The sequence below is a fragment of the Phodopus roborovskii genome, unplaced genomic scaffold (assembly GCF_943737965.1).
Source record: "Phodopus roborovskii unplaced genomic scaffold, PHOROB, whole genome shotgun sequence".
Lineage (NCBI taxonomy): Eukaryota > Metazoa > Chordata > Mammalia > Rodentia > Cricetidae > Phodopus > Phodopus roborovskii.
In genome coordinates, this window is record NW_026126514.1 from 13,182,806 (window position 1) to 13,254,894 (window position 72,089).

A 72,089-nucleotide genomic window follows, 5' to 3' on the forward strand; every position below is an offset into this window, starting at 1 on the left:
TTAACTAGCAAACATTAGAATGGAAAAAAAATCCAGCAGTTGGCGTGTACTCAACTGTGTTTTCCAAGTCTGTGACTTTTTCTTTTGTTGCTCTCATTGATGTTTAAGATTAGATTGAATAGTATCTTTTTGTCTAAGACATATTCCTAATATCCCCAAATTATCTTTCCAATGGAAAGAATAAAATTCTATGTTTTATACTAATGGATCTGATTCCCACATTTTTTGTACATGCTATATGAAAGGCTTAATGCTCAAAAAAGAAATTTTAAAAGTTGTAAGGGTCTGGAGAGATGGCTTAATGGTTAAGAGCATGGGTTTCTCTTCCAGAGGACCTGTATTTGATTCCCAGCACTCATATTATGGCTCACAACCATCCAGAACTCCAGTCTCAGGGATCTGATGGTCTCTTTAGGCATGAAATGCTTGTGATACACATACATACATATAACCAAAACACCAATACACATAAAATAAAAAAATAAATCAAAACAAAAAGTTTAGAAAGTCTTAGAAATATAAAATAAAAATTTAATCTAATTGGGAATGTGACTTCAAATATAAGCAAAATTTTGTAACAATAAAGGTGAAATAAAACAGGATAGGGGAGACAGGTAAGGGATAGAGTATTTATCTACATTCATGACACCCTCAGTTTGGTCTGTAATACCAATAAATAAATAAATAAATAACCAAATAAATTCTAAGCCTTGTATAAGTTTTTTTGAGATCTATATATTTTGCAACACACAAGAATTATTAATGCCTCAGGCTAAGTGTGGTATTTATTACAACCTTCAGAAGAAAATTTTTAATACAGACATTATTAGCAGTCTAAATTTAATCTAACAGGGAAAGGTTATTACAAAAATATTATTTATAAATGAAATATAAGGAAATCAAACATACAGGAACTCTATATGGCATCCCAGAGCAGAGGGACTGTACCCACAGAAAGGCAAACTTGGAAGCTGTTTGAATCTTACAGAAAAGGTACATCTTAACCACTAGGTAGCATGGAAATTCATTTATCCAATTAAGCATGAGGTAGTCTGAGTTTGGGATCTGGAAACAGAAAAAAAAAGATTACATCCTCCACAGTGCAACTGGTGGCTTTGTGTGTGCAATGAGAAGAGAATGCTTTCAGAGCTTGAATCATACAGAGTTTTCAATTCTGGAGGGGTCTGGGAAAACTATTCACCTTAGGCTTCAAAGGCACAGAGTAACTCTTCTGAGAGGCCAATGGATGCAGTAGCAGCCACCAGACATACTTAAACCCACTAGGAAGATGGTAAGATCTTATTTAGCATACCCTTCTTAAACTTAATTTTATAAAACATTGATTTCTGTCTACATGATTCTGCAGAGCAGCCTTTCCTCCTGCTAAGTCCCTCCAGACCCTTCCCTGAGTTTAACCTTCTATGTACTCCAAAGGAGAAATTCCCCAGAGAAATGCTATTGTTTATCACAGAGAATATACTGAAGATTGAATACAGAATTGATAGGCAATAATTTAAAAACTGACAGTCAGAGGAACTTTATGAATACTTTCTTGCTATGTTTTCACTCTTTTAAATGTGCCATTTTGAATACCTACTAGTTGTGATGAAACATTGAAAATATGCCATTCCTGTCTCTAAAAACAAAATATTCCAATAATGGAACTCTTTAAATCCAAGGTTATGTGTGCCATTGTGTGTGTGTGTGTGTGTGTGTGTGTGTGCGCGCGCGCGCGCGCGTGCGCGCACGCACGTGTGCACGCATGCCAGAGGTAAGTTCTCACAACACATTTCTACCTGTGGAATGTAGAAAGGTTAAATTTACTATGTTGTAGCACCATAATGTTATGGGATATACCCAGCAAGTACCACCCAAACTATCCAATCATTTAAAAAAGTTTGCATGATCTTATTTTAATGAATCCAAATGGAACCAAGTTATTTCCCCTGGGAGCATCATTGTGATGTTCTTGAACATTGATATGTTTTACTGAGAAAGCACTTTACTGAGAAAGGTTTCTAAGAGTCCAAGCATGAACTACATAACCCAAGTCTGCTGTCTCTAAGCTCAATATGATTATGGAATTATATTTTATTCACAAAACTGTTGCAAATGATGTATATTAAAAGGCACTTGAACCTTGGGCTAGTCTCAGACTTTTATGTTCTTGAAATTTCTAATTCAATGCAATTAAAATGAACCATAAGACATCTGAGTCCAGAGACATACAGGAGCTACAAAGTTGATAAAATCTAATATTTAGTCCTTTATGCTTTTCATTCTGGAAATTATGGTTAAGGTTGAAAAACTCAGTATATTGGCTTTTGTTCAACCCATAGGGTTGGATACAGAAAACATATTAAGACTAACCAAATTGAGGATTCTGAGCTGAGCTTCATGGAAGCAGGTTACATGTTGTATATTATTTTCAGGTGTTCACTGAAGTAATGCTTCAAGAGAAAGGGGCAAAGGAAAAACGACAGGAGCTGAGCAAGAAAGTGATCAAAGACCCTGTCCAGTTTCTCCTTAAGCGCAATGTTGGTCCCACCTTTAGGCAATTAGGCCAGGTTCTTAGACTAATTCTCCCATTACATGTCATCTGTTGCTCAGGATGCACTGGGAAAGAGAGCAGGACAGGATTTCCTGGTGATGTTACTGGTAGGAGAGAGGCCATCTGTAAGGCAGCAGGCCTGTGCTAGCTTCCTGTAGCTGTGGGCCGATCTTTCCTTTCCCGCTGTGGACATAATCTCCCAAGGGTATTTTACTTGGCTGCCAGGTGCTTCTCAGTGCAATCAAGTTGACAATCAGGTTTAACCTTGTTATAAGGAACAAACAACAACCAAAGGAGCTTCTGAATTGAGGACAGTAGCAAGTCAGTGATCTCAGGTAACAACAGTGGCTACTACACACAAGCAAAGATGAACTTTTGGGATCCATTCAAAATAGAAACTTTGAGTGACAAAATCAGAGACAACTGAGAGGAAGAAATGGTGTCAGTAGCCACAATAGTCATATATAAAAATCACAAGATTAAAATTTGAGAATTGAGTGAAGCAATTAGAATCTTTTTAGTCAGCACCCTACCAACTTGGGAGAATGTTTTAATGGTTATAAATACTTTTGTATTGTTTTCTTTTATTGTAGAGAATAATTGACAGAAAACAAAATAAAAGCAAAATTTATGCCAAATAGGCAAAGAGAGCCACTAAAGAGGGCATCTAATCTCAGAATATTCCATCGGTTACATGGAGGAAAGCTTCCAGTGGTTTATAGAGCTGCTAGCTTCTCAAGACACTGTCTTGGCAAGGCTTTTGGGAAATAAAACAAATAAAAACACAAAACCCTTTTGTATGTATTTACAAATGACAGGATAAACTCCACTATAATAAAATAAAAGAAGAAATTGATTATGCATAACCAAACAAGAATATACTGTTTGACAATATCCTAGTGATTTGCAATTTTCTCATCTTAAAAGAAAGTCATGCTGTATTTTTGACTCATTAAATGGAAATAAGTCTTTTCTTCTGACTGAAAAGCTGAAACGTGATTTTCACTGAAAAGCTGAAACGTGATTTTCAATTTAACTAAATATTGTTTCCCTACTAAAACTCGACCGATTGAACCAATGGTAATTAACCTCTGATAATTTAATCAAGGTCTTGGAATTAAGCACACAGTGTCTAAGTTCCAAGAACAACTTAGGATCAAATCAAAGGACAATTATGCTTTTATCTCCATGGACTTCTGTGGTTTATGAGGCTAATTTATTCTGTTACCTTTATCAAGAGTCTATGTCAGACCGATAATTTCCTTGATACTTCTGGAGTGGGCAGTCTTGCGCTAACTGCAAATGCGTCCGATCTATCAGGTAGGTTCAGCTGGGTTTTGCTTATCTGAACAGCATGGAAACATTAGGGTAGGCTCACTACACTTGTAGTCCCTAGGCCTGCCAAGTAAGAATTCACATTCCTGGGGTGGAAGGGTTGCTTACAATCTCGTCTGCCACGATTAATCTGTAAATCATTCCCTCAAGTTCACTCTAGTCATGTTAGAAGGAAGATCCCCATTTTATCTCTTTTTAAAACCTCCAAATTAGGTTAAGGGAGTATCCCTACATGGGGAATGTGCTCCCAAAATCCTTTTGTGTACCAGGGATACATCACATTCCCCATGGAAGGATACTCCCTTAACCTAGAGGCAGGATGGAGGGCCTAGTCCCTATTCCTAATGACTTGACAGATTTAGATGACCCCTCCTGGAAGGCATCACCCTACATTTGGAGTGGGGGGGATGGGTGCAGAGAGTGGTCAGGGGCATAGGAAGGTGGGAGAGAGGGAGGGAGGGATAGGGAACTGGGATTTATATGTAAAATAAGAAAAATAAATAAATAATATACATATAAATGAAAAAAACCTCCAAATTATGTCTAAGCCAAAGGGATTCTGACATCTGACATATAATGTTTGGGTAGTTTCAATACCCAATTTCAAATAAACCATAGTAAAGCACAGAAGCACATAAATTAACCACACTGAAAAGGATCTGGTGTTCTAGTACTTGGGAATTCTGTCAGCTCTGTCCTTTTCATTTAGAAACACTCTTGAAACAGGGAGGCAACCTGCCCCAGGGTCTCAAGTAAGGACTTGAAGCAAACAGGTAACAGGTAGCTAGACTCCTAACTAAAGGTTGAGCTTCCCTATTTTTTTTTTTTTTTTTTTTTTTTTTTTTTGTCTGCCAGTGTTTAAGCACAACTTACCTGTATATACACCCACTTTGCTTGGTCATCTTACGTAGTTTAGGGAAGAATAACTCAGAGGTCACCTAAGACAATTTTTTTTAGCATCACTAAACTCAGTATGGAAAGAGAATCACTTTTTCACTTGAAGTATTCATTTAATTATTTTAATTTTGTTTCTCCCTACTAGTATGGGACTATCCTGAGCTAAGTAATACGAAGTATGCAATGAAAATACATCCAATTTTAGTAAGATCTGGATAATTAGCTCACAGGATTAAGCTGATACAGTTCCCTCCAATTAACAAATTTTTGCATTCAACCACAACTCATAAGATTTCTCTATAATTTACCTTCAATGTTTTAAAAGCCCTAACAATATATGAAAAGCTGCAGAGTTTATAAACCAAGGGCTGGGCTAATATTTTTATGTTATTTCTTCAGTGGAAAACACTATCATGGGAGCCAAGAAGGGTATGAAATTTTTCTTCCAAAGCAATAATCTTATAATATTTCACCAGGAACCTAAAATACAACACTCACAACTGTCACATTGCAAAACCTCCACAAGTGACTGAAAGGTTTTTACTTCTGTCTGGAGTCATTATAAAGCAAATTGAATCACTTTATGTAAAACTCAGTAATCTTTATTTTTTCCTTGTCACTTAGAAAAATGAACAAAAGAATTTTTTTTATTTTATCTCTTGTAAGAAAATATGGCAAGACTCATAGAAAACACGAATTTCATTTATTAAAAGAGTTAAAGAGAAACTAGTTTTCCATTCTTTTAACACCTGAACTGGTAAAATGTGATTAATTCCAGCAATCTTAAAGGTTTGGGATGGAAAAAAATAGTTATTTATTATCAGGGAAATTTAAATATCTACACAATCCCACACACAAAAGTTAATGTTCCACTTTACTAAGAAATCAATAAGCAATCAAACTCACCTCCAATATGAATTGCATAGCGATCACCTTTCAAATATTTACAAATCAACAGTTTTATTGAGGGAGCAGTAATCAAATCTTCACTATTATCAAATAATGTAATGTAACCTATGTGTATCAAACATTTTATAAGATATTTTTAATCTCCCCTTGCCTGTTTAAAGAAAGTAATAAAAGCAAAGCTCACCCTGGAAAGGAGGAAGATTCTGTAGGGTGAGTTAGTATTACTCACGCAGGTTAGATATGTGAAAGGAGAGGAAGGCAACTTTAAAATTGTTATTGGCGTCTTCATGATGCTTACAGATGAAAGAATGTAAAAATTCAGCTTTTGGTTATTTGTACAGTAATGAGGAGAACATGAGCAATAGCTGTACATCCCCCTTAGCTGAGTGCCCACTGAGAGTGAGCCTCACAAGTCCTGCAGTACCATCAAACTTCTTTCCATCTGCCCTTAACATTTATGCTCAGTATTCCAATAATACTGAATATAAAACTGAGAAAAAATGCTTTACATTCACATTTCCATATTCTTACAGTATTATTTCTTAAAGGTGAAGTGAATAAAACTCATCATAAAGCCTTTTTTAAAATACAATCTATTCTTTAAGTTATATACAAACTATCACCAAAGATAATCCAGGAGCTACATTTTTGAGAGATGAATCACTTGGTAAATTTGGAACTACACTGGAGAAATGCTGCCCTGATTTGAGAGTTCATGATCAAATCAAAGCAAAGCTATTATCAAGAATCAGTCAACTTCAATATCTGACAGTCTGAGGAACTGATAAAAGATCAAAGTCATAATGGAGGAACCCACGAGACAGCTAACCTGAGCTTGTGGGATCACATGGACTCTGGGCCAACAGTTAAGGAGCTTGCATGGGCCCTCTGCATATGTGTGACAGTTGTAAAGATTGATAAGTTTGTAAGGCTCGTAGCAGTGAGATCAGGACTTATCCTTGATGCTTAGCTGACTTTGGGGAAACTGTTCTCTATGCTGGATCACTTTGCCAAACCTTTATAAAGGTGAAGGACCTTGGTCCTGCCTCAACTTCTATGCTCATTCTATGCTCAAGCCCAAGGGAGGCTTTCTGTTTTCTGAATGGAGGCAGAGGAGGAGTAGATGGGCAGTGGGTTACAGGAGGAGAGGAGGTAGGGGTAGCTGTGATCTGTATGTAAAATAAATGAAAACTGTTAATAAAACAAAATTTAAAAATTGTTATCTCTCGTTCCCATGTCATCTATAGTGCACAATGTTATGATTTAAATATATCTCTTACTATATTCATGTTGAAATTAATTTGTCACTGTGGTACTATTAAATATTTGTCTCGGTTATTAGGGAAAGTCCATCATTAGTGATTCACTGGTGCTCCAAAATGCTTGTTAGCCGTGTGATGATGCAACAACAAAGTCCTCATCACATATAAAATCCTGGACTTCTCAGCATCCAGAATCATGAGTTGACAAACTTCTACTGATTATCATTACCCAATGTTTTTATTTCATTATAGTACCACAAAATGGATAGGACATGTAATCTCTGAGGTGTGATTCAAAGGCCCTCCAGCCCTGCGACCCACCTCTAAAATTTCAGACATTCTTCCTTTCATATTAACTATTGCCTGAGCTGTCAACTTTGCTTCCAGGTTCTTTACACTTAGGAATATAGATTTTCTGCAAGATGAAGTTCCCATCAACTACAAAGTCTTTTCCAGGGCAGTCAGGAACTAGCTGCTTTGAATGGTGCCTTTAGTATCTAACATACAGAAATAAAAGCAGTGGGAAAAAGAACTTTATGAATAGGAGTTCATTCACATGGAAATTAAGACAACTGGCAAACAGGGTCACATAAAACTAAAAAGCTTCTGTGCAGCAAAAGAATAATTAACCATGTAAGAGGGAGAGTGTGGCCGTGAATCTTGACCAATTATGTCTCTGATAGGGAATCAATATCCAAAATATATAAAGAACTCAAAAAGCAAAGAATTAAGATTTTAAAAGGACCAATTTCAAAAAAGAATGGGCTATGGATCTGAACAGACTTCTCAAAAGGAGAAATAGAAATAGTTCAGAAATATCTCATAGTATTCAACATCCTTAGCAATTAGAGAAATACAAATTAAAGCTTCTCTGAAAATTTACCTTATACAAGTCAGAATGGCCAAGATCAAGGAAATAGCTAACAACACATGCTGCTGAGGAGGTGGGGCAAAGAGAAGCTTTATTCACTGTTGGTGAGATGGTAAATTCATGAGACCACAAAATAATTCTCATTAAAGTACAACTTTAAAAAATAAAAAGCATAAATCAATAAAAAATAATAAATCTACCATATGAACTACTCCTTGCAATATTCTCAAAGGACTCAAGCCACTCCAGAGATACTTGCTCAGTCATGTTCATTGCTACAATATTAATAATAGCTAGAAAATGGGAACAAACAAAATGACCTTCAGCTGATGAATGGATAATGAAAATGTGGTTCATTTTATCTCATTCAAGCAGAGTAATAAAATTCTATACAGCTGAAAAGATGAACTTTGCACATAAATGCATAGAATTAGAAAATATAATATTGAGTGATTGAATGATGTTACCCAGACCCATAAACCAATAAGATATAAGACAAACACTGTGTGTTCCCTCTTGTTTGTAGACCCTATTTCCAAATCATTAAATGTAAGTATGTAACTTGAAGTAACCACAAGAACAAGGAAAGTAAAAATGGATCATAGGTGTGTGGCAGAAAGAAAGAACTCAACTTGAGAGAATAGAATAGCAGGACATAAAGACTATAAAGAGGTGTCCTGGTTAGGGTTTCTATTGCCGTGATAAAACACCATGACCAAAAGCAACTTGAGAAAAGAGATTATGTCAGTTTATGTTTCCAAGTCTCCTTCCGTTATGAAAGGAAATCAGGGAAGGCACATAAGACATGAACCTAGAAGCAGGAGTTGAAGCAGAAGCTATAGGGGAACATTGTTTAGTGCCTTGCTTCCAAGGGCTTTCTCTGCCTCTTTTTGTGTAGCACCCAGGACCACCAGCCCAGGGTTAGCAATGTCAACAGTCATCTGGCTCCTTCCATGTCAGTCATCAATCAAAAAAGTGTCCCATAAGCTTGCCCACAGGTCAGTCTTGTGGTATTCTCTTAACTGATGCTCCCTCTTCCCAAATGATTCTAGTCTAAGCCAAATTGGCATACAAGTAGCCAGCATATGGAGGAACTTTAACTGGACATAAGAAAGGAAGTGTAATACAGATGGAGAGGAAGGGGGGGGATAAATAACTATAAGAATTATTGAAAACACTATAAAAAGCATTTTATATTTACTTAAAATTACATCTATAAGTGTGTACATACATACAGAGTAAGAGTGAGAGAGAGAGAGAAAGAGAGAGAGAAATGTATACATATATAAAATGAAGTCATACCTACATACCTACTTGAGGTGACAGTGTTTCTCCCAAGAGACATATATTAGCTACCAAAAGCCAGGCATGGAAACTCTCCCTTCAAATTGTTGGTCAGAGGCATCCAAGATACCCCCAAAACAATATAGGCTATTCTCATCAACCTTAGCTGCTGCCTCCCAGAACTTGAACATAAGACCTTATTTACTGCAGAAGATACTACATGCTTCAAGCATAGAACTTAGAGTAATTGAGTTGGAACTTATCTGGAAGCATCCTCCCTGAGGATTAGAGTTCATGGTATCTGAAAGTAATGCAAGCTGCCAAGGGAAAAAAACAAAAGTCCTACCCAGCTGCATATCCCAGAAACAACAATGACTAGCATGGCAAAATATACCCATGGGTACAATGGTGGCACTGATGTCTTATAGGTAACCAACAGCTGTCTAATTGGTCTTAAGACCCACTCAATAAGAGAGAATCAATGCCTGGTAAGCTTGCTAACTACCTGTGACTGGCAAGATCATGAGTTCTAGAGGACATCCTACTATTGCCATTATTTTTAAATCAGCATAATTTAATTCCATCTTAAAACCTTATCCTTTACACACACATGAAGATGTATCTTATCCCTCATCAAGGAAGCTTCTCTCTGAAATAAATGATGCCTATTATAGAAATTCACAACTGATTAATATGCACAGAATAGACCAGACAGAACAACTGATACATAAATAATACAGTTCCTAAACCTAAGACTTATGGATCATCCCAGAAGAGGAAGCAGAAAGATTGTAAAGCCAAAAGACTAGGACATCTACTGAAAGATAGTGTCTTCTAAATGTGATAAGGAACCTGTATCCATGAGATCTCAGAAGTAGTCATCTAAACATGACATGAGCAACAATAATACCAGTTGACATGCCAACACAGATGAGGGAAATCCCATAAGTCTCACTCCTAGACAAAGAGCTACTAGCAATTAATAGATGCAGGGAGGAGTATGGAAGAGCCCACTGATAGATTGTCCAGTTCCAAGTTATTACATATATATATATATATATATATATATATATATATATATATATGCAATACTGAAAGGACTCAGAAAGCCACATGTAAACACACATGTGCTTGTAATAATATATGTGTTTATGTATATTACCTGTATATACAGTTAAAGAAGATGCCATAAATTTGAGAGGAAGTGGTGGTACATGGGGGGATTTGGAGGTGGGAAGAGGGAGGGACCAAAATGACGTGACAATGGTTCAGATGTATGGAATTCCCCCAAAAATATAAGTTAAAACAAATTTGGATATGTTTCACAATATGCATAAACACATTATTTTTTTCCATTTCATGTAGTTACCTTTGACACATTTTGTTTGGTACAAACAGCAAACTTCAACATGAAAGCAAGTCCTTTCCTTTGTTGACTCAGGAAAATTAAATAAGTTAAGAAACAAAGTTCTCTTTTAACATCTTCTACTCAATAGTTTCTCAATATGATGGCCATACACACTAGGTAAAGAAAGAGGGAGATGGAGATTAACTCAAGACACTAGAAATCAATTCATATATTGTATTACACAATGGTCATTGTTATAAAGTTCTTCAAACTCAATTGGGCATGTTTCACACCATGGTTTAAATTTTTTCTTTATTTTGTACATAGTGCAGATGAAACATAATTATATACTTTTACTTCCCTATAATGTGCCCTTAAAACAGGAGTTAGCCCTGTGCCGGTTTCCTTTTCGCAAGGAGTTGCATACTTTGAGTAGAGTCCCCACAGGGTTCTATTATTATATCTGCTTCTTCCTTAATGGCAGAAATCATTACTAAGGCTCATTTTCCTATGGTGCTTACATTTTACAGAAGAAAAACTATCTTCAATAGAACTCAGAACAGAGAATGATTAACGTTTAAATTCATTAGGCACACAATAAATGTTTATTGAATTTAGCTGAAGTGTCATGAATTTTTCTATTTTAGACTTCATTGTGATTTATTTTCTATTTCATTTGTTATGAGAAAACATTTCTGTATTCCAAAGACTTTGTTATATAGATTTTTTCCTCTATTGAATAATTCTTTGTTCCCTGTTATTATGTATAATATTTCAAACTAAAGCATTTTTATTTTAAGTGCCCTATCTCTGTTTCCTTTTCTTGCAACAAAGAATTGTATTAAACATTATTTCCCTTTAATAGTGATTCTTACTACCTACCTGAACATTCTGAAGATTGATGGGCTCATGAATAAGACACTTGAAATTCTTCATTGTTGTGTAGAGCAGAAAAGAGAACTGTAAATAGAAGATAGTGGTATTGCATTTCTAGACATCCTACAATAACTTCTTAAAGGATCCTTCTGTCCTTCTGTCTTTTTAAGAAAATTGTGAGTAAACATGAATTTGACAGAATATGGATCTCATTTAATAAGAGAACATTCATTTATATCTGTTACAGAAGATAGGTTTACTATTGTCCACTCAATAACAACTAAATGGGGCATGACAAGACCAACTGATTTCAAATTAAGATACAGCAGTTTAACAGCATGCTTCAGCAATTGGCTTTTTCATAGCTAGCTATTACCCAAAGGAGAAAATACTCTCTCCTTAAAACCAAGGACTAGAAAACTCTTTTGCCCAGAAATTAAGAGAATATTTTTCAGGTAAATTCTTTATTACTATCCTTATTGATTCTCTCTTGCTTATTTCTCTGTCATTTCTTTGTGGTATAAGACTAAAAATTTGACATCATGAACCCTGACTCTAGGGCCTTTTTTGTCACTTAGCTGTTAAGTAACATGATGGAAATAAAGCAAACTAGAGAACTACTCTTTGAATCAGATGGCCATGTAAACACTCTGAGTGTAATTGAGGACAAAGTACCAGAAAATCCCACAGACTTTGGATGCAAAACAGACAAAATACCCCATAGCTAATCAACCAGAAGTCCTTAGTATGTATGAAAAGCAAGCAGAGGACTCCACAACATACAGAGGTGTAGTATGAACAGAAAGAGGGCCTGACATCTGCATGCCACACAGACACTGGGAAGCCTTTCCTATTCCTCAGCATGTACGGGCAACACAGTAACCAGTAGTCCCCTGATCTGTTTTGAGCTTCTGCCTGTGGGAGTCAAGTGTCTCAGCCTGTCTCTGTCTTTGGAAATATACAACAAATACTTATTGTCAGCCTTGAGAACCAATTCAGCATAAGGGAGAGCTATAGAATAAAAGCACCAATAACCAGTAGTGAAGGATCTGTGACCGATAAAGATATGAGAGTCACTTTCCCTTAAGAACCACAGCTCAGGAGCTCAACTGCACCAGTTCCAGCATATGCAGTCCCAGAATGCACTGCTGACACTCTGTGCTGCAGATAATTCAACCCCATATTGTCTTTCCATCCTCACAAAAGCTGCCAGAGAGCCAAATGAACTTGAGCAACTGGCACCAGCCCTGCCCAGGAGTAAACAGCCAAAAAGCACCAGAATGGATAATATATAGCATTCTGCTAGTTTATATTACATAAAAAACAGTTAGACAGGGCTATTGCAACTATGTCAGTTAACAGAAAAAAATAAAAATAATAAAGCAGTATTCCCATTGTGTACCAAGAAAGGAAACTCCTAACCTGTGCTGTCGCCAAAAGATGCCCAGCCTAAGAGATCACATAAAGAATACTGGGTCAGTGAGGACTATGATCATCACTTCTTGCCACAATAATTGGCCTCTGGAGTAGAAAGAAAGATAATTTTGTTACTAAGAGGATTTGCTGTGCCCCTGTAGATGGCATGTCTGGCTTTTGTCTTCTTTACTTGAAGGACCAGACGTTGAACCCAGGGCCTTGCATAGGTGTGCCCTCTATCCATGAACTGCATCCTTCAGCCCTTTTTCAATGCTTTCGGAGAAGGATTAGATAAGTTTCCCATGCTGGCCATGTAACTCAGGCATGCTTCAAACTCCAGAGTATCAAGGATAATTAGCTTATATCATTAGGACTGACTTACTATTTCTTCCTTTCTTCCATAATTTTTCTTCTTTTCTCTTTTAGTTTTTTTGTAATTTTACTTCCCCCTTTTTCTTCTAATATTTAATATATTTTCTTTCATGTTTTTCTTTTGCTTTACTTTCATATATTTCTTGTATTCCCTTCCCATTTCCTCTTACTCCTCCTTTTGTACACATGAATTAACTGTTCCCTACAGTATGGTTCTATATTCTTTTTATATCTTTTCTCTTGTTGTTACTGCTGTGACTGTTCATGTCTTCTATTTTAACATTACTATAATTCTTTTTTGTTTTTCTTTGTACTGAGACAGAGTAGCTCAGGCAGGCCTTGAACTCTTAGTCCTCTTAAGTGTTCTGATCCCAAGCATTTGCACAATGACTAGCTCATGTTATTCTGTTTCTATATCTAGTTTATGTTTGTGTTATGCTCATTACCAATGTATATCCACACATATGCCATGTGGAAGATGAAGATCAAGCCTGGGACTATATACATACTAGATAAGTATTCTATAGCTAAACTATACCCGTATCACAGTTTTTGTTGTTGTTGTTTTCTTTCTAGACAATACTGTGGATCAAACTTAGTGCCTCAAGTATGTTTGACCTCTGTTTTGCTGTTGAATTATATCCATACCCCACTTGAGAGAAATTGAGCCAGCTTGAACACTGACACATGCTTCAACTTAAAATTACAGGCAATAAAAGCCCCAACCTAAGGTCTGGCCTGAAATCCTACTCTTAATCATTGATCACCATAGCAACATCAGAGAGGATTATATACTGTAGACAATGCATCAGCAAAGGACTTTAGCAGAATTATTTTTCCTTTCAGACCACATATTACCAACAAACTAAATGAATACCCACATAGGGTCTGTCCTATATATTCTTTGATCTATAATGCACCTGCCTATACTTCCAGAAGGAGCCCATATTTTGAGATCTATAGAGAAATTGAGTCTCTTTGGATTTAACACAGTACACAGTGTCTCAAAAACCACTAATTACAAACATTTATGTCACCAAGAAAGCAACACTTGGAGGTACGCTCATTATTATAGAAAAAAAATATTATTCCAGTACACATTTATCATTGAAGGTTGGTCCCAAGAAAAATTGCATATAAAAATAGGAAAGAGTCCCACATCAAAAGTGTCCAAATACCAACATAGAAATAGAATACAAAACAAGACAACGTGACTCCTAAATGTTTATAATGGTCTACTAATTAAATCCAAAAGTGCATAATGAAATGACAAATGTTCCAAAAGACTAATACTTTTAAATGATTGATGAATTCAAATAGGATAAGACAAAAAATTGGCTAATGTACAAAAAAGGATTTCAAAATGGAGTAGAGATTCAGAAAAGGAGCCAAATAAAAACCCTAAAATCAAATGTGAACTTTAACAAGAAGCTCAGAGAAAGCCTGACCAACAGACTAGAAGGAAAAGCTTCAGGGCTAGAAGTCAAGGTAGCTGGATTATTAAATTCAGATAATAATAAAGAAACAAGTAAGAAATTATACACAGAATGAAAATGATATATAACAGATGATAAATGATCAAACAATAATAATCAGTATAGAATAAATAATCAGCATAGAAAAGCTCTAGAGTATATCCTAAAGGCACTGTAATTTATTTAACCGAAATACAGCAGAAGTTTCCAAGTCTTTAAGAGATTATTGTCACCGAGGTATATGAGGCATTTAGAACACAAAGAGACAATGTCTTCATTCCGTTAAACTAAAAGCAAATTTAAAAATACAGAATTAAGAAGGGATCTTAAAACCTGACAAAGGGAAACACCAGATCATGCATAAAGGAAACTGTCATAATAACAGCAAACTCCTCATCAAAATGAGACAAGCCAGGAACAACGTGATTCAATTCCAGGAAGAAGGTAACCACCAATCTATATCTGGCAAAATGGCCCCTTCAAAGTGAAAGAAAAAATACAAATCCTTCCTTTACCTTAAGTGAAAACTAAAGGAATTCATGAGCACTAAATCAGCATTACAAAAGATACTTTAAGGACTCCTGCACACAAAAGGAAACAGCAGTCATCAAGATGGATCTGTGGGTAAAGGGGCTGGTTTCCAAGCCTGATGATCTAAATTCAGTTCCCTAGGAACCACCCAGTAGAAGGAGAGAATCAGCCCCTACAAATTGCCCTCTGACTTTCACAAGCACGGCATTACACACACACACCTCCTCTCAAAAAAGTGTAATTAGAAAAGAAAATAGAAGCAAGCAAATATAACCACTAAAGCACTGCAAACAGTAAATTAAGCCCGCTTAAAAGATCGGACGTGTGCTGGACGGTGATCGCACATGCCTTTAATCCCAACGCTCGAGAGGCAGGCAGATCTCTGTGAGTTCGAGATTAACCTGGTCTACAAGAGCTAGTTCCAGGGCAGCCTCCAAAGCCACAGAGAAACCCTGTCTCGGAAAACAAACAAACAAAAAATGATCAGATGTGCAAATGAAACAGAGGAGAGAACTAAGCATTATTAATTCAGGAAACACACTTCTAAGAAAAATAAGAAGTAAAGGAATAAACACAGAAGACTCAAGATGAGAAAAAGAGAAACAAGAAGAAAACACATAGGAACATAGGACTGATACGTACCTTTAATAATAATTCTGATGGCAAATATTCCTGGATCATTTAATTAACTACTGGCAAAGACACATACAAACTGGAAATGAGATGATGGAAAACATTACAAATGAATGGAATCTAAAATCCAGAAATATCAGAAGTTGAAAAAGTCTTCAAACTGAGAGTAGAAAAAGCAATGAACATTACTACATTTTGATAAAGTGAACAAGACATAAAAAGATGTAAAAATAATAAATGTATATACCCTGAATCTCAGAATACCCATTTTATAAAACAAGCACTAAGACATAAAGAGAAATATAAACCCCATAATTAACTGGATAAATCAGCACCCCCATTAAGGCCAACAGACTGAGCACCTAGCCAAAATAATGCAACAATTTTTAGAGTAAAATTACATGGCAGGTTAGAGAGACTTAAGAAATATCCACAGAACATTCTAGCCAACCACTGCAGAATACACTTTCTTTTCACTAGCTTGTAGAATTTTTTCAAAATAAAATAGATAATATTTTAGGTAGCAAATTAAATGCAAGCAAAAGTGGGGGATTGTTTGTTTGTTTGTTTTTAATTACATCTGTATTGGTGTGTGGAGATATACATTTCAGTGATACTCCTACAGAGACCAGAGAGGGCAGCCCTTGGGGCTGGAGTTGCAGGCAGTTGTGAGACTAACAAAAGTACTGGAAGGCAAACTTGAGTCTCTACTAGAGCAGTATGTGTTCCTAAGCACTGAGCCATCATATCAGACTGACTAAAAATAATACCAGTGTTTTAATAATTAATGTTTTTTCAAATTATATTTATATAGTTTCTCCCTTTCCTTGTACTCCCTCCATCCACTTCCATGAATTCTTGTTGATCTCTCAAATTCATGACCTCTTTTTCTGGCCTTTTGAACATGTAATAATATAACACTAACAGCAAGAGAAATTGTAGAAAATAAGCAATATAAGGAGGTTGGATAATAATTTTTTGTAACAAACAGATCACTGAAGAAGTGTGTATGTGACAAGAATGGTTAAGTATTCAAACTGTCAAATGGAAAGATCAACACAACATACTAGAATCCAAAAGTTATGTTGAGGAACTTTATAGGTCTGGGCACAAATGTATCTGCAATAGGTGACCTAATGATTCATCTCATCATCATAGAAAAATGAGAACAAAAATCAGTAAAAAGAAAAAAAAATAAGAGCAAAAGCAAATGGAATAGAGGTTAAGAACTATACAAAATAGCATTATAGGAAACAGTTAATTCTTTAAAAGATAAAGAAATTGACAAATTCCTCATCAAACTAACAGAAAAAGATGTTCCAAATAACAAAATTTAAAATTAAAAATGAAAACACTTATAACAAATACTACTGAAGTCCTAATGATTACTAAGGGATATTTTAAACATTATATACAAATACATTAGAAAATCCAGAAGAAATATAAGTATTTATAGGCTCATATTTTTCCTACCAAAATTGAAATTAAAAAGAACTTTAAATAAATCAATGACAAGTAATGCAGTAGTAAAATCTTTTTTTAAAAAGTTCAGGACTAAACACATACATTGCTGAAAGTTCCAGGTTTTTGAATAACTAACAGCAATGTTTTTCAAAATATTCCATAACACAGAAAGGGAGGATTCTGTTTCATTATTCCATCTCATTCATACTATGATGAGTGTATTAACCTGTGAACAAAGTCAGATTTAAAAAGAAACCACTAATAATACAACCTATAAGCAATTTACTTGATGAGCACAAACACAAAAATCCACAATAAAATATTGACCAATTTTACTCAACAATGAATTTAAAATGACACACAACATGGTAAAGCTGGTTTCCCTCCAGGGATGCATAGATGATTTCATAAATCAATCAATAAATATAAGACCACATAGAAATAAAACAGAGGATAGTCATACAATCATTTCAACAGATACAGAAAAGTTTGTAAATAAATTTTGAAACCCTTCAACTCTAAAGTCCTAAGAGGGTAATCAAAACAATCTTATACCAAACATGGTAAAGGTAACAGTTATTTTCTTAAATGCTGAAAGTATTTCCTTTTGAATCAGGAAAAAGAAAAGCATATTGACTAACCTCAATTTTATTCAATATTATACTTGGACTTTTAGACATAAAAACTGTTTTAAAATAAATGAACTTATGCCTAAAACAGATGATATAAAACTCATATGCCCCAAAATTTCACACTAGAAGATTCTTAGAAATGATAAAGTAATTCAGCAAAGTAGCTGGATACAAGACCAGAACATAAAAATCAGTTTTTTGTACATCAATAATCAATGTGCTATGAAAGCAATCAAGGAAATGATCCAACAGTGACCTTCAAAATATATTTAGAAATAAACCTAAGCACAAGACTGGAAGAGGTCTATAAATGAAAACAGTAACATTATAAAAGAAAAAAAAATACATGAAGGAGACAGCAGAAAATGCAGTCTGTACATTTTCTTAGCAGAATTAATATTATGAAAACTGTGCTATTTATAAAAGCAAACCAATAGAGTCAAAAGCAATATTCATAAAATTACAATGGCATACCTCACAGGACTAAATCAAAATAAAATGAGTCCTAAAATTCACAAGTAAGCATAGATGGTTCAGAAAAACCCTGGCAACCCGAGATAAAAGAACAAAGCTGCAAGTATCATGTAGCAGGATTGCCTGCTGCTAAAGAGATTTCACAAAGGAAACAAAAGGAAACACAACCTGTGAGATGGATAGAACTCCTATCTGATAGAAGAATGTTACACACAATATGTATGTTCAAGAAATTATCAAAGAACAAGTAATTCAATCTATAAATAGTCAAAGGAAAAATACAGCCTGCTAGTAAATAAAGATGTTCAAGCATCCTTAGCTACCAAGGATGGAAAAACCAACACTGCACTCATATTCCATATGACATTAACAAGAATGGCCATTATCTATCCAATAGTGACAGCATCTTCAAAAGTCATGAGGAGGGGGCAGAGGAAAAGGAACTTAACACATTGATGGGAGAACACAAACTGGCACAGTCATTATGGATATCAACATGGGGATTCTGCAAAAACAAAACAAAACAACAACAAAAAAAAATCCTACAACTTTTAAAATGTAAGCTATATGTCTCTTTTATATATACTTAAAGAAAAAGTTCATTATACAAATAAATACCTGCATACTTGTAGTTATTATGACAATACTTACACTAGTCAAATTACCACATGAGACATGGTAACTGCATAAATATAAAGAGGAAATGTGGCATATATACATCATTAATAAAAGAGAATTAAATCATGTCAGGAAAAATTGAAGGTCATTGTATTATGAAAACAACCCAGAAACAGGAGGACAAGAACCACATTTTTCCCTTATGTGTGAAAACTAAAATACATAAATAAAAATTACTGAAAAGCAAATATTATGGAATAATAAGGAAGGAAAAGATTAGCATGGGCAAGGAGGGAGCTTCCATCGGTGTACAATAAATGCATTCACAGCTATGCAAAGTAACACCTACTAATCTGTGCTTCTCCTCATTAATCACAATAAAAATTAATCCCAAAAACTAAAAACCATAGAATGCAAGACACTAGGGATAAAAGAGAATTCTTACACATCATGGGTCAGTATGCAACTTAATATAAACGTTTTGGAAAATAGTATGGTATAGTATGACTCAAAAAAAATGCTAAAACCTTTCTGACACCAATATTACCACTGGGTATACACTTAAGGAAATTAAATATGCATCCCCCAAATGCATTTTTGTTCCATGTGTTTATTAGAGTTCTATCTAAAATGAATGTCCAGAATATGAATAAGCTTATACACCAAGTGTGGTATATGTATTCAGTAGAATGCTACTTAGCCATAAAAAGGCAAAAACTTCTGTCCTTTCTGAAAACATGAATGGGTCTAGAGGATGTTGCATGAGTTGAAATACATCAGACACAGAAAGATAGATATTTCATGATCTCACACTTATGTGTAACAGTAACAGTTGATCCTGTAAATGTATAAAATAGAATACTTATCAGAAGCTAGAAAAGGAGATAGCTAATAGGGACAAAATTATAAATAAAAGAAGTAAGTACTGTGTTCTGGGGTATAGTAAAAATGGATATAATAAAAAAATTAATAATTTTGAATGATAAATTAGAGGTGAGGAACTTAAATACACTCAAAAAAAAAAAAAGGTAAAAGTTTAGGGTATACTAACTATTGTGAGTCGACCATTTTCTTTTGTATTCCAAAACCAATACCACATTGTACCATAAATAGGTATATAATCATTGTAAGACTATCAAAACCAAAAAGACATAGACAGTGTATAGAATCACAAAAAGTTCCAAATAATTATATCCTCAACATAATGCCTCAAATGCTTCAATTTCATTAAAAAGATATGAGACTCAAAATCACATACTAAACACTTGAAACACATGATTGATTGTCCCTGTGTTTCAGCTCATTGAACAAGTCAGGATCAGTCTGGAACGCCACTTTTAAATGGTGAGAATTTACTCAAATTGAGGATTTTATAACGTCTTTGGTTAGTTTTTTATAGTATATTATTATTAATATCATTATAATTATTATTATTTATTTTCTTTGAAATATGCCTTATCTTTTTTCAGTCTCCATGGTATTTTTAATACAATTTGCTCATCTCCTTAGAGTATAGAAAGAGCAGAGATAAGCCATTGGTTTCCTTACAGATGTTTCCAGCCTCTTAACCTTAGATCACCACCAGTGTCCCACAGTTCCCATGAGGTGTTTGTCAGAATTATAAAAAGCCTTGAAGGAACAGATTTCCTAACTCAGTGCCTCTTCAGCCACTTGAGTGCTTTCTGTCACTGGGCCAGTAACAATCTGACTCTCCATTAGGTTGTGCCCCACAATTCTCCTCTGTGCATTGGACACTCTTGTATTTGTGAGAAATGCCCTGTAAAGGGTAACTAATTCCATTATTATATTTCTACAGTGAAGTGAAGGTGCTAATGCATAACACCCAAGTGCCACTGCCACTGTCGAGATTCACAACCATGAAGCTGCCCATCATAGCATTTTATCCAAGAATGGTGGTTTATCAAAATCCCCTGTGGCTCCTTTATTTCAACGTTAGGCAGGCCTGGGACTGCAGAAGTTGAAAAGAGGATGAACCTTCATCAAAGACCTGGAAGTGAAATGTGGAAAGTAACAAAATAAGAGCATATTAGTCATAAATACACATACATTTGGAATATTCATATTTAACACATATGATATCAATGTGCAGAATTGTAATTTTAAAACATACTTCAATGTCAAGTATGAGGAGATAAAATAGCAAGTTTATACTTTCCAATATCACATTTTAGTAAACTAAAATATTATGACTTAGGTCAGGGTTGTCTCTGATGTATAAAATTAAACATTTCAAAAGAAAGAGCCAGGTTCGGCCAAAATATTTACTTAATGCAAATGAATAATAAAAATGAGCAATTCTGAAAGATCATTTTAACCAATGAAAATTCCCAACATTTCATTTTCAGCTATAAACAAACATATACATGTTTACACAGTGTTAACCCATGGAGTTTACCAAACAGGTTTATATGCAGCAACAGACCATTAAGTGTCATGAATAGAACTTGTCCTAGCCCTTCAGACATCATCGTGTGTTCTGCTAGTCATGTGTTTCAGTGTGGCCTAGGAGGTCTCTTTAAGTTCATGGGACCCATTCAGATTAGAATTTCTTAGATTTGAGGTTCTGCAACCATATTTCTTTATCATGGATTATTATGTGCAATAGAGTCTGAGAATGTCAATATAAGGAGAATACATGTGACCAAAAAATAAACAAACAAAAAGCCTTTGTGGAGAGGTTACTTGTAACACACAGTGCACAGTATCCAAGACTACAAGTTCCTGGACACAAATAGACAGATCACAAAACGAGGTGGGCAATCTTCCCCAATCTCATAGTGTCATGGGTTAAAATTTCACTATATGATAACTGTGTAATAACTATGGGGATTATGTATTTTAAAATTAATGGCCTAATTGCTGCATTTGCAAAATAAGAAAATAACTAGCTTATAGTGTGGTTGTGAGAATTAAGAAAATGACCACACTAAATTCCATTCCATCATCCTGAGTACAGGGCCTTCAAGCCAATAAGTGAACTCTCTCACCATCATGGCTGCAGCCTGAAGTTGTCTGTGCCTCTCCTAGGTTGCACACTCTGCCATCAGTCTCAGGTTGAAGCATGGCCTCCCTCTGCTTTGGCGGAGTCCCATTTACTTTCTTTCACCTAACCTGAAACTTTACTGTGGTTTTTCCTTCCTGTCTTTCTGGACTTCAATGCTTCCTTGTTTTTATTGACTTGTACATGAAACTACCTATCATTGTTTAGAACATTAAACCAGACTACCACTTTGGATCTATGCTCTGACATTTACTCCCTCTGCCATGCAAGTCAAACTACCTATCATCTTTCAATTTCACAATCTATAAAGCAAAATTGATAAAAAGAAAACACTTCATAGGCTTCCTGAAAGTCTTAAGCATAAACATACATAAAGCAATGTGACAGTTTACCTTATGTGTTGATTTGGATAGCCCACCACACTCAGATATGTAGTCACTCACTTTTAGATATGGTCAACTTCTAAATCAATTGTTACTATGAGGAAGTATATTACTGTCCATGAGACAGGAGGGTCTCTGCAAGGGGAAAGGCTTAAAGAGAAGAACACTGAAGAGCACCTCCACCACAAAGGAAAAGAGAATTCTTTCCTGGATCTCCGGCTTGCCATTGGCCTTATAGACCTCAGACTTGGCAACCTGTATAAGTCCATGAGCCATCTCTAAAACCTTAAGTTTTCTTCTTACATGTCCATGTTTAGAGCTGTACTATGCAAAGTAGCTGAGAAATGGAGCCAGCCCAGATGTCTATCAACTGATGAGTGAATGTGAAAATGTGGTGCATATATAAGCAATATGATTTCATTCACCCATAGAGAAAAATGAACTGATGACATCTGCAGGAAAATGGTGGAACTGGAAATTGTTACATTAAGTGAAATAAGACAGACTGCAAGCACTACATATTTTTCTCAGGGATAATAGGAGAGGATGGCAGGATGGGTGAGGGGACTGGGATTGACATGTAAAACAACTTTGTTTCAAATATAAATTTGAAAAATATAAATTTACATTCAAAACAGCTGGACAAAGCAGCCTGACAGACTGCAGCCAGGATTTCTGAATCTTCTTCGAATCCCCCATGACAGTGCCCCTTACCAGCAGGAAGTAGTTTGGAAAGAACAACGCCCAAATTCCCAAATATTGTCTATAAATGTTTGTTTTCATTTAAATGGACTTGGTTATATAAAATAAAAAAAGAAAGAAAAAAGAAAAATATAAATTTAAAAAGGAAAGAAAAACACACAGGTAGAAAGGAAAAAAAAAGATCCTAGATTTGTTTGTGTGTGTGTGTGTGTGTGTGTGTGTGTGTGTGTGTGTGTGTGTGTGTGTGTACTAGAAACTGGACCATGGGAGAGAAAGAAGAGATTTTTTTTAAGGGGAAGAAGAAAAATGAGGGTACTACAAAATACATACATAGTGAAAACAGAATGGATAGGACTCTGTGGGACCAAAGTTGAGTTTAGCAGAGAGAGGGAGAGAGTGTGAGAAAAGACAAGCCACATGAAACAGGATATGTTAGGTCACTCAGAATCGTTATTTCCAAGTCAGCCATTTATTTTCACGTTTCATACCAAATGTGGCATGTTTCCTCTCATATGTGGATATGATTTGAAATTTCTCTCATACATGTTTTAACTCTTTAGTTACATGAATTTGAGCCAGAGTACCCATATAAGACACGAAACTGAGGGATCATCACAGTCTGGGGATAGAATATAAGTGAGATGAAGAAGAGAAGAGAAATATCAGAACAGAAAGGTTTAATGTGGAGTTACTTTAGGGAGCGATTACTAACACTATAGAAACATAGTATTATAGAAATTTCCTAAATCATATATGCATAAGCATAAAACAAGTTCAATTGGGGATATTCCCAAAGAGGGATAGTATATTTCTGTGGCATCATTAGCTTTAACATTAAAAACAAAAACTAAAACTAAAAAAAAAAAAAAAAAAAAAAAAAAAGACAAGGTAACGTATTAAAAGTGCCATACTGAAACACACTGCTCTGGATAACTTTGGTAACTTTTTACCTAATCTCTATCTTTTGTCTTTTTCTTCCTGTCTTCTTTCTTTCCTTCCTTCCTTCCCACCTTTCTCTCTCCTACTCCAGATATTGCCTATCTAAAACAAGCAGGACAAAACAAAATCTGACTCAACATTCTGAGGAAAATATGCTCTTCTATGCTAAAAGCTCAGTTCTCTCTGCCCCTGCTTCTGACTCATTGTCCATGCTTCTCCTGAAGAAACAAGTTGTTCAGAAATCCCTGGCTCAGCCCCAACTTTCAGAAAGACACTTAGAGTCAGAGTGACTCTACAATTAGAATTCTGTAACCAGCACCCTAGAAATGTTTTCTTTCTTGGTCAGAGGTAATCAGAGTTACACAGCCAAACAGACCAGTTTGGATGCTTGTCAAGAGTATGAATCATTACCAAAAAACGAAAAAAAATGCTATGTGGTGAAGAAGGGTTTCAGACCCAGGACCATTGTCAGATGGTCCACAAAGGATCTTTTTCACTTGCAAGGTCCTTCTGACATCAATAAGTAGGCTGTTTGGTTCAGTACTGAGGGAGTGAGGTTTAAATCACAATTACATATATCCATGTCAGCTATTTTAATACACGGACAATTTGTTGTTAACAAAAGAAAATCTGGCACATTGGAAGCACCTAGTTTATAACTAGCACTTTGAAGGATAAATGAATTAGTATATGTAAGTAAAACACTTAACACAACAGAATATGATAGTCAACAGATTTTACATATCCATTGAGTTTGAGAACTGAGTTTGAGAACTGAGACGTGATGAGTTTGAGGAGCAGCCATGTTAACAGAGTTTGGGAAAGCAGACTGTTCACTAAGGCTAAAAACAGGAAATGGAGACTTGCTTTAGGAGTGAACAATTCAAACCGAGAGAAATCATACAGGATGGAGCTAACAGACAGAAAATGCTTTGAGACTGTTGCAATGGGTGAAGAATATAATATTACAGTGAGAAAAATAATTAACTCTGCTAAAACAAAAGGCATATAACACCTGAGCTATGACGGTGAAATAATCAGTACTAAAGGACTCTGAGATGGGGAGGTTGGCCAAAGGATTAGGCCATCTGTACTTCATAAATTGGCAAGTTTTGCTCCACCTTCCCATAGAAACTGGGAAATAAGGGACTGTCTTCCCTGATTTTCTTTCAAAGGTATGGTTCACCTGACCTTGAGAAAGACATTTCTGAGTTACAAGACTGGCTAGGGAATGGGAGATTTTACACCTCAAAGAGGCGGAGAAATGGCTTGGAAATGCATTTGCAAGTGCTCCAAGCAAAGGGAGGTCAGAGAAAGAGCCCTATCAAAAAATTTAACAAAGTCAAAGGAAACACTAAGGTCATGTTGGTTGGTTACTTCTTTATACATCACATTTTCTCCTTCACTCAATCTATTTTATCTCCCCCCCACATCACTCAATCTGCTTAAACCTAAAACTGCACATGCTAAATCTTACAAAGATGTTTGTTTTCCTTGCTTTGTCTATGCACTTGCTGCTACTAACATCTCTTGGTTTTGTCCAACTCTCCTTAGATTGTACCACAATATAGATTCTCAGTTCTCCTATATCTTTGACATTGCTTCAAGTGCTGAAAGTCTTTGCTCACTCATGTTTAATTTATCCCCCAACTATTCCTCTCACCTCCCTTTCCTTTTTCTTTTAACTGTTGCATTCAGCTACCAGCTACGCAATGATTTTTCTTTCACCAAACACCTTTTTCACCATCCTAAGGCAAAGATCACAACTTCTAAAAGGAAGAAAAAGCTGTGTTCACAAAACTGAGAGGAACACAGCAGTGTGTTAAATGGGTGGCAAACTTGGACAGCAGATTTCATTGCTCTGCTTTCCCCTGACAGTTTCAACTGCAGTTATTCAACACAAGGATAATCCACACAGAGGAGATAAGATTACTCTTTAGATAACATTTTTTTATCACTGCAGAAATTTCAATTTGTTAGCACGACCTCCTTTGTTATGCAAATCCACTGTACCTCTCTCTCCCTAGGGATGCTAGGAGCTGCATTCAAGCCTCAGCTCCATTTCAATGTCATAAGCATTTAAAACTCCTCAAGCTCAGTTTAGAACTGTGCCCTACACCTGTTAATATCATGATGATCTCCCATTTTATAAATGACATTTCCATCACATAGTCCTCATAGTCTCTTTCCTGTCACCCCACATTCAGTCCATCACTGAGAGCTGCCTGTTTCCTCTCCATACAAGTCATGATTTCTCATCTTAATCCTTGCTGTCTGTCAATGCTCCACTTCCAGCCTCATCATTTTTTTATCTGGATCATTTCAGGAACCATCTAACAAGGACCCCTATATCCCAAATCCCCTAACTGAAATACATCCTTTATACTTTATACTTCCATCAAATTCTTACAAAACTGTGTCTCTCATCTTTGTTAGCTTCAAATCTTTCAACAGGCTTTGGTGCCTTCATGAAAAAGTCCCAATTCCTTATGATTGAATAAGGCCCTTCACAAATCTCTGCCTGCTTCTGTAGTATTTCTCAACACTGTTACCCCAAAGCTACATTACAGCCCCCCTGAGCTACGTATAGATGTGAAAGCATCCTCTATCCCTACTTAGCATGCTCTTCTCTCATAATGCCTAACTAGCTGGGAAACTCCCTGCCCATCACCATCTACTCACGTATATTACTTTTTCTAAGACTCACTTCCTCATAAAATTCTTCCCTGGGCTTATTTTAGGTTCACCTGGTAAGTTCTCCTCTATTAGCTCATGATGACCACATTTGACTCATCTAAGGCCCTACCATATTGTATAATATTTCCTTTCTGACTGGACTAAAATGCCTATCTTCCTTATAACATTTGTCCAGATGAGTCTTATCTACTCCAGGGCTATAAATTGGGAACAGGGATTGACAATCGTTTCTTTACAGTCTTTATACTTTATAAGGTCGATGACTGGCAGTAAACACCCATAATCAAGGAGAATAAAGTCAATACGAGTTTCTGCCCTTACCAACATGTTACCTGAAATCTTGGCTAGACTTATGGTAACCAACTGCTTGAAAGATTGTAATACCCTCAGTTATATTTAAACTCCACTAAATACAAATATCCAGGGGTATACTAGGGGATGCTTAAGATTGACCCATTCTGGAACCCAAAAGCAGAGTGATCAACAAAAGGGAAAACATGTCTGGTAATGGAGTCCTATGTAACTACTTGTTGTTAGTGAAGTCATGGTTATTGGAGAATGCACAATCACAAATTTATTAGTCCAACATAATCCTTAACAACAATATATTAACTTTTGTCCTTATACCCATAAATAAGAGTAGTATTCACCCTTCAACAAGGAAAATTCTCTTTGCAACAGATAGACCAGCACAGAAAACTACAACCAACCAAAATGTAGAGTTGTAGAGTCCAGTCCCAGTGGATACATCTAAAAAAACACTACTGTACCTAAGACTCAGGAAACATAGTGGAAGAGGATATAGAAAGATTGTAAAAACCATAGGATTTAGAGTTTGCTATTGGATTATATCTCCTAGGAATGTCAGAAGCTAAACCCATAAAGTTTCGACAGCTTGACCATCCAAGGGTGAGGTAAACATGCATAACTGAATGGAGAAAAGCCCAAGAGACCTCAACCATAAAAAAAAAAAAAAAGTACTATAGACAACTGAGGAAAGCTGGGAATGGAAGACTGTTTGTTCAGTCTCAAACATTCAGCTCTGAAAACAGCATACACATAGCTTTATATGAACTCAACAGGTTATATGGGAATAGATATGCATATATTGCATGAAATAGCAATTCGTAAATTTAAATGAGTCCCTAAATGGGAAGGCTATCAAGGGGTATATGGAAGAGTCTTGAAAGAGGAAAGGGAAGGGAGAAATATTGCAATTAAATTATAATCTCAAAAAAAATCATTAAAGCAATAGTGAAGAGGGTAAAATCTCAATGAGAGAATCCTAAAGCCAACCCTGATATGACATGATGTATAGAACTGGGAGGAAACGTGGTCATAAGCTCAAAGACCATCAGGATAGAAAGGTCTATGGTAAAACTGGTGGGATACTTGAAAGATCACTTTTGGCTGCCCTCCTCGAGATTCCATGCCATAGAAAGCCAGCCAGGGGCAGAGCAAGAGCATGGTGTCTGAAGAAAAAAAGCAGCATCAGTAACAGTGAAACAATATATGGCACCTGCATTTCTTAACCATGAAGTGAGAACTCAGAACAGACTCACCCAATGTGCTTGAAGCACAGCAATCAGACATCAGAGCCCACTCCACAGTAGTGAGTGGTTTCTGCAATCCCTAATGTACCCCTCTGTTGTCTCTGGGGGCTTTCCTGAAAGAGTCTTTCTTTATTGACAATATTTTGCATAAAGTGTGAAGTACTAAGGAAACATGGAACCTGTAATGGCCTATCAAAATTCAGTCATTAAGAAAGCTGTCCATTTACCTCTCAACCCATGCTAGGATCTACTCAGCTGTGGAGACTTTCTACTTTGGTAGTTTTCATGTACTATGACATTTTCCACTGGAGACTACTACTTTCAATTCTTTAGATTGTATTTAGAAAAGGCAGTGTGCAGAAAAATATTAGATGTCCCTTTCTTAAGCCCCATGGATTAAAGAGACCCTCCCATGGGTAAGGACACAGTCTAGCAGAGCCTTTGCTCATGAGCTCTGTATGACCAAAGAGGATATGTTAGAATGCCTTCCAGATACTTTCTGTGTGCTCCTTCTGTGTGCTCTGGAAATTGTATCAAGACAAGCATGGGGCCTTGTACTCTCATTCCTCACTGATGAATATAAAATAACAGGAAACTTGTTCACGTTCCATTATCTCAATAAACCTCTGGTATTAAGTGTTCTACCTGCCCCCTTTTAAAAAATCAAACTTATAACCTGTAAGAAAGCATGATATGCACTTATCTGTAATCTAGAAAATATGGAGTATTTTTTTCCTTAGCCTGTGTAAGTCATAGAAACTTAAAAGTAAAAACAAAATTGAAGATGCCTCAGGGATGTAAGGGTACAAAGGAAACACACACACACACACAGAGAGAGAGAGATAGAGAAAGAGAGAGAGAGAGACAGAGACAGAGACAGAGACAGAGAGACAGAGAGACAGAGAGACAGAGAGGAAGAATTGAGAAGAACAAACTTGGAGATGCTGGGAAGAGAGAGGCAACCTAGCAGAGACCTCATGTCCAGTCTTCTACCCAAGTAAGTTGTTACTGGTAGAAACTTGACTAGCACCTGGCTCAGGGCTGCTGTAAATTCAGGGTTAGAGATGGAACCCACCCTTGAGCCCCACCACATCCCCTGTGGTAAACCCACAGCCTGTCCTCCTAGCATTTCCTTCCCTGCCTCCCACCAACCCAAAGACCTCTGAAGCCCCTTGTTTCTTGGAAGATCAGTGGGGAGTTCTGAACACACAAAACTGGGGAACCTGGGCTGGAGAAAGACCATGAGTGTGTGGAGGGGAAATTTTCCATTCACCTCACAGTCCAGATAAGGGAGAGCCTGTGCCTACAATCCTAGCTACAGCCTCAAAGTTCAGATATCGTGATAACTCTCTGGGTCTGTCTCTTGAGTACTCCAAGGAAGAGCAAGGACAAACCATGAAAGTTCTGGAAAAAGAGCCCAAAACCCCTCAGGGATGATAACAACCAAGAAAGCATTCCTTCACAGTGACTGAACTGTCCATTCTACCTCACTCATAGCTGCCACCATTTGAATTTCACCTGGAACTCTGAGCAAGCTTACTATCACTTTCTTTGCTCTATATTAGAAAACTTAAAACTATTTTGATTTTTTTCTTGAGGAAGAAGTTTTCCCTTCCTTCAAATACTTTACCCCTAGGAGCCAGAAATGGGGTGAGAAAGTTATCAAGACAGAGGAATGCCTTCCCTGTGGATCTTTTCTGGGTACATTGAATAGTGGGGGTATCTTCCCTCTTCCACACTTCCTCCCTGAGAAGACTATCATTTCCTTTTGGTCATTCCTTATCTCTTGGTTTAGGGTTAGCAGCAAAAGACACCCTGTTGATGCTCCACCAAAGCCTCAACAAAGATATGTCCTTCCATCCATAAAATATTCATGTGTCCTACTCCATTAGTAGGGGCTCACTAGGGTTCCTGTTATACTGGTCCTAGTCGTCATGAAGGGGCTTTTGAAGTATCAAAAGCCATGAGCACTTTCCCATCCTTCTCCATAGGATCCTAAATCGAGGTCTTCTAAAATTTCAGATGAGTCTTCAATGAAATGAAATGGAGGTAAAGATGATTGCCTAGGGGGTGCTGAGCTCACTCCCTCAAATGAACTAAACATAAATAAATAAATAAATAAATAAATAAATAAATAAATAAATAAATAACCAAGAAATACAAACAACCAAGTAACAGAGAAAGGAGAAAGAGGACAGAGAAGCCTAAGGCTGGAAGTCTGATAAACAGATGCTGGGTTGGTTATTTTGTAGGGTCCCTGGATCCTACCCTCTCTATTTTTTCCTGTTTGGGTAACCACCCTGTGCTTTCCCACTATTTCTCCTTGTACTCTTCTGGAACAAGAAGGCACCATCTTATAGAGCCAGACTTTGCTTTCCCTGCATTTCTACATTATTCTAACCCCCACTTGTAATTGAACTCTAGTGATACCCACAGTTTCTCAGGTGTCACAATAATTTCTCAAGTTCTACACTCAGAGCCAGAGACTGGAGACAGTGGTTAGGAGCATATACTGATCTCGAAGAAACCCCACAACTTGCTTCAATACCTATATTGAATTGGGTGCCTCATAACTACCACTAATTTTAGCTCCAAAGGAACTTAGGCTCCTGGCCTCCTCTGGCATTCCAAAGGCATCTACACTCATATTCATATATAGACACATATGCACATAATTAAAAGTAAAACAAATCTTTACAAAAGGGATACAACAAAACATGCAGAAAAAAGACTGGAATGTCTGCCTCATGCTCAAAAGCCAGTTTTTGCTTCATCTTTCCTGGCTACCCTTCTCTTTCCTTCCTCTGCTCTGCCGTTCAATGCCCCTCTATTGTGTAGAAAGCACAGAGTTCTTTCGTATGTGCTTAGTTTAATGGACATAATCTCCATGTTTGTCTTTCGATCTTGAGATCAGTTATCTCTACAGTCCCTATAACAGTTACCTCTTAATTTAGGATTTTCATTATTTGTTTCACCCCTTATCCAACCCATCACCCAGTTGTGTCTATTACTTCTCACCATCTCTCACTATCAGCCGTATCCTTTTTCACATCTTTATCCCTGCTGTCAGTGTTTTACTTCCATCCTAAACTATCTCTCAATAGCCATGTAACAAGTGTCCAACAAGAGTTCTCAAGTTACCAGATTCACTAAGACAAAGGTTTTAAAACTTGGCTGCACTAGGAGCTAATTTTTGTGAGCCTGGGTTCAACCCCAGCAATTATTTTCAATACATGAGCAACATAATTACAATATACCTGATCACTGAACAAGAACTTAAGTGCCACTGTTTAGAGAAATGTTCTTCTCAGCCTTTCCATTTATGGGCTGTATTTCAAGCTACATATTTTTATATAGTCACAATTTTTCTCTTACTAAGGATGGGGAAATAAGCCTCGGGAAAATTCTGTGACTCAGGGTTATGAAGCATAAGATGTCAGATAATGAAATCATAATGGGCGATTCTTCAAAAAAAAACACATTTCCCTTTGAAACGTCACCAAGTAGAAGAACAATATCAAAACATTGAACAAAGCTTCCAAGTCAAATACGAAAAAGTCTGAGGGAGAACTCTTTGCTGTTATTCTGCATTGATTAAACACATTTGGAAAATATAAAAATGCAAATAACTACTCAACATAAGGAATTATTGTAACTATCTTTTTGCCAGGCACAGCATTTAATGATCTCTACTAATCTTGGAATTATTTCTTAAAAGGACTGAGAAGAACTTGTGCTTGCTGAACTGGGTGTTTCAAAGGGATCCAATTCATGTATTGCCAGGCAGCTTTCCATACTATTGTTTATGATTTTTGGTACTTATTGTTCACTGTGATGTGAAATATTGCTTTTCAACTTCATTCTGAGGAACTATCTACCCATCAATAAACATGTTTCAAATAGAACAGTAGTTTTTAACATACCTAATGCTGTGACCCTTATATACAGTTACTTATGTATGGTGACCTCCAACTGTAAAATTATTTTGTTATTATTTCATAACTGTAATTTTACAACTGTTATGAACTGTAATGTAAATATCTGATATGCAGGATATCTGATATGTGATTCCTGTTGGGGTCATGACCCACAGGTTGAGAACCACTGACTTAGCGAGTTGAGGGTAGAGTGCTTGACTCTCATGTACAAGGTTCCGGGATCAGTTCCCAGTATAACCATAAATGAATAAACAAATAAACATTTGGCTGTCTTAAAACTATCGAAGTCTCTTAACAACCACTAAAACTATCAGAATACCTTAAATAATTTTAGCTGCAAAACTGCGTAAGAAGGATCAAGTCATGATTTCAGTTAGAAGATAGGAAATGAAGATGCTGGTGTTATAAAATGGCATGGATATTTGTCTAAAAGGTAACAGGAAACTTTGTCATAAGTAAAACAGTAGGACCAAAGTTCTATAACAGTGAGTCACACCAACTTTCTCACTTGTAACAAATGTTTATATTTAGAAGAAATGTGCCATAATACTCAATGAGTGTAACACATAAAGGAATCACACATAAACTAAGAAAATGTCACTGATGTTACTGTGTTGAGAAGACAATGAGATATAAAAGTGCATCCCTGGAAGTCATCATCAGGACTTTGAAGTTTTGTAAAAGAGACCATGATGAGTTCTTTACTCCATCTCTGCAGACAAAACCATCCTGTGTCAAGATCCACAAAACTCATGTAAGAAACTATAAAACTTTGCATTGGCTGAAACAAATTTTTCTAGCTTGCCATATAGAAGTGTAATTTAAGCAGAAAAACAAAATGATTCTCATATACATATATATATATATATATGTATATAATTTTTTCTTATTTTACATATCAATCCTAGTTCCCTCTCCTCCTTCCCTCCCTCCCATGCCCCCCAAAACCCCTTCCATCCCACCCCCCATTCCACAGGGAGGGTGATGCCTTCTAAGAAGGTTCATCAATGTCTGTCAAGTCATTTGGAGTAGAGACTAGGCCCACCCTCCTGCCTCTAGGGTAAGGGAGTATCCCTCCATGGGGAATGTGCTTCCAAAGTTCTTTTATGCACCAGGGATACATCCTGGTTCCATTGTCAGAGGTTCCTTATACTGTTCTGTTCTTCAAACTGAGACCCACATTCAGGGGGTCTGAGTTGGTCCAATGCTGGTTTCCCAACTCCAGTCGGGATCCATGAGCTCCCCCTTGTTCAGGTCAGCAGTCTCTAGGTTTCTGTAGCCTGGTCTTTACCCCTTTTCTTATCACTCCTCCCTCTCTGCAACTGGATTTCAGGAGTTCAACTCAGTGTTTAGCTGTGGGTGTCTGCTTCTGTTTCCATCAGCTATTAGATGAAGGCTCTATGATGGCATATAAGTTTGCTATCAATCTCATTATCAGGGAAGGACATTTAAGGTAGCATTTCCATTGTTGCTCAGATTGTTAGTTGGGGTCATCCACAACTGCATTTATTAAGCCATGTTATGCAAAATTTCTCTGAGTATCTGTTGTGTCACCAGGGTTTATTGGCAATATTTTGCAAATACTACTTTTATATCCCTAGCCAGTTCTAAGATCCTGTGAATCATGCACTCCATGGTATCATAGAGTTTAGCAACAGTGGAAAAACATGGTACCTGAACACCTCAGTGCAAATTCTAGCTGATCAGTTACTAGCTGACATATTAAAGTGGCTTAGATGATGTTAAAATTTGAGATAAATTTAAATTTCAAAAGACTATGATGAGCAAAACTGATACAGGGGAAAGCATTGATCATAAGAAACAGAAGACATAGAAGATATTGCCATATGCAGTTGCTATCACTATTTTTTCCCACTACTAAGGATGTATTTACACAAGCCTTCCTTTAAACTTCACTTTTTGAGGATATGACTTCTTTGTTTTGGTTTGGTGTGGTTTGTTTCTGGTTTTTCGAGACAGAATTTTTGTGTAGCTTTGGAGCCTGTCCTGGAACTCAAACAGTAGACCAGGCTGTCCTCGAACTCACAGAGATGTACCTGCTTCTGCCTCTGCCTCCCGAGTGCTGAGATTAAATGCATGCAGCACTACCGCATGGCTAAGGATATGACTTTTTTGTTAATTAATTTTATTCATTTATTTTAGTTCCAGTCCCTCTTCTCTTCTCTCATGCCCTCTCCCATCTCCCCTGTGCCCAGTCCATCCCTCCTCTGTTTCTGTTCTGAAATGGGCCTCCCATGGGTGTCAACAAAGCATGGCATATCAAGTAGAGGTAGAACTAAGCTCCCCTCTGCCCCTTGTATTAAGGCTGGGCAAAGCAATCCAGTATAAGGAATAGGTCCCCAAAAGCCTGCCAAAGCATCAGGGACAGCCCCTGTTCCCACAGCTAGAAGTCCCACAAATAGATCAACCATGCAATTGTTACACATATGTAGAGGGCCTAGGTCAGTCCCATGAAGGCTCCCCAGCTATCAGTTAAGAGTCTGTGAGTTCCTATGAGCCTGGATTAGTTGTCTTTGAGGGTTCCCTAGTGATGACCTTGATGCCCTCCTACCCCTGCCCTTGTTCCTACAATCCTTCTTCCATCTCTTCAATAGAATTCCCAGAGCTCTGCCTAGTGTTTGTTTGCCTGTGGATTTTTGCATCTGCTTCCATCAGTTACTGGAGGAAGTTTCACTAATGACAATGAGATAGTCACCAATCTAATTATAGAAGATGGACAGTTCAGGCTACCTATCATCCACTTTTGCTAGGAATTATAGATAGTGAGCACCTTGATGGAGGCACATTTTTGGTCAGGTAAAAAGCTGATGCAATGGAAACTCCCATGAGTCTATCACTATTTTTAATAATTTCTTTTATTTTTGAGAATATACTATAATTACATCATTTCCCATTTCTGTTACTCTCTGCAAAACCTCCTATACATCACTACTTGCTCTCTATTAAATTTATGGCCTCTTTGTTTCATTAATTGCTATCACTCACAAATATATATATATGTGTGTGTGTGTGCATGTGTGTGTGTATATATACATACATTCTATATATTCTATATATCATATATTAGTTTGTAGATATGTATTTGGGAATATGTGTGTGCTTTATGCATTTAGTAATATATGTGTGCATGTATATGTATTTATGAATTTAGGAATGTGAATATATATGTATATGCATATATATACATATATATGTATATGTATATATATATTGGTTAGTACATAAAGTTCAACCTGCTTGGTCTGTATAATGTTACTTGGACACATGTTTTCAAGGCTTTCCACTTGGCACTAAATAACAAATTGGTGTGATCTCCCTTGAGGAAATTTCTTTATCCCACTCAGCATTCATTAGTTACCTGTAATGGCTGAGGCCTAAAGAGCACCTCCATCTGTCCATTTTAGAATGTCTGTTGTTAGTGAAACATTATGGGTGTAACCTCTAACATTTCCCAAAGACACAAACTCACAGCAATTTCCCTATTCCTCTGACTCTTACAATCTTTCTCCCCCACCCTCTTCCACATGTTTCCTGAACTTGGGTAATAGAGTTGTATTGGAGGGAGAGGTAAGATAATAACAGTAAGGATGTTTGAAAAGGTCATAGGAACTGATATTATTAACTATCTTTAAAAATACAATACACAGATAAGTTGCTGTATACATACATGTAGAATTTAAATGAAGTTGTCCCACTTGGCTGCCAATGAGCCTTCCAAAAGCCAAGACCACCTAACAAAAACCATAAAACCAGGCATGAGAAGACCTCTTGTGAAGGATGTCTAAGAGATTCCCACACATTATAGGTTATTGATATTGCCCTTAGTTTTCCCAAGAGGTGATAGGTAAGTCCTGAAGACACCTGCACATCAGACACAGAACACAAAAAGCCCCTTCACTAGAACTGACCCAAATTCCTCCTCCCCATAGACTAGCTCTTCATGGTACTAGAAGGCACCATAGAAGCTTCAAGGGAGGGAAGAAACTAACAATCCCTACCCAGATATGATTGACGCCTATGAACTAAAACAATGACCATTATGACAAAAAAAAAAAAATGCAGTAGTGGTACCCAATCCTTTACAGTAACTAATAGCTCCCTAAAGATCCAATCAGCAAGAAGGAAATCATGGTCGTGGAAATCTAACCAACTCCCTAAGGATAGTGAGGTCATATTGGAAGAAAATCCCCACTTTACTAGAACAATGTGAACCAGAACTACACTCTAAATATTTGTTCTTGCAGAGGCAGAGAAGTGTAGCTCTTACAGCTAAGCAAGTTAATTTCTTTGTCACAGACAGAGATTATTACGAAAGAAACCACAAGCAATCAAAAAGCAAAGCTGTGAAGTCCCATTCCAAAGATATATCCAAAGATATACCATTTAAAAGAAATATTTTTCTTTAACTTAAACTTTTGAAACAAAAATGATATTATAACATGTGATATAAAATAGTTACTCTTATGTCCTCTAAAACTGTTCTTATAAATTTATATGTGGTTTAAAGCAATAATGGAAGTATCTGAAGCATATGGACAGTAGTCACTGAAAACATATGCATAGATGACCTCTATGCATAAATTTTCACTTATTATTCAGTAAAGAACTTAGCCTAAGTCAACCAGAAACCTGGCTTTCACCCTCACCTTTTTTTTTTTTTTAATGATAATATTTTTATTTAAATTTGAAACAAGCTTGTTTTACATGTAAATCCTAATACCCTCACCTTCCTCTCCTCCTGTCCCCCCCCCCCCCGCAACCTCCATCTCATTCCCTTTCTGCTCCCCAGTGAGGGTAAGGCTTCCATGGGGGACCTTCAAAATCTGTCATATCATTTGTAGCAGGGCCTAGGCCCTCCCCCATGTGTCTAGCTAAGAGAGTATACCTCTATGTGGAATGGATTCTCAAAGTCCATTCGCATACTAGGGATAAATACTGATCCACTACCAAAGGTCCCATAGACTGCCCAGTCCTCCTAACTAACACCCATGCTCAAGGGGGTCTGGGTCAGTCTTATGCTGGTTTCCCAGCTAGCAGACTGGAGTCCATGAGGTTCCCCTTGTTCAAGTCAGCTGTTTCTGTGGGTTTCTCCAGCCTGGTCTTGACCCCTTTGCTCAGCACTCCTCCCTATCTGCAACTGGATTCCAGGAGTTTGGCTTAGTATTTAGCTGTGGGTCTCTGCTTCTGCTTCCATCACCTACTAGATTAAGGCTCTAGGGTGGCATATAAGGTAGTCATCAATATTATTATTGAGGAAGGGCATTTAAGGTAGCCTCTCCACTATTGCTTAGATTGTTAGCTGGAGACATCCTTGTAGATCTCTGGACATTTCCGCAGTGCCAGATTTCTCTTTAAACCTATAATGGCTCCCTCTATTATGGTATCTCTTTTGTTGCTCTTCTCTATTCTTCCCCTGATTCAATCTTCCTGCTCTCTCATGTCCTCCTCTCCCCTCTTCTTCTCCCCTTCTCTTTCTCCTAACTTCCTCTCTCCTCCCCACATGCTCCCAATTTGCTTGGGAGATTTTTGTCCCTTTCCCCTCAGGGGGACTATGTATGTCTCTCTTTGGATCCTCCTTGTTTCCTAGCTTTTCTGGCAGTGTGGATTGTAGGTTTCACCCTCACCTTTATAAGAGTAGGATATAATTTATTTTGTATCTGGAAGATCTGTCTTTAGGACAAGGGGTGAGTCACACTGAACCTTAGGGTCTGGTTTTCCTTTCTAAATAATCTTAAAGTAGTACTTCCCATATCAGAAAGACAAAATGTGTTAAGGTATAGCACTTAGACAACACAGTTTCTATGAACATAAAACCTGAGATCAAATGCATGGACAGTGAATGAACCAGCCACCCACCCACCCACCCACCCACACACACACACACACACTATGGAGTCCTAATAAAGACACTGAATACTGAAACTTGGATGTGCATCCCTGATTGATGCCCATATGTAGTTACTATCACACATCACTTCTAAGAGAACAGTGTATCCTGAATACTAAAATCTTATTTAGAGCCCTTCTAGGCCCCACTCTTTGAGTTCGTTCCATTGGCTGAGTTTGGTTTGTATTTTTTCTCGAATCTAATCACAATAATGAGTATAATAGGATTTGTTGTTATTGTTGTTGTTGTTTTAATTCTAAGTCCTTCTATCAAATTACCAGAGCTGAAAGTGGCTTTAGGAACCCATCAAATACCAGAAGTAGCATGCTCAACTTCACAGTTTGATTACTTTGATAAAAGGAATATCCTATCAGTTGGGTTCATACAAGTGACAAGTACTGACATAAAATTCACCAATTTTGATAAATCCCCAAAACAAAAAGGTGCGATTTTAAAAATTACCAAAACAAAATTTTAAATGCTTTTCTAATTTCTGAAGAAGAGATATAGTACAAGATCCAGAGAACCACAATTTCTATTGTAAGATAATATCTACTATATATGACAGGGAAGAGACATCAGTGAAGTCTCAACAGTATGGTCACCTAAACAAGACCAACATAACGATACCACCAGTAGATATGCCAGTGTGGTGGGAGAAATCTGATAGCTTATTAAGTCCTACTGCTCAGCCCTAAACTAGTATTCATACAAAGAACACTAAATGGACCTAGGTGGTTTGTGTGTATATGTGTGTGTCAGAGGAAAGATGGTGGTGGAAATGATGTACATACTTATTAATGAAAATATGAATGAAAAAATATACATTCTAATTAAAAGTCTTTGAATGTATTATATACATATTATCCCTTATATCATTATTATCAATATTTATGTTTATATATCCAGTTGTTAAAATAAATGGATAGTTTGTCAAACTTTATTTGAAAAATAATTTTGACATGTGCAAATAAAATGATACTGTTCTACCATATATTTAGAGTATATATATGTATATGTATGCATACATATACATATACATATGTATGTATGTGTGTGAGTGTGTGTGTTTATGTATTTATACATGTATATATGTCTAACATATGTATATGTACATGTGTGTATAATATATGTGTATACATAAACATATACAACTTGCTTCACCTACTCAACCTATATACATATACATATATATCATACTGAGTTCATTTCCAATGTTTGTATATGTATGACTTCAGAGATAACCACCCTGCATTGGACAATCAATATGTAGGCTTATACATGGGAAAGACTAATCCTCCTTTTCCAAGGAATCAATGGTTGTCTATAGTTTTTAGTATAGGGGTGGAACCTTCCATGTTAATATGTCCTTTGGTCTCAACATTATCCCATTCTCATTTGTAAAGCCATTTCTTGCAGAGACTGTTTCATAGTTAGACTTCCTCATATTCTTGACCTTATACTCTCTCCATCCCTCTTTTATGATGTTCCCTAAGCCACAGATTTCAGGAGTTGTAAAGTAGATATTTCTGTTGGTTGCCACAATTTCCTGATCTGTGCATTGTGTCCAGGTGTGGTTTTCTGGGATGAGCTCCAGTAAATGTATAGCACACAAAGATGTTTTTAAGTTTGATTAAATTATAATCTGGGCTTTTTTTTTATCTCTTAAAGTAATTCTCAAATGGGTGTAATTTTTATCTCCAAGGACATTTGCCAATGTCTAAAAACATTTTAACAACTAGAGACACTGCTGTTTTCATGTGGTGGGTTCAAGGACTCTGTTAAACATCATAATATACGTAACACCCCCAAGACACAAATATTAATGGTAGAAAGGTGAGAAATCCTCTTAGAGAAAAGTTGTAGTTTGGGTCAAATTGAACTTGAATCTTTGCCATCCGAACAGGGTTATTTGATTGCATAAAGACTCTGTCTGAAGACATCACTATTTTCCCTAAATGTAAAGGAAAGCCATGGGTGCAGACCCAAAATAGATGTTAGCCTTGTTTAAAATAAAATTCTTAGTAAGCTTCATAGTATTTGCACATTGGCATCATATAGGAAAATTAAAACTATGTACACCTCAATCTTCTTTTTTAGGGATTCTCACTCTGTACATATGTTAAGACTTAAACCACACTCATGTAATCATCTCCCCTGGTGCTTCTAACAAGAAAGCTGCTAACCTAAAGAAATATCTGGAGTCCTTGTTTAAGACTTGATCAGAATTTTTAGAATTAAGGCCTGAGAACCTATGTTCTTAACGACAATCTCTTTATGACTCTTACCATGAACATGTTTGGAATACAGTGGTTCAAACTGTATCTTAAAAACTAGCATCTGTGAATATGGCCCTTGGAGACAGCATCATCATTTCATGAGAAAGATGACTGAGAGAAGAAAAGAGGTCAAAAGCCAAATTCAGCCTATTAACTCCCAGAAGAGATAATACCATTAAATGAAGACTAAGAGAGGGAGAATTGGTATTCCTAGGGACGAACCACCCAATTGGTTATACAATAGCAAGTAGTCAGCCCTGAAATGCAAATACTAGCAACACTAAGAAGGGCAAACAAGTTGTATTTATACACTTTGTATACATATACACATATATTATACATTTACAAATATATATATACATAGTATATATGTATAAATATGCATGTATATATAATAATCAAAGAACAAGATGTCATGAACTAGAGCAGTCACAAGAGGGGTTGGAGAGAAGAAAGGAAAGGGAGAAATGTTGAGATTTTATTCTGCTGAATATTTAAAATTATTAAGAAATAGATAACCCCATGGGAAGAAGAAATTGACCTCTCTCCTCTGAAGAGGCACTGCCCTGGTTCTGATGTCATGTGGTAATTTAAGAAATGTTATCAAATCTGTCCCTTTTATGGACACTGCAGAGAGAGTTTTCTCAGCTGCTGCTTTAGATGTTATGCTTAGATGTGCCAACATTTCCATACTATCCAATAAGGTCATTGAAAAAAGGCAGACAAGAGCCCATGACATGCTCAACCCTTTGCCAGTTTCCTAAGTAACCTCATTATACCTCAGTGCATAGATTCAGCCTCATAGAGCACTCCTACTAATATTTCTGACATAAGCACTTCAGGAACAGCTCAGTGCTGATGAGAAGCTACACAGTGAGCTGTGTCAGGCTTCCAGCCATCTGATTAGACACCATAAGTGAGTCATATTTCATAAGCAATGGGAAGGCCAAGTGTACTGTAGACACATAAAATAAACTAATCATCCAGATGCCAGCTGTTCCATGAAGCCACAGGGAAAGAAGGAGCAGGATCCACTGGCAGCCGTAGCTTTTGGCCTTCAGTTCACAGTCAACATGGATTTGAGTAGTCTTAGCCTGGAGAGAGCATCAACTTTTCATCTACCTCAATCACCATACATTCAAACATTTTGTGACCCACCTTCAGCTCAGCCAGCCAAAGTCTGCCTATATGACATATTATTCTAGAATGGCTTCCAGTTTGGGTTGGTTTGCTTTAAACTAAACATTCTAATGCCAGAACTCGGCTTTACTTCACTAAAATCACCAGTTATGGTCCAATTTCTAGATCAAGGCTGTCCTTTCTGACTTTGGGAATCTTTGTAAAATATTGTTTTATTTTCACAAACTAGTTTTACATAGCTTGCACCATAGGCTCTAAGTCATTCCATTCACTTTGGACCTTTGTTTTTGTCTTAGCTGTATCTCAATAGTCCCACTGTTCAATAATTGACAAAAAATTGAGTCATCTGCTTAGTTTCCCACAAATGCCTCATAGAGTACCATTATAACCCAGAGGAAATGCAACCTTCTAACACAGCACAAAATATAGCAGATTTCCTCTCACATTCCACATAGCCAGCCCACCCCCACAGTCAGTGCATGTATTCTCCACACTCACCTTAATTAGATCCAAATGCTACTTTGCAATCATTTTACTTCTATCATATTCCTTTTACTCCTCTCCCTTGACAGACTATTATGATCTACTAATCTTACCCCTTTGCTCTTAGCTAAAGATACTGTCATCATTATCTTCAGAGGAAATACAAATACTGTGTCCTTACCTCATAAAATTAACATCTAAGCTTAACACATAGCACCAAACTACCCAAGTACAGTCACAAACATCAGAGAACTTACCCAATCAAATTTCACATAATAAAACATAAGAATCAAGAAAGCACAAAGAAAAGTCTAGAGCATCCTATGTGACTTCACACATCCTACATTTCTATATTGAATAGGTCTCATCTGCCTGAAGAACAGATGAGATTTCTAAGTGAGGTTTGCAAGCCATTTTGTACATTTCAGATAGTTGCTTGTAAAATCACTGCTTTCTATGCATAAAAAGGTGTAGGGATTACATGATGTTTTCACATTTTACAATGTTATAAATTCTAGGTGATTTTAGCATAATGTTAAGCCAGAAGCAAACTATATTGGACATTATATAGATGAGGACTTCCTTTATAGCAAATGCCACTAGTCTATTTACTTAAAGGGTCAGTTATTCCACTTACACAGAGATTAGATGAAGTCAACTCTCCTTTCCCTCAAAAGAATAACCTGGTACTCAGGGCAGAAATGAACCAAGCTTTTGCCTTAAAATTTTTTTGTCACTGCTATTGTGCTGTCCTAATTTGCTTTCTGATGCTGTGACAAATTACTCTGACTAAAAGAAACTTTTAGAGGAGGTTTATCAGCTTTCATTTCAAGGTCATAGACCTTCAATGGGGGAAATCAGAGCAAGAACTCAAGGGAGGAAACTCAGCTAAAAAAAAAAAAAAAAAAAAAACAAACGTGAAGGAATTCTGATTACTGGTCCACCCAGTGGCTCATGCTTAGCTGGCTCTTTGATATATCCCAAGTCCACCTACCTAGAGATCTTCTCCCCATAGGGGGATGGGCCATTCTTCATCAATTAGAAATTTTTAAAAATTCCCAGCAAATATTCCCACATGCCAGTATTATTAAGACAACTGTTCAGTTGAAGTTCCCTCTTCCGAGGTGACTCTAGGATGTGTCCGGTGGGCAATAAAAACTAAACAGCACACATGCATATCCTCATTTATTCTTATTGGAGAGGAACAATCCCTACTTTATCCCAATAAGTGCCATGCACCATACCCTCTCTGATAGGTTTTATTTGAGTGTGTGTGTGTGTGTGTGTGTGTGTGTGTGTGTGTGTGTGTGTGTCTGCTATGTGTCTTATTCTATGATGCATTCTGATACAGCATATATATATATATATATATATATATATATATATATATATTCTTACTCCCTGCCTTCCACTTCCACATCAGCCTTTTGCTCAATGTAAGGGGTTGAACCTAAAGCATCACACATGCCAGACAAGTATTCTACCACTGAACTACATCTCCAGCCCAGCACCTATTCTTTAGTATATAAATCACTTATTTTCTCCTATTAATAATATTCCTTAGTTGTTATCCTAAAGATGTTAATATCTCCTTTGTCCTTACTTTTACATCTGAAATTCAAATTATCTAGTGCTATACGTGACTACTACCTACTAATATGGGCATTCCAACTACTTTCTGTGTATTCCATGGACTATGTAAGGTATTTTAGCTATTCATTAACTATCACCATCTGCATGTTTCCTAAGTGCTTACACTTCAAAATCTGAAAGTAAAATTTGTGTCTATTTCTGTTTTCTAGTACGTCTCTATACCTTTTCCAAAACTGTAGTGAGGCAAACACACATACTTGGATGTGCAAAATAATAGTTGTATAAAATATTCCTTTACCCATTGACCATGACATCTGCTCAGCAGAAAGCAATATTATTTCTATCTCCAAGATAACTCTTAAATCTATTTGCCTTTCAGAAGCAATAAGATTGCTTGCTCTGAATCATTTATCATGTGAGTCTAGTAACTCAACACCCCAAAAAAATTGTAGTACACATTTTCTAGTCATCATAAGAAATAACTCCAAATCCTGAACTAAGGGTCTATGAACTCTTTCATCCTAGTATGCTGGTTCAGAAACCTCGAGATGGAAAAACTGAAAGAGTAAATAGTAATGTTATTTATTCTGACATCATGAGTGTAGCACATTTCCTTTTCATTTGTTTATTTTGTCTTTGTCAATGCTATAGTTTTCATTTTTTCTCCTTTCTTTCTGTCAGTTTTTTACCCACAGCAATAGTCTTCCTGATCCTCAGTTCCACTGATAACAATTTTAAGCAACATTTGGAGGTGGATAACAGGATTGCGAAATCCCAAATACATAATTCAGGTTGATACAACTTTAGGTCTCTCCAGTAAAGCCAAATAATTTTCCACCAAGAAATCATGTTAGAATCTAGTTTTCATAACTCTCTAGCAATGCTTAAGTGATTAGAAATTCACCCCACCCAGTTATGTCCTTTCCCTTAATTATCCACATGATTATAATAAACACACATTATGTATACATAACATTACAAATGTATAGGAACATTATATTTGTAGGGGTAACCTTCATAAAGGAAACTCATCTTGTATGAACTGATGCTACAATCTTAAGACAGAAATCCCTTTACTAGATAACCTTGATTTGGGCTTTTAAGCTCTTCATCTGATTAAACTTTCACTACAAAAGGCAATACCTTTTAAATATCACATGCAGAAGAAAAATGGAAAGAAATAAAAGAAGATATTTTCTTTAATTTAATAGTGTCTGTATCAATTTTAAAAATTTCTATACTTATTCTACACTCCCTCTCCTGACAATATCCATGTATACTTTCATGTTTTCTATATTTACTATAGGTAACTATAGAATGATTTAATTCTAGGTTCCTCAGTAGAGAGAAACAATGTGACATTTGGCTCTCCGGGTCTCAGTTACTTCATTTACTATGGTCTTTCTTCAATCTATCCATTTAACTACACATTTCATAATTATATTTTCCTTTACAGCTGAATAGTATTTCATAGTGTATATGAATCATATTTTCATTATCCATCATCAGTTGAAGGTCATTTAGGTTGTTTTCATTTTCTATTTATTATGAACCAAGTACCAATGAATATGGCTGACAAAGTATATGTGGAGTAGGATGTTGAATCCTTTAGACATATTCTAAAGAGTGGTACACCTGAGTAATTTGATAAATTTACTTTATCTTTATGAGGATTACCCAAACTGATTTCCAAAGCAGCTGTAACAGGAAAGCAATGCTTGCCTCAGGAGTCAATGGAAAGAGAATAAAAGATAGGATGACTCATAACCAGAGGAGGGGAAAATATCATATAAGTTGAACTGTGCAAATAAAACTCAAGAAATTTAAAGCAGATGACATCTTCAAGGAAGAAACTCTCATTTCTCTTGCTTATGAAGAAAAGGGACAGGGGGGAAAAGAGCTTCAGAATAAACAACTGTTATCCATAGGTGTATTATATAAAGTATATTTTAAGTAATAGTGACAACCATAAATTTACTTAATTTCAAAACAGCTATTTTAAATGCTATAGATTTAAATGAAAATAACACAAGGGACTTCAAACTGTGACTGCTTTTATTCATTGTCCAACTTGCATGCCCAGTCTTTTGGAACCCTTTTCTTTTAATCTGCTCATGAAAGTTCTTCCAGATAGAGTCTCATTTTTAAAGATCACAATTCTAGAATCTCCTACTATATGTTTGCTAGCTCAAGTTAGGAGCTGGCTATAGCTCAGAATGAGGGGGTCTTTAACTCTACTTTAATGGTACCTTCTATTTTGAAAGTGAAGATCGGCTCATCCTTGGTCCTAGACACATCTGCAGGAATAGGATCTGTTTCTTCAGGGTTTCTATTACCTGTCAAAGCAGAACATTCAAATTCTTTGAGACTCCTGCTACTGGGGACAACTGATGCTCTTTTAGTAGAGCCTTATCTTCAGGGGCTTGTTCAAAAGGTAGAATTTGATCTCTAGCAGGTGTCTCTTACATTGGAAACTCTTTAATAGGAACCACATCAGTTTTGGAAATCTGTTTAACAACAGGAGACTCTTCTGCAGGAGTCTCAGGTGGTAAAGGCTGAACTTCAGCAGGGGCCCCTTCCAGAGTAGTTTATTCAGTTTGAGGAAGCACAACTTCTTCTTTTAGGAAAAGACTTTCTGGAAGAAACCCCTCAAGAGATGGAGGTTGAACTTCTTTGAGATCCTCCTCAGTTGATGAAGCTGGAATCTTTTCAGGGGTTTCCTCAGCTGGTGGAGGTTGAACTTCTGCAGGGGCCTACTCATCTGGTGGAGGTTGAACTTCTGCAGGGGTCTCCTCAGCAGGTGGAGGTTGAACATCTTCAGGGATCTCCTCAGCTTGTGGAGGTTCAACTTCTGCATAGGTCTCCTCATTTGGTGGAGGTTCAACTTCTGCAGCGGTCTCCTCAGCTGGTGGAGGTTGAAATTCTGCAGGGGTTTCCTTAGCTGGAGAAGGTTGAACTTCTGCAGAGGTCTCCTCAGCTGGTGGAGGTTCAACTTCTGCAGGGGCCTCCTCAACTGTAGGAGGTTGAATTTCTGCAGGAGTCTCCTCATTTGGTGGAGGTTCAACTTCTGCAGCGGTCTCCTCAGCTGGTGGAGGTTGAACTTCTGCAGGGGTCTCCTCAGCTGGTGGAGGTTGAAATTCTTCAGGGGTCTCCTCAGCTGGTGGAGGTTGAAATTCTTCAGGGGTCTCCTCAGCTGGTGGAGGTTGAACTTCTGCAGGGGTCTCCTCAGCTGGAGGAGGTTCAACTTCTTCAGGAGTCTCTTCAGCTGGTGGAGGCTGAACTTCTGCAGGGGTCTCCTCAGCTGGTGGAGGTTGAACTTCTGCAGGAGTCTCCTCATTTGGTGGAGGTTCAACTTCTGCAGCGGTCTCCTCAGCTGGTGGAGGTTGAACTTCTGCAGGAGTCTCCTCAGCTGGAGGAGAGTGAACTTCTTCAGGGGTCTCCTCAGCTGGAGTAGGTTGAACTTCTGCAGGAGTCTCCTCAGCTGGTGGAGGTTGAACTTCTGCAGGAGTTTCCTCAGCTAGAGGTGGTTGAACTTCTGCAGGGGTCTCCTCAGCTGGAGGAGGTTCAACTTCTGCAGGGGTCTCCTCAGCTGGAGAAGGTTGAACTTCTGCAGGGGTCTCCTCAGCTGGAGGAGGTTCAAATTCTTCAGGAGTCTCCTCAGCTGGTGGAGGCTGAACTTCTGCAGGGGTCTTCTCAGCTGGAGGAGGTTGAACTTTTACAGGAGTCTCCTCAGCTGGTGGAGGTTGAACTTCTGCAGGGGTCTCTTCAGCTGGTGGAGGCTGAGCTTCTGCAGGAGTCTTCTTAGCTGGTGGAGGTTGAACTTCTGCAGGAGTCTCCTCAGCTGGAGGAGGTTGAACTTCTGCAGGAGTCTTCTCAGCTGGTGGAGGTTGAACGTCTGCAGGGGTCTCCACAGCTGGAGGAGGTTCAACTTCTTCAGGAATCTCCTCAGCTGGTGGAGGCTGAACTTCTGCAGGGGTCTCCTCAGCTAGAGGAGATTGAACTTCTGCAGGAGTCTTCTCATCTGGTGGAGGTTGAACTTCTGCAGGAGTCTTCTCAGCTGGAGGAGGTTGAACTTCTGCAGGAGTCTTCTCAGCTGGTGGAGGTTGAACTTCTGCAGGGGTCTCCTCAGTTGGTGGAGGTTGAACTTCTGCAGGGATATCTTCTGTTGGGGCACCCTCAGTTGGTGGTGGCAGAGCTTCTGCAGTAGCCTTATCTGCAGGGACTTCTTCAATTGATAGAGATTGACCTCTCTCAAAGACTTCTTCTACAGGAAATTCCTCAGCTAGTACCATAACAATTTCTTTAGAGACATCTTCTACTGCTTGCTTATCTAGTGGTGACATTACTTCCACAGGTACTTCTTTAGAAGCCTCCTCAGATGGTGGAGGATGAACTACATCAGTGGACTCTTCAGCAGTAGCAGGCTTTACCTTGCCAGTCTGAATTGGAGAACTTTGGGCTTTCACAGGTGTTTCTTCTATGATTGGAACCGTAATTTCAGTAGGAAGTTCTGAAGGAGTCACTTCAGCTACTTGGGGAATCTGTTGATCATGAGTCACATCTGAAGGAGCCCCTTGCACTGACAGAACACTATCATCAATAGGAGTTTCTTCAGAAGAAAGCACATCACCTGGTGGAGCCTGGATTTCATCAGACAACTTCTCTGCAGTAAAAGGCATCTTGGCATCAGGGACTTTTTCAGTTGACAGTACCTCTGTTTCAAGAGAATCATTTACGTCAAACAAGGAACCCTCTTGTGCAACAGGTATTGTTTCCTCCTTTGCCTTAATCAGGGAACTACTTGGCATAGACATAATAGCAATTTCTAACTCACTTAAGTACGTCTGTTGTTCTTTGTCCACTTTATCTTTTGGGCAAATGTTCAACAGACTCCAGTCACCAATACAGCTGGTCTGCTGAGATCTGTCTATTAACTGAGTTGTGGGTCTGGTTGTTGGAATCTCTACTTCTGGAACACTCTGTGGCAATGCAGGTGTTTCTCCAACACCAGCTTGGGTTTCTTCAAGGGTAATTGTTTTATCAGTCAATATGACTTTCACTTTTTCTTCTACAGGAGTGTCTGTCTGCAGAGATTTATCAGTCATTTCCATGCCACGCTTTCTCTTTATCCAAGTTTGCTGAAGTTGAGAAGACAGTCTAAGAGGCTCATGTTCTTTTGCAGAGTAGTTGCTTTTGTTTCCAGAAATATTACCAATACTGGTGGTAGCTTTGGGGGCAGGAGGTTGTACTACATTCATGGGTTTCTTTTTTTCTGTTGCATCAGTTTGCTGGGACTTGTCTACCATTGGTTGGCTGGGTCGTCTTCTCCTTCTAAGTTCCTGCCTCCCTAAAGAGATAGGCTGTTCAGGTTCATCACTTTTTTCCATTTCTATGATGGATGAGATCCAAAGTTATAGTCTTCAAGTAATTAATCATTAAGAATCAATCATAAATGTACCCAGTGGTTAAGCTTTTGCCTTCCTTCATTGAATTTTTCTACTGAGCTTAGAAAAAAAATAATTATTAAATTATTTCATTCTTTACTACCGTCTTGTTGGATCCCACCTTACTCATTCATCATCTTTCTTGTTTAGTCTCTGTTAGGACAAATCTCTCTTTTAGAAGCTTCCCTCAAGGGTCTGTGACATCACAGCCACTTCTCCTTACAAGGTTCCGGAAGTTATATTCACAGAAGTTTTAAGCTTGGTGTATTCACATAAGCAATGACTAAAAGTGAGTTGTCTAGTCTTAAAAAATACCAAGTTGAGAGAAGCACATCTTTCCCACATGAAAAACAATTTAACTCCAACAATGCCACTGATTGTTAAAGGTGATGCTTTTGATCTTGGTTATTTTCCTCTTACTATCAAACAAATTTTAATACATAACTCAATATGCTGGAGCAGGTTGTCAATTGTTAGAGTTAACATTTGTATGTGTAGGAATGCCTGATAAATGGATGCTTCTAAGACTTGAAAAGAAGCTACTCCTCTTGAGAATACTTTTGATTTGGAAGTCAATATCCACTCTTTGCTTTTAACCTTCAATGACTACAGCCTTCTAGTATCAAAAGATAATGTTTTCAGTCTCAAACAACTTAAGGTATTTTTAATTTATTTCTAATTATTTCAGAAAGTAGTTTTATCCAAGTTTTTCAGATGGATACTGTTGGATTTAAATATATGTCAGATTAAAAACCTGTTTTTAAAGCTTTATAGATTTGGCTGAACAACCAAATGGAATAACTGCTACAAAGGGGGAAAATTCATCTATCTGGTAATGAATAGGACTGGTTCCATGAAGGTGTTTGATAGGGCTGAAAGGAAAATGATCAAGGGTGAGAGAAGAAGGATTCAGAGTATGTTATATACAATTTATGAAACTGTCAATATGATAATTAATAAAAATTTGTATTGATTTGGAAAAGAGAAACCCCCACAGAGGCAGATTATATGTGGTAAATTGGGATTTTATCACATTCAATACATATACATATACATCCTTTTATTCATATATAACACAAAAATACTACAAGTTATTGATTGACCAAAAGACATACAAAAATACTATTAATCTGTCAAAAACATGCAAGAAAAGAATAAAGTTTTAAAATATATTCACAGGAGTCAAAAACACTTCCTAAATACCATTAATCTGAAAATATTTCAAATTTTTCTTTATTGCTTCTAGACAACATCAAAGCCAAATGAATGCCTGCCTCTGCCACCAATTTTATTTGAGATTTGTAGCCTTCAGGAATGTGAGAAAATGTATATCTATTGTTATCACTCACTTTTGGGAACTTCCTTATTGGAGAGTTGGGATCAAATGCATCATGATTTCACAGTTCCACACTTATGACTCCTGCCTTGACTACTCTTCAGGTTGAATAACTGGAACATTTATTTCAGACTCAGATTGGATGAGTATTTTGATACCGTATGTGACATAATCAAAGAACCAGAGGGATTTTCTGAAAGGCTTCTGCCAGATAATTTGCATTAGTTTAACCAAAAATAAATTTTCTCAATAGCACTTAATTTCATTTAGAATTGTAATGAATTTGAAAGCCATAATTTAGAATTGTCAGACATGCTTCAAATTAATGTGAACCTAATATATAAACTGTGACCTATAATGCTTTGTTCCTAATTGAATAGATCAGATAAGAGAAACCCTAAAATAAGTTCCTGGATCAGTGGATGGTAAGGGTCATTTAAAGTGTAAATCTCTATGTTCCTAAAGTAAAATAAATTAAAAGGTCAGGAGAAACCATAAAATCATGCCAAAAAAAAAAAAAATCACATAAAGATCCTTAATGTCCAAAGCCCTGTAGAAATCAATGTAAAAGATAGTGATAATAGAAAACCAAACACCATTAGTAAAAACAAAATTATAGAAGAAAAGAAATGACCAATAAATACATGAGAAAGATTATCAGAAATCATACTTTCAAGAAACTTGAATTTTGAAAGTAATAGTTTCCCCAAGAAATTTTTCAGCATGTACATATTCCAATGGTATTTCAGGTTTTAGGAAAACAAAATGAAACAAAATAACATGGTTTCCTGCCCTCATGGACCATACCATTTTGTAGGAAAACACAGTATATACAACTTAACCAGAAATCTACAATGAAACAGTATGTGCTGTTTCTCCAGGAATCATTGTGTATATGAACTCACTGCAGCTCTGACTATATGCCTATCTGCACAAGATCATGTCAGTCAAAAATCCCAGCAGAATGAGGTAGGAGCTTATTAAAGCCCTATCCCTATTGGTAATTGATGGCTTCTGGAAGAAAAGCTGCCTTTCTGCAGGAATGTGGCTGCTGAGAGACTACTCATGCTCCAGCAGAGTGTTCTACACCTATGCACATGCAGGCAACACTAAGTGGACTCCATAGGTTTTAAAAAGAAGAGCACATGAAATTGGTAGGGAAAAGTAACTTGAGGAGAGGAGAAAAATTAGAGGGGAAGAAATAGGGTTTGGATTTGGGCAAAACACATGTGTGAAATACTCAAACAAAACTGTAGGTGATGAAGAGAGAAAGGATCTGTATGAAATAGTGTGGAATTGAAAAACCATGAAAAGTGGGCATTGTGTTAAGAAGCAAATGCCACATTCTTGGAAATTGTGAAGGAAGAAGGTCAAGGGGTTGGGGATGCAGTATATGAAATGCGCTGGAAGAAGCTGATAAGGGGCACAATGACTTACAGAATACCCAAGAAATACTATATTGTTTTAAACACCAGAAAGTGATTTCTTATCCTCTGTATTCAGACAGTTATAGGAAGGAAGAAATTAGAATTCCTTTGTGCTGCTGCATTGAAAATGGCCACAGCTGTAGCATCCTAAACAAACGCAGATGTACAACCTCACAGTTTCTGTGAGAACCAAGGTTGAGAGCTGAAGCAAAGATGATCTGGATTCTCTAATCTGAATCCCAGCAGACTAAATTGTATCAGTCAGAGGACAGATTGTAAACCATGTGAAAAGGACTCACTGGGTGCCAGCAGAATGTTTCAGAATGTCTCTAGCCTCAGTTTTCTTGCTGGGAGACAAACTGGGGTAGCTTTCAGCTCCTAGAAGCTGCTATCACATCCTGGTCAAAATAATCGCCTCACAGCATAGAAGGTTACAAAGACAATCTCTTTTCAGTGTGCTAAAAGAGAACCTTATACTTTGTCATACAACAAAACCTAATTAGGAAAGTGAATACTCCAAGTTATTTAGAAACACCATGCATACACATATGTTATATATTGACAGGGTGCAGGGCAAGGATCTTAGAGGTTATTATAGAGGTTTATGTATCATAGAAGATAAGCATAAAATTCCAACAATCAGGTAGAATGCTGATAAGAAAGGAAAACCCTTTCTTGTCAGTGAACAAAGCCATCACTACCCTGCATTTCAAAGCCAAGTAGAATTGGGCCTGGAAAATACATGACTACAAGTAAGTAATGAATGGATAGTATTGTGGACAGAAAGGAGAAGAGTGGATATTGGTTCATGTTGTAATTAAGAAGAATTGGATTAGAACTAGGGGAGAAAAGAAATGAAGGTTTCTGGGGAAGGGAAAGTCAGTTTTCTTCAGAGATATAGCCCCTAGTAGGTTGCCTGTGTTCCAGCAAATCACAGCCATACCAGTGTGTATATGGGCAGCACTAATTAGACTCAGTGAGTTATAAATGGAAGCAGTGAGGGAAAAAAAATGACATGAAGTTGGGAAAGGATGTGGTAACAGCATCTACAAGGAGGGATGGATATGATCAAATTGTATTGTATAAGTGTATGAAATTCTCAATAAATAAAAAATATTTTTAGAAGAATGATGATCTAGATACTAGTTTCTAAAGCCATGTGAATGGAATACCATTTACTGAAATGGCGAGAAAGCAGGAAACTAGACCCAGCTAGTGAAAACAATATCCAGCTTTAAATTTGAACATTTTGATTTTTTGATGACTATGGAAAGAAAAATTGAGATGCTAGGAGATTTACTGCATGAACAACTCCATAAGTCATAGGAATAGCATGAGATACACTTGTGAACACTGTTGGAAATACAGACAATATTTACAACTGTGAGTTGGATAAGCTTACCTAACAAAGTCCAAAAAGATATCTACAATTAACCCTGTTTAACCAATAGATTTTTAATTTAAGATGGGAAATGAAGCTAGAAAAAGATAACTAACAGTGAAAATGCATAAATGGAAAACTGGGAAATTGTCTTGTAGACACTACAACAAAAAAGTGATTCAAGAAAGTAGTTACTCTTGTTAGATGATGACAGGGGCATGAACTTTACTGTATGTGTCCGTGTAGTTATTAATTGAATTTATCCAAGATACCCTCAACAAAGGGTTTAACTTGAAGCTATGTAGCATTTACTAAGAAAATACCTGCTCATGGGTGTTAACTCTAAAACACTTTTAAGCTAAAGATTATAGAAAAAAATATTTATTGTCATACTAAACAATAGGATACTTCCAATTTTAATAGTAAGGGAATGGAAAATAGCATATTTTTATTTTTAAATATTGTGCAACCACTAAGAATTTTGCTACTGAAAAAAATAGTAGACAGATATTAATCATGAATAAAAACACTAATTGTAAAAGGAAGACACATTTTAATAAACTTATTTTATAAAATATATTGTATATATATATATTATATATACACAAATATGTATGTATGTGAATATGTATGTATATATGTTGCACACAAATAAAATGATATAGTTATGGGCTAAATATTAAAGGATACTTAAGTTATTTTGTATTTTATCTTTTCTATGTTTCCATATGTTTCACAGTAGTGTTTTTATTTTCATTGGCAAAGGTAAGGGTTGTTATTATAAAGTGATGTTCTGAAGTAATTAAAATATATACTGTAAAAAATAATAGAACTGATCAGTATTATTTTTTAATATTAACTCATGGAAGAGATGAGTAGTAGCTACACTTTCTGTGGCTCATAGGAGCTGTAACAATAGGTTACTTTACTTTTTTGGGATTTGGTTATATTCAGCAAATTGAGGGCATTTGGCAAAAGATCTAATGGAGACTGAATATCAAGGATCCCTGGCTCCTGAACCGAAGAGCTGCTCAGAGAAGGCCTAGTGACATATTTTCTCAGCCAAATGTCACAGCTTCTGTGTATGAGTGCATGTGTCCCCATTTGTCTGTCTCTTGTGTATTCTTCCTTTCATCCTTCCTGTCCCCTTCCTTCTTTCTCTTAATTTTATTTTTACTTTCCACAAGGATAGTGATATTACTGATTTCAGTTTCCTGTCCTATTACTCTGGAAAGACTTACTAAACACACACACACACACACACACGTGTGTCTACATACACACACACACACACACACTTATGATAAATTGGCCAAACAGATTATTTCCCTATGAAGCCATTGAAATTTAGTGATCTAAGGATCTTTTTATGTCATAACCTTTGAAGTCATTATTTGGCATATAGTTTAAATTATAACTTTCAATTGATAAGAATGTAAGGTGCCAAAATTCTCCCTTCTTTAAGTGACTTCAGAAAATATTGTTTCTTGGAATTCAGAATGTTCACAAACTGTTCTAAACAAACAAAGGAGCTGAAAAGGCAGTTCATAACCATTTAAAAAATAAGCTCACATGAGAAAATGAAATTAAATATTAATTTCATTAAACCAGGCCATTAATAAACAGGAAACATTCTAGGAGCCAAAGGAGGGCCTAGGGAAATAGTTACCCTAGTTCTTCTACAATGATCGAGGAAATCCCCTTCAGAGTCGAAATAACTTGGCAATGAAGACAAACTAATCACTAGAAACTATGTGAAGAAATAAGATGCACGAACTAGGAGGCCCTGCCTCTGACCAAAATGCAACTTCTTACAGAATAATATCTCTTCCTTAGCCAAACCTCAAAATTAGATGCTCTTGCTGCTTTTAATTTTTTCAGAAAAAAAAATGTTTTAACACAAACAACTGAGCCACCCTTTCTGGGGAGCAATCATTTACGAGTGAAAGACCTTTGTTTCACCCAAGGGTTTAGAATCCCTACATGGCATTAATATTTGTCCCCAATGCCTTTCTTGAGAAGTTAACTGCAAAAAGATTTTTTTTATAATTTATTTTTTCAATTTCATTTTATATTCCAACCACAGTTCTCCCTCCCACCCCTCCTCTCACCCACCCCCATCACCCCACCCCCAGCTATCCCTACTCTATCCACTCTTCCTCGTGCTTAGGGGCTCCCATGGGGAATCTATAAAGTATGGCACATTAAGTTGGGGCATGATGAGCCTCTCTCCCATGCATTAAGGCTGAGTATGGCATCCCACCATAGAGAATGGGCTCCAACAAGCTTTCTCATGTACCAGGGTTAGATCCTGTAGAAATTTTTAATCCCTTTTTAAAATTACTATATATACTATATAATACATACATAAATATATATATATAATTAATATATAAATGTTCCATGTATAACAATATGATTTAAAATTGTGTTTAGTTCAAAGATCTTTTTAAAACCTTTTATTTCAAAGTATATAAATGGGGCTCCATGTAAACAAGAAAATGCCTAAGCTCTTCCTGGAATTTTCTAATTATAGGCAGAAATGCTCAGACAGAAAAGAAACTATTGAAAATGCAAATTCAGCTATTTGAAAGGCTATTAAAATTTCTTTATTTAAAAAAAAAAAAAAGCCTAAAGTTCTTAAACATGCCAAGAAAAAAAATATTCTTAGAATAATCCTCTAGGGACAAATTATAAACTTGCTGAGAAAGAATTTTAATGGGATGTGAACATCCCTGCTATCCATTCTAACTTGAAATCAAGGAAGACTTGCAGATCATTTTCACAAATATAAGCACCAGAAGTTTTTGTAGAAAGAACTTCAGATTTCAGTTTTACTCAGAGAAAATCTGATGTCCTATCCACTTATAACCTCCCTCCCAACCCCTAGCCCTCTTCGCTCTGTGACATTTCACTTGATGTAAGATTGACACACTTTAGAGAAAAAAAAAAGCCTTTGCAATAGGGTGATAGGATTTGCATTATAGCTTAATTTTATCTGAATAGCAGAGGAACTCTAAAACTTGAGTCAAACTTGACTACTTTTCTCATAGGCACAAAACATCCCAACTGTCATCCAGCCATTGTTTGCTTTATACTGCTCTGTATTATCAAATGATTTTTAATCTCCACACCTATTTCTGAAAACATGAAGTCCAACATACATAGAACAACAAAACATTGCAACAATTGAGAAAAATAAATCTATAACAAAGTAAGACAGTTAACCTTTTTATTTTATGGAAATTTCTTACATGAATACTGTATATCATTTCTACCTCTCCTCTCAATGCCTCCTTTGTCACCCCCACTCACTCTCAAATTCATGACCCCTTATTGTATTTAAATATGTATTTTATACACACACATGACCTCTGACATACACCATGACATATGAGTCCATTTAGTGTTGCTTATATGCCTATATGTTTAGGCCTGATTACTTGGTATTGAATAGCCTATCAGGGTGTTTGTTGATGAAGATGACTGTTTCTCATTTTCTCAGCAGCCCACTGATTACTTGTAGCTCCTCATTTAGGGGTGAGACCTTCTGAGATTTCCTTTATCCATGTTGGTTTATTATCTGGTATTACCATTAAGCATGTCTTGTTTAAGCACCACATTGTTGAGATTCTGTGGGTATAGAAGACACTATCACAGGACACCTGCGCTGGTCCTCTGTCTCTTACAATACTTCCACATACTCTTCCACAATGTTCCCTAAGATTTATGTATAGAATTTTTGTTGTAAATATATCATTTGGAGTTGGGAACCCCATGGTATGTTGTTGTTCTCTGCATATTAACCAGTTTTGGATTCCTGATTGCTGTTCAGGGGAGTCCAAAAGATTCCCAAAAGAATAGGCTTTGTCATTGTCCTTGGTTTTCTCTAAGAACACAGTATACTTAGAACATGGTACTTGGAAGAATCAAGCTAGAACCAAAATAGAAATCCTTCTTACCTAAGGACTAGCTTCTGTAGTATCTGAAGGTGTTATTCAAAATACCAAAGGAGAAAAGCACTATTCCTATCCAACTGCAATGCCTGTGGTAATTCCTACCACAGACTATCCTAGATAGATAGCCAGTAGAGTGAAATAGTGGCACTTTTATCTTGGTGGCAGCTAACAATGTCTAATTGGACTTATGGCCTACTAAATAGAAGTCATGCCTGGTATCATAAACCTAGCCACCTACCTGGGGCTGGTGAAGTAACAGACTCTAAAGATGAACCTACTATTGCAATTTTATTAAATGCATATAATTTCTATGTTCTAATTTCCCCACAGATAAATACAGCTCACAACCCTCATCAAAAAAAGCTTCTTTTTGAAGCAGGATACCATTACTGAACTGTTCTTGTCTACTGCATTGAATGACTAAAGGACTAAAGTTCTAACTCGGCATAACCAAGTAAGTCCTTACACTAGATGTGCCCAGCCTTGCTGAAAGGTCAAAGCTCTCTGTAGACAATAGAGGCAATTACACACACAAATGGAGCCCAGCACATGACTCTGGAGATTCACTCTAAAAGTCTGACTTGTCAGCTCTAGCATTACAAAGCACTAAACCCAAACACTGTTCTCCAATGATAACATTGTTCCTAACTACTTGGCACCGGGAGTTGGGCTGGAAACTACTGACAGCAATAAAAAGCAAACCGAGGAAATGGGACCCCTTTTTTCTCACATTTTGACATGGCATTACACTGTATGTGTTCGGCGCGTGGCTAAATTCTTTTAACTAAGCATGAAGCCCTCATGCTTGAAATAAAAGTTTGATGATGCATTTACAAACACTGGAACACATCAACTCAGTATAAGTTTTTCTGCTTCAGTTATGCAAACAAGCCAATGTACACCATGCTTATAGTTTGTGTTCAGTTGTAAGAGAGCTGTGTTAAACAATTCTAATGGCACTTTCAGAGTAAATGCCAAATCAATTAACAGAGATCAAATCAAAATTGGCTCAACCTGCAGCAGTGAATTCAAGAACGCATTAACTGGAATCAGGTATATTTGACAAAGCCTGAATATTGATGTTGCATCAAGCAAGAATAGAAATTTCTAAATTTTAAATAATGCAACTGGATCCTGGTTACATGAACCATACAGTACATCTGGATCCATAGAGTGCTTATTCTACATATACTTTATGCAATCATAAACATAAAGGCTTAATTCTAATGCTGAAAGAACCATTAACGAGATGCAAAATAATTGCATAAGACATATAGTCTAAAAACAAAAGTCCTTCTGAGAAGAAAAACATTATTCAATTTTCTAGCTAGCTTATAAATAAGTGTGGCTTTTCATCAGCTCAGATTTTGATAGTGAAAAGAAGGGTGAAAACAGCCGGGCATTGGTGGTGCATGCCTTTAATCCCAGCACTCAGGAGACGGGGCAGGCAGATCTCTGTGAGTCCAGCCTGGTGTACAGAGATAGTTCCGAGACAGACTCCAAAGCAATAGAGAGAAACTCTGTCTCAGAAAACCAAAAAAGAAAAAAAAATGGCAAAAACAAATAGATCCTAGTGATCTTTTAAATAGTACTGTAGGTAATATGAGTAAAAAGGTAGAAGACTCTGCCAGTAAATATAAGCTATTTCAAAATGTTAAGGTTTGATTTCATCACAGAAAATCATCTCAAAATGCATGAATACGCCAACACCTCTATCCTGTTCTTTTAAGCCCATCATTAAAAACTGTAAACCTGCGTGGTGAGAACACCAATTGACAGGCCAACACAAATCAAATAAAGGTAATTCTCCCAAGGCCACGTCTCTAGATGAAGAGCTATAAACAACTAACTACTGCTGACAAAGGAAAACCAGGCTTCCCCATTGGATAAGCCCCCTAATTGTTTATCCAATATCAATAATCAACCCTAAAATCATATACATATTAGGAAGATGAAATAGACTCAGCAAGTTGTCCTTACACATTGGTGTATATGTTTACATGTAACAACAATAAGGAAAAGCATAGTAAGCTATTGCCAGGGTTATGGCTCATTGAGAGAACATATATCCCTACCATGACAAGGCCCTGAATGTGATCCTCATAACTGTTTAAAAAAAAAAAAAAAAGAGGAAACCAAACAAAACAAATTAAAGAAAATATAACTTTCCATTGTGTAACCATAAAATACAGGCAAAAGTAATTCCCAGATCAATTTGTGCTTCTGTGAAGGAGCAATTTTCTTTGTTTCATTACTAAAATGTATTTATTCTATGTGGTTTTCACATCATGTATCTTGATCCCATTCATTTCCTATGCCTTCCCTTCTGCCTTGTGCCCCTGCACCCTCTCCCCACCTGAATAAAACAAAATTCAAAAAAAAATGAAGAAAATAAAATAAGAAATGTTTTATTTTTAAAAAAGGGAAGGAATTAAAAATCTTATCATGGAAGCTGCAGTGTGATATAGTCAATCGTTGGTCCATACATCTCTACTTGCAAGTATTCATTGCAAGGAATCATCCATCTGGTTCAAGGCTCCTGGTCTCCACTACACATTTAATGCTGGACCCCCACTAGGGTTCTTCCAGGACATCTTACTGGTATTCTATGTTGTGGATATCCTGCAGCTTTGGGTCTGTGGATGAGGACCTTCCGTGTTCTTCAGCAGATCATAGATGGGGTGGATGTTCAGGAAGACCAAGTCATAACCCTGGGTCTGGGCCTGGGTAACTGTAGGGTTGGTCAGCCAGATGGGAAATGGGTACAGCTATCCCAAGCTCATGATTCTGGGGGTGGCTCACCCACACCCCTGTTAACGGGGTTGGATCTGTTGTGCTACCCTGGTGGGTTGCAGGATCTGTTCTCCCTGAGTGTTGCAGGTGGTGGGATAAGAAATATCTCTCTCACTCTTGTGACCATAGGGCCAGCAGCTCTCCCATATTGGTGGATAGGAGAGAAGACGTCCACACTCCATGCTACCAGAAGACAGAGGAGAAATGGGACACCTCTCCTATGCTCACACTTCATGGCTGGATCACTTATACACCCGCTCTAACAGGATTGTCTCTATTGTGCCACTCTGTTGAGGTGCAGGGCCTGCTTGAGGATCAATTTTCTATACTGAACAGATAAAATCTCAAGAACCCTGAGATGCCAAATTAAAAATATTACCAATTTTCCTGATTAATTATGAATGATCCTGAAATAAATGTTTTACATATATTCAGCTAATTAAATGGTACTTATGTCAGACTACCTGCTGGAACTTAAATAATGGTGACATACTTATTATTAACAAAGGTACACAAACTTGGGGCCCTTCCATGTGAGAAAATTCAGATAAAGCCTGAGGAAAGAAGATGAACTGGAGACATAGGGGTATATGAATATGGCCAATGTTCCTTTTCTCCAGCCAAAATTAAATTGTCTAGACACACAATGTTTACCTAAATTCTCCAGATTGATTTATTGGTTTTTGGTCAACTAAGATATGTTTGGATGACTTGGGGGGGGGAGCTGAAAAATAGAATTTGATAATGGACTACTGCATACCAAAGAGAATGTTAAGCACTTCATCTGAATTATTTACTTACTACATATTTATTGAGTATAGTAGGAATAGTAATAGCCTGCACCAAGAATGTGTTAATGTCCAGAACATATGGACATACTTCCTTACATGGCATGGGAAAACAGAAGCTGTACAAGGAATTAACATTGTTAATCAGCTTAACTTGGAATTAGGGATTATCATGGGTTATCTTAGAAATCTAAATGCAACCATTAAAGTCTTATAAGTGGGGAAAACTGTCACAAGTCATTTATAGCAGCTACACTAGTAGAGTGGTGAGTGGATAAAGGAACCGAGAGCCAATGAACAGAGAAGCCAGTAGAAGCTGACAAAGGCATGGGAGTAGACTCTGAAGCCTTAATCATACTTTGATTTTATCCCAGGGAGACCTGGTTCAGACTTCTGACCTACCGAACTAAAGAGAGCACACTTTTGCTAAGCCTTCAAATGTGGGGTAATTTAGTAGAGCTGCAATGGTAAACAAAACCACTACTTGGTCTTCCATTATTTTATGTAATCCTAACAGAAGTCTATGAGTTGTTTCTGCTATTTACATGATGAAAGAACTGAGTGTTAGAGACCCTGGGAAACAGGACTCCAACCTACTGTATGTCGAAAGTCACCCGCTTAATACTGTGCTGCCCTGCTTACATGGCTTGACATGTCCAGAAACTCAGTATTCTGACTTCCTGCCATTCATTTATTGTAATAAAAGTTTCCATCAAATCCAAGAAAGTTTGGAGAGAAACTAAAGAGAAATAAATTCTGTTGTTTGATTTTTTACTGGGGTGAGTACAGTTAACAATAACAGACTGTTTATTGTTTTTAAGGTTAGAGAAAGACTTAATTACTTTAATGCTTTCATGCATCTGTCAAAACAAGTTTAATTTAGGGGTTCAAGAGATTGTTCAATGGGTAAGAATGCTTATTCTCCAAGCATAAGGACCTGAATTCAAACCCCAACACCCACTTTAAAAAGCAGGCATGGCTGCACATGTTGAAAATTCCAGCATGTATGGTAGCCTTTCCATGATTTCTCAAATTGTTAGTTAGCGGCAGTCTTGTAGGTCTCTAGACCTTTCTTTGTGTTCAATTTTATCTTCAAACCAATATTGGCTCCCTCTTTTATGTTCTCTCTCTCTGTCTCTATTCCTACCCTGACTCAATCTTCCTAATCACACATGTTTTCCTCTCCTCCCCCTCTCTTTCTCCTACTTCTCTCTCCATTCACTGCCCCCCCACTTCCCCTGTGCTCTGGGAGACTTGTCCCTACCCCTTTCTGTGAGGGACTTCATATGACTCTCTTAGAATACACCTGTATCCTAGTTCCTCTAGTGGTGTGAATTATAGACTGGTGATCCTTTGCTCTAGGTCTAAAATCCATATATGTGCAAGTATATACCACGTTCCTCTTTTAGTGACTGGGTTAACCTCATTCAGGATGGTTTCTTCAAGTGCCAGCCACTTGCCTGCAAATTTCAAGATTCCATTATTTTTTCTGAAGAGTAGTATTCCTATTCCATTGTGTAGATGTGCCACGTCTTCTTTATCCATTCTTCAATTGAGAAGCATCTAGGTTGCTTCTAGGTTCTTGCTATTACAAATAATATGGCTAGGAACATAGTTGAGCAGATGTCTTTGTTGCATGGATGTGGATCATTTGGGTAAATGCCTAAGAGGGGGATTGCTGGGTCCTGTGGTAAACTAATTCCCATTTTCCTGAGGAACCACCATACTGATCTCCAAAATGGCTGTATGAGTTTGCAATCCTACCAGCAGTGGAGGAGTGTTCCTCTTTCTCCACATCCTCTCCAGCATGAGTTGTCATTGGTGTTTCTAATTTTAGCCATTCTGGCAGGAGTAAGATGGTAACTCAAAATTGTTTTGATTTGCATTTCCCTGATAGCTAAGGATGTTGAGCACTTTCTTAAGTGTCTTTCAGCCTTTTTTATTTCCTCTATTGAGAATTCTTTCTTCAGTTCTGTACCCCATTTTTAATAGGGTTATTTGGTGTTCTGTTGACTAGTTTCTTGAATTCTTTGTATATTTTGGAGATCAGCCCTTTGTCTGATGTAGGATTAGTGAAATCTTTTCCCAGTCTGTGGGCTGCCATTTGGTCTTGTCCACTGTGTCCTTTGCCTTACAGAAGCTTCTAAGTTTGAAGAGGTCCCGGACAGTGAGATCAACAACTAACTTATCCATGGAGCCCTCATTTAATACTTGTTAGAAACAGAAGCAAACACCCATACCTAAACACTGAGTCGAACTAGAATCCAGATGCAAACAGAAAGGACAAGACCGGGTTGCAGAAACACATAGAGACAGCTTACCTGAACAAGGAGGAGCTAACGGGCTCCCAGACTGATAGCTGGGAATCCAGCATGGGACTGACTCAGGCCCCCCTGAATATGGGTCTCAGCCAGAAGGACTGAGCAGTCTAAGAGACCTCAGACAGTGGAGCCAGGATGTATCCCTGGTGCATAAAAGGACCTTGCAAACACATCCCCCATGGAGGGATACTGCCTTAACCTAGAGACAGGAGAGAAGTCCTAGTCCCTGCTTCAAATGACCTGACAGACCTACATGACCCACCTGGATGGCATTGCCCTACATGTGGAATTGGGGTGGGGGTATGGGAGAGGAGTGTGGTCAGGGTGCATGTGAGGGGGCAGAGAGGGTAAAAGGGAGGGAGGGAGCAATGGAAGGGAGGGAGAGGGAACTGGAATTGACATGTAAAATAATAAATTAAATAAAAAAACTAAAAAGAAATTCCAGCATGTGGGGACAATGATGGGTGAATCCTGAAAGCACACTGGCCAGCATAACTGAAAAGTCAGGCTCCCCACTCAGTCACAAGAAGGAGAGCAACAGAGGAAAACCCCCAGTGTCCTGCTCTGATCTCTATGCCGGTTCACAAGCATGCACACCCACACACAACATAAACCATGCATGCATGCACAGCATACACATGAAAATATATACCCTTAATTATAAAGGTAAAACTAAGCTTAAAATGACTTTACAGAAAGTGCTGTCACTAAAGGTCTTGTGGTGCATGGAGCTCGGATGCAGAATATGGCTCTCTGAACCCAGACTGCATGGGAGCATGATACAAAACAGTGGGACAGTGACTGAGAACAGCAGAGTTGTGCACGTACTTGTGAGCAATGAACCAGGGAAGCATGTGACAGCTGCTGATGACAAGCAGATTGGCTCCTGCAGCCCATCAGACTCCATAAATGACAACAGGACTCTCAGTAATGGCTCCTACCAGGAAAGACAACTGATACCATTTTTCATTGCTGACAGACTTAAAACAAACATTCCTGTTTCTGGTGACTTGCTGAACAGAGGCAGTATAATGTGTGGACTGACACTCCGTGGACATAGATTCCTCTGTTGGAGAACATTAACGTACTCCACAATCTAGCATTTGAAGTGTGATTTGTTTTCCTTCTGATTTTTATTATTTTTCATGAAAATAGGCTTTGAATGATGTCTCATGTTATGCATGAATCCACTCAGATGCCTCCATTCCAGGACTTCTGACTCTTTCACACATAAGAAAACCAGATAAAATTTTAACTTACAATCTGAACAAGTAAATTGTGTGCCTAGTTTCGAGTAAAGTCCATTAAATAAGAGATTCCTTTAAAATTCTCTCAGGTTCTCCGGTGCTGGTTTGAGTTGTTTGTAAGAGCTTAGCATGCATGTCTTCAGAGCACCCAACCCCCACATCCATTTCAAGGAAGCTACCCCATGCCACAGTGTATTTGGTGCTCATTACTGTCGCACTGGCCAGCAGCTACAGATGCTACCTCAGTTATTAGGCGCATCCACAACAACAGATGAAAACCAGATTGAATTTGGTAATGTCACATACCATGGATTACTGATATCCTTTCACATGTTTGCACAGAACTAAGCACTGCATTCAAACTCAAGGACAAAACAAGGCCAGCCCCCAAGTGTTGTCCCTGAAAGATCAATACACTCCCATCTGAAAAACACTCAGGAGGCAACAACAATGCCAAGTTGGGAAATAAAAATTCCAATATGAAAAATATTAAACATATATTAGAAAATTGAAAAGGCAAAGGAGAATAAGCCGGAGAAATAATTGTGCGGCCATTAACATTCACAGAATTTGGAGGACCAAAGAGAGAAGGTTATAATCAGTAAAATATGGAGGCTTAGAGGTAAGATCCATAAAGCTGAAGATGCAAAGTCCCAGAGACCTTGGTACTGAACAGGGGGGCACTGCTCACTTGGTACTCCTGCCTCACAACTGTTTGCAGAACAGCAAGCTAGTGACAGTCACCATTACAGGAAAGGACTTCTAGAAAGAAACTGCTTAGCTGAGATGAGAAAGCTGTCCTCGAGAACTACTGAATAAAGTACCTGCTGCTCTTACCCTCACAGAGTTCTAGAGCTCCCTAGCCCCACCCTAACAGGAGCCAGCCTGTCTGCTGAAGGAAGGCATCTTCCAGTACCCTAACTCCATAAGAGAGAGAGGCAGCTGCTAAGTTACCAGCACATGATGTCATGTTTGCTTGTTTGTCCGTTTGTTCACTCATTCTTTCAGATGACTTTTAAATATCAAGTATACCCTAGGTATTTATAATCACTGAACAGAAGAACAAAGCCCCGTTTTCACAGAGCTGGAATGTTGCTAGGGAGACAGAAAAGCATAAACAATATGCAAATATTTAGTTTGGGGGTGTTCAAATGCTGTGAAGGTAAGTCAGTTGAGGTAAAGGAGTATACAGAAACAGAGACAGAAGCAGTATAGACAAAGGCAGTGTTGTGGTTTGAATATGAAACTGCCTCTACATGCTACTGTGTTTGAATATTAGGGCTGTTTGGGGAAGTTGTAGAACACTTACAGCTGGAACTTTGGAGAGAATTGGCAGGGGGATGGGTCTTGGTAGAATTTATGGCTAGGTACCAGTCCCTGTCCCCTCTCTGCTTCCTGACTACAGATGAAATGTGGCTTGCTGGCCTCCAGGTCCTGCTCCCATCCTTCCCTGACTATTATCACAGCTTTCCTTCATAGTGATAGATTCCACCTTCAACCTGCAAACAGAAATAAACACTTCCTGTATATGTCACTTTTCTCAGGGTAACTTGTCAATGAAGCCAGAAAAGTAACCAACACAGGCAGTGTAGATAAATGGTGGACAGAAAAGCTAAGCTACCTGAATGTGACTCCTAGCTCATCTTAGGCAGGCTCCTTAACCCCTCCTACCTTGGTTGCTTTGTATCTGATAAAAACAATCATGGTCATAAAATATCAACTTCATTAACTGCTATGAGCATTAAATAAGCAGGTACTTGGAAAGAATTCAGAACACAATACCATTTTGTTAAGAAGTTTCATATGAAAGTAATAAATGTATAACTAGCCTTGTATAGTAGATATATATAAAGGAAGACACAATGATGCTGAAATAGTAACAAGGAAGAAACTCTTCTCCAGGCCAAAACAAATCCTTAAAATATAGGAGACTCAGAAGGGAAAACTACTACCTTTGAGAGGGCTTTGAATGAGGCAAGCTCTTCACAGAAGAACGAGATTTAAGGTAGATTGAAACTATGACAGTACTCACTATTCTTCCAGAGGACCCAGGTTCCATGCCTAGCACTCATGTAGGGTGGCTGATGGCTCAAAGCCACCTATAACTCAAGTCCCAGAGCATCTGACATCTCCTTCTAGCCTCCACAGGAACCCATTGGTGAATAGAAGGAACTCACATATACACATGAATAAAAATAAATCTTTTGTAAAAAAGACAGACAATGCCAAGGACACTGCATAATAAATAGTTATGGGAGAATTTTAGAAACAGGGCCGAAAGGAGGGAAGGAGACATTTATCACTTACTACTTTACTCTTAACAAAAGCAAAACATGTTAGAATAACAATAGTCTCCTAATGGTAAGAACACCAAAACATTTATTCCATGCAGTAACAGGTATTTCCATAGCACCATCCAGTTCACAAAATGTTTTTCCATCTACTTCTCTGTTGATCAGAATAAAAACTGTGAAACTGGTGGATAGAATATATCTACAGTGAAAAGTGAAGAGATGAGCAAAGCTTGTGTTAGTTCAATAATGCCCAAATATTTGGCAATTGCTAAAGGAGGGAATAGCTAAAATGAAACCTTAGAGAAAACGTGATAGACACTGAGATGTTTTCATATCATATGTGTGAAACTGCAAGTGGCTTCTAAACTAATGCAATATCTAAATTTAAAAAGAACAATTAGGGCTTCTAAACTAATGCAATATCTAAATTTAAAAAGAACCATTAGGGCCCATGAAATGGCTAATTGAGTCAAAGTTCTGACATGCAGTCTGACAACATGAGTTTCATCCCAGGAACCCACAGTGGGAGGAGAAAACTGACTCCTGAACATTGTCCTCTGAACTCTGCAGGTGTGCCATGTGATATGTGTGTCATCACCATCATTTTCATCATCATCTTTATAACCCTGTAGTAGAACAGTGCTCTAGTTAAAGCCACAAATTACCTGGCAGGTAGTATGGATCTTTGGTGGTTCAATCACAAGACCATTTCACAGATATCCTGCCATACTGAAAAGTACCTCAAAACCATGACTTCTCCACATCCATTGACACACTAAAGACATGTGACTCAGGCTGAGATCCCGCCCACTGCGCTTCAAGAAGCTCCTAGGGGATAGCAATATGTGTTTCACAAAGGCTAAGTATTATGAATATTACAATTGAATTCATAGCAGCTTTTTTAGTATTAAGATTTGGGTTCCTAGAGCTGAGACAGATCTTAAAGATCCTCATCCAATCTATCAGTTTACTGCATTTGTACATTGAGATGGAATTGAGATGGAGTAAAACAACCCAGTCAAGAACACAGATGCATAGTTTGATAATATCAGAGAAAGAACTATCCTATATTGAATATGGAATCCAATATTTTTCAGCTGTGTGTGACTTCTAAAGAACACTGGGAGAATTGAACAAAAAAGAGAAACTACCCAAAATCAAAACAGATGTGGGAGGTCAAAGAGCAGTGGGCAACCTGTCTGCTAAAAATGGGTGAGACAAGGCACTGCATCAATCTATTTAGCCACTGTGAAATGTGAATGTATTTCTCAAATGATGCCTTCTAGAATTTAATTCCCACAGCTTCTCTTACCCCCTACATTCATGCTCATTTTGGATATGGTAGTGTGAGTTCACTTCTCATTTTTGATATTCCATAAAACCTAGTTCAAAGCTGGGCACACAGAAATTAATAGCCTCATCCTATTTAACTGCTTAAAACATCTGCCAATATACCCAATTAAATATGTGATTTAAAATATATTATTTAGCTCACTAAAGCAATATTTATAACTATATTCAAAAGGAGTCTACTGATGTTTGGATTTATCCTACTCAATAACAACTCTAAAGATTGTTATTTATTTACAAAATACTTGTTTTATGTCATCAGATGGGTTTTGTAAAAATCACATCAAAATTAGGATTTAGATTAATATAAAGCAATGCATTTGAAGGTTATGGAGCTTTATTTCATGAAAAAATAATTTCAAGAAAGGTTATTCTACACAAAATGCCACATAGCAATTTATCAGACTTCAAAAGAAAGGAGGAAAGAGAATATACACAGTCACATGCCAACAAAGCACTTCTAGTTTCTATGGTAACCAACATAAATGAATACCTTTCTTGAAAATGAACTAGCAAAGTCAGTGAGATGTAAATTTACAAACACAGGAAAGTAAAGACTCAATCCAATCCTGTGGACAGTAAGAAGTTCAGAGTTTTTCCAAAATGGATTTGTATCTGAAAATATATGTGTGAGGTGGCTGTTCTTAGGACTTATTCAATTCATTATGTTTTATGGTTAATTTCTACAGTATAAACGTTTTTTTATATAATTAGAAATTACTTTCTTATTGCTTGCAAATCACTGAATACAATTCTAGTGGAGAAGCCAATGAAACCAAATTCATAATCCTCTATCAATCCTTCCTTCCTAGGTGTGTGGCGAACTGATTCCAGAAACCAGGACAACTGAAAGATAAATGAAAAGACAACTAAAAGATAACTGTTTAAAGAGGCTAAAATATTAATAATGAAGCCAAAAAGATCAAATCCATGCATATCATTTGCTTCTCTCTTATCCAGGCATATGAACCACCCTCTTTGCTGTAAAGACTGAACTAAGTATATTGTCAGCCTTATCGATGCAGAAGAGGGAAGAATATGTAATTATATTCAAAAGCAAACCAGAAAACAATGCCTAGAAGTTCTGTTGCTTTTTTACTAATATATCCCCAATTTAGACAGACATCAGTTTATTCTCTAAGTGAATGCAGCTGGAATAAAAATATATCTAAAGAATCTAATAACCATGAATTAAAATGATGAAGGTGAACAACAATGGCGAAATTTTATGTAAAATTGTTAGGAAGAGAAGGCATACATTATAAAATAATTTCACTCCATTCTTGTCTCATTAGTACAGGGTTATCTAGAAATCAGTCAATGTTTGTGAGTACACTGAGCTGAAATTTTAACAAGCCAGTTTTCCTACTATCTGTGTCTACTCCATCATTTAAAAAGGAATTATATCTAAAGCTGTATGTATCTGTGTGTTGTTGCCTGTGAATGAACTGAGACTGCAGCTTCTCTAAGTCATGTTGTGTTGTGTTGTGTGTGTACAGTGTGAAGGACCACATGTAATCAGAGGATGTGTATCTGGAGGTCAAAGGACCATGTCAGATTATCTTCTTCCTTGGGTATCATCAACCTTGTTTTTTTTTTTTTTTTGAGACAGTCACCCATTATCCTCAGAGTTACCAGCCCTGTCTCCTGTCTCTAACTTACCATATCTGGAATGACAAGCATATAGTGCCTTATCTTGAGTTTTTCAAACATAGGATCTGAGTAATGATGCTCAGGTCCCAGTGCTCAGCATATCAAGCACTTTACCCATCAGGCTATCATCCCAGCCCCGAAGTTTCATATTGTAAGAAGCTATCCCTACATGACCATTCACTAAGATATTCTTATTTATCACCAACCCTCAATCTCTAGAAACAATCACATCACTTTCGCCTCTGTGAATTCAATACCATGTACACATGCTTCGTGTTAACATAATGTTCTCCAAGTTCATGCATGTTGTCATAAATTTCAGAAATTCTTTCTTATAGCTAAATATATCCACTGTTTCTTCTCACAAAAGACATGGGTTGTTCGTATAGCACAATTATTCTAAATAATACTTCAATGTACATGGATAATCCATCTCCTTTTAAGATACTGATTTCATTTCCCATAAATATTATCTAGAAGTTGGATTGCTAAATTATATAGTAACCATTTGTCACTTAGTAGATAAGTGATGATATCCTCTTTTAGTTTCATTTGAATTTACCTGATCATTAATGATTTATGTTGTCTATGTGCTTTTGAGCATATATTTGTATCTTTTCCATGTATTTTCCATTCCTTTATTCTCTCTCTCTCTTTCTCTCTCTCTCTCTCTCTCTCTCTCTCTCTCTCTCTCTGTGTGTGTGTGTGTGTGTGTGTGTGTGTGTGTGTGTGTGTGTGTGTGTAGTGCCTCTGGATAGCAGAAGAGGATGTGTGTGTGTATGTAGTGTCTATGGAAAGCAGAAGAGGGTGTGTGATGGGATATGTCATTCTGTAAATATGTTTCTCTTATTGGTTAATTAATAAAGCACTGTTGGCCAATAGGAAAGCAAGATAGGTAGGATTAGGAGACTAGGAGGAGAGAGGAAGTAGTAAGGAGGAGATCCAAGATGGTGGACTGACATCCCCTCTCTCCAGTAAGATGAGACCACATGGAAATACTTATATTAATAGAAATGGGTTAATATTTAAGACAGAGCTAGCCAATAAGAAACTAGAAACAGGTGAACAGAATTATATCTAATACAGTGTCTCTGTGTGTTATTTGTGGCTGGCATGGCAGAGGGACAAGACTTGCGAGGGGAAAAAAACTACACATAACAGATGTGTGTGTGTGTGTGTGTGTGTGTGTGTGTGTGTGTGTGTGTGTGTGTGTGTTGCCTATGGACAGCAGAAGAGGATGTTTGGTCCCCTGGAGCTGGAGGTATAGGAGGTTGAGAACTGCCTGATCCGGGTTGTGGGAAAGGAACTTAGGTCATTGTCAGTAACAGCAAACTTAACCACTCAACAATGTCTCTAAATCTACTTTGGCTCATTTTTAAATGGGCTCTTTGTTTTTTATTTTGTTAAGTTACTGATTCCTTAAATGTTTTAAATACTTGCCTCTCATTGACTACATAACTGGGGCACACCTCTCATTTTATGTATGTCCTTACCACTGCATTCATTCTTTTGTTTTACAGAAGTGTGCTAGTTTTATACAGTTACATTAAAGTTTAATGAGAAAGTTGTGATGATGGACTATATTATCTGTATCTTTGTACTTAGTGCCTTCATGCTTTATTGTGTGTGTTGTGAGAAAAATATATAACAGGATGCTAAGAAAATAACTTTGAGGCTTGTCCTCAAAGGTCAAGGTTAACTTTCCTTCTTTTAGCAGTCATTAGGTATTTGTAGGTTTTGTTGGTTTGGTTTGATTTGGGATGGGTTGGGTTATTTTTGTTGTTTTGTTTTGTTTTGTTTTTCTGGAACTGGGGTGTGTGTGTGTGTGTGTGTGTGTGTGTGTGTGTGTGTGTGTGTATTTGATTGTTGATATATAATCCTAAAGGATATAATAGAATATTCACATAAAATGATTTAAAATATTGAAGGATATGAAAAGAATCATTAACAAAATGTCCTTCAACCTCAGGGAGAAGATCTCTGCAAAGGACTTCAGGATATTTATTCTGTCTTTTGCCACTGGTGTTCACTTACACCTATGGGATTAACTTACAATGTAATTCAGTCTGGTTACTGTTCCTGTAACAGAGTAAGGCAAGAATCCATGAATTGCACCTAGTTATCTCTGATTTTGGCTTTGTCTGCACAAAGCATTTCCCAGAACAAAATCCATCTCTGCAAGCTTGAATGCTTACAGGAAACAGAAAAAGAAGTAAATGGCTAGCTAAGAATTTGATGCACAGTCCTCTTCCAGAAAAATGGTCATCACTGAAATATTCCTGGCACCTCTAAGAAACAGACCTATCTGTAAGTATCTGTTAAGCAGGGAGGACAGCAGGAAAGAACATGACTACTTCTCTGTTAAATCCCTGTCCATTGCAGGGCCACTAATAAGGCTTGTAAAGAAAGGATGGAGGAGATATGTGTGCACTAGGAAAACCCTTAACTTTAAAACAGCTATGGAAATTCAATTATGAAGACTGAGTTTTTGATTACTATCTAGAAACCTAT

At 37.2% G+C, this 72,089-nt stretch overlaps 1 protein-coding gene across 1 annotated transcript; it reads right to left on the reverse strand.

The window, feature by feature from the left end:
* Window positions 1-20,843: 20,843 nt before the first annotated feature.
* Window positions 20,844-49,184, reverse strand: Fscb (fibrous sheath CABYR binding protein). Its single transcript, XM_051196054.1, is given in 7 exon segments — window positions 20,844-20,956; window positions 45,835-45,951; window positions 45,954-46,160; window positions 46,232-46,290; window positions 46,343-46,565; window positions 47,109-47,219; window positions 47,400-49,184. Coding segments are annotated over 7 exon segments (2,298 nt in total). The 5' UTR covers window positions 48,973-49,184; the 3' UTR covers window positions 20,844-20,948.
* Between the last annotated feature and the right edge of the window lie 22,905 nt (window positions 49,185-72,089).